At 42.2% G+C, this 72,089-nt stretch overlaps 1 protein-coding gene and 1 long non-coding RNA gene across 3 annotated transcripts in view; one reads left to right on the top strand and one right to left on the bottom strand.

The window, feature by feature from the left end:
- The window catches only part of LOC138767784 (uncharacterized), an 11,359-nt gene extending 8,138 nt beyond the window's left edge, over positions 1-3,221 (bottom strand). Inside the window, exon 1 of the long non-coding RNA XR_011358851.1 lies at positions 3,170-3,221. This is a non-coding gene — a long non-coding RNA (uncharacterized lncRNA). The remainder of the gene's footprint in view (positions 1-3,169) is intronic.
- A 30,915-nt stretch (positions 3,222-34,136) lies between these two features.
- C11H21orf91 (chromosome 11 C21orf91 homolog) lies at positions 34,137-71,886 on the top strand. 2 transcript variants are annotated; one of them, XM_069945554.1, is made up of 5 exons: positions 34,137-34,221; positions 43,792-43,925; positions 64,304-64,807; positions 66,293-66,355; positions 68,548-71,886. In XM_069945554.1, the coding sequence occupies exons 1-5, from the start codon at positions 34,196-34,198 to the stop codon at positions 68,712-68,714; spliced, it is 894 nt and encodes a 297-aa protein (XP_069801655.1). In that variant the 5' UTR covers positions 34,137-34,195; the 3' UTR covers positions 68,715-71,886. The 2 variants fall into 2 exon arrangements, with proteins under 2 accessions (XP_069801655.1, XP_069801656.1); XM_069945555.1 differs by lacking the exon at positions 34,137-34,221 and adding an exon at positions 34,528-34,698.
- The last annotated feature ends 203 nt before the right edge of the window (positions 71,887-72,089 follow it).

Here is a 72,089-nt window from a genome sequence, read left to right as displayed (position 1 = left end):
TCTGGGTCAAAGACATTGCCACTGATGGTGCTACCACTTTAACCCCTAGGCAACCCTGGACATACCTGTACGTCCAGGGCCGCCCACAGGTGTTCCGCGCGGCGACCCCACTCTGAACCACCGTGGTCCCGGGTGCCGCATGTAGCCCGGGTTGCAGCTATTAGCAGGCACGGTCCAATCATCGTGCGCGCTAATTAGATAATCAGATGCAGCTGTCAAGATGACAGCTGCATCCGATTACCTGATGCAGCTGTTCCCTGGTGTCTAGTGGTGGAGATCGCCCCCCCCCCCGGGACGTTGTCCCGGAGGGGCGGTCCCTGTGTCTTTACCCGGCCGGGGTCTGCACCGTAATGGCGTTGATCCTGGCTCGGCATTCGGTTGCTTGCGGCTGCAGCAGCCGGAGGCAATCGAGTGCCTATCTCATTGATCTATGCTGTATTACTATATACAGCATAGATTAATGAGAGATCAGTGTGCTTATACTAGAAGTCCCCCTGGGGGAATAACTCTAACCCCAGGGGGAATAACCCTAGCCCCAGGGGGGCTTCCAGTATGTGTAAAAGATAAAAAAAAGGTGTCCTTAATAATAAAAAAAAGCCCCCTCCCCTAATAAAAGTGTGAATCACCCCCCTTTTCCCATGTTATAAATAAAAATAAAAAAATAAACAAACATGTTTGGTATCGCTGCGTGCGTAATCGCCCGAACTATTGGTTTATCACATTCCTGATCACGCACGGTAAACGCGCAAACGCAAAAAAATCCCATAGAGCAAAATTGAACGTTTGGTTGAATCAAATCCAGAAAAATTGTAATAAAAAGCTATCGAAAAGTTGCATATGCGCAATTAAGGTACCGATAGAAAGAACACATCATGGCGCAAAAAATGACACCTCACACAGCCCCATAGACCAAAGGATAAAAGCGCTATAAGCCTGGGAATAGAGCGATTTTAAGGAACATATATTTGTTAACAATCGTTTGAATTTTTTACCAGTCATCAGATACAATAAAAGTTATACATATTACATATCGTTGTAATCTTAACAACTTGAGGAACATGCATAACAAGTCAGTTTTACCCCAGGGCGAGTGGTTGTAAAAACGGAAAAAAAAAAAAAAAATGTGTTTTTTTTTTCTGGTTTCGCAGTGTCCTTTATGAAAAAAAATTTGCCTGTCATTGCAAAGTACAATTAGTGGCGCAAAAAATAAGGGCTCATGTGGGTTTCTAGGTGAAAAAATGCAAGTGCTATGGCCTTTTAAGCACAAAGAGGAAAAAACGAAAACGCAAAAATTGATATTGGCCCATTCCTCTAAGGGTTAAATGCCCACTTCTGTCCTAGCAGAAAGTATTATTTTATGCCGATGATCCACCAACATACACTTGCTGTTCTTGTAGAAAACTTCATTTTATGCCACTGATGCACCAACGTCCACTTCTGTCCCGGTAGAAAGCGTCATTTCACACCGGTCATCCACCAAAACAGCCAACACGACTTGCTGGACAGCTTCATTGCTGTAACACGTGCCAGTGAAAGTTGAATGATGTTTTCATACTCTTTTTTTTTTTTTTTTTTTTTACTGCTGCTGCTTTAAAAACATTTACCCATTGGAGCACAGAGAATGAAAAAGAGTTGGAACACTAACCACCTAGACAATACCTTGTAATTTGTCCCCTGGTATTTTTCAGAGATTGAGGATTTATAGCAGTATAGCAATGCTTTATCCCACTCTGGGGTGGAGATCGTATGGTTGAGTTCTTTTCCCCACTCTTTCTGATAAGCAGGAAGTGAGTAGAGTATATATACTTTAGCCAATGTTGTAGGTTGTGGGTGTGTGTGCTAGCTACACAGAGTTCCTCAAAATCTGTAAGTTATCTATGCAATGGCAAAGGGGCCTGTGCGATAATAGTGAGAAAGCTGGTGATACTGTACGGCAGTAGCTGGGGCCAGTCAGAGGTCGGGACTAAGGTTTCAATGACTTGTTGATTGTGCGGCCAGGGTTGGTAAATCAGCAGACAAGAGATCATTAGATCGTCCTATTACTCAAAACGATATCGGCCTGATTTTACAGATGATTGGCCATGTAATAGGGCCTTAAAGGGCTATTCCCATATCAACTAAAAAAGTTATACTTGTAGGACTCATCAAGTTAAATATTTTTGCAAATACATTAAATTAGCAGACTATTCTTCTTCTCCTCATATGCTGCTCTTTCCCTCCCATTGTAGACACCTTTTGTCTAGGTTACCGACCACCACTCTGCTGTATAAGCAGTGGCCTATTTGGTCTCCCTCCCTCTATCTATCTATCTATCATCTATCTATCTATCTATCTATCTATCTATCTATCTATCTATTTATCTATCTATCTATTTATCTATCTATCTATCATCTATCTATCTATCTATCTATCTATCTATCTATCTATCATCTATCTATCTATCATCTATCTATCTATCTATCTATCTATCTATCATCTATCTATCTATCTATCTATTTATCTATCTATCTATCATCTATCTATCTATCTATCTATCTATTTATCTATCTATCTATCTATCTATTTATCTATCCATCTATCTATCTATCTATCTATCTATCTATCTATCTATCTATCTATCTCCTATCTATCTATCTATCTATCTATCTATCTATCTATCTATCTATCCTATCTATCTATCATACAGTATTTATACACTATGGGGGAGATTTATCAAACATGGTGTAAAGTGAAACTGGCTCAGTTGCCCCTAGCAACCAATCAGATTCCACCTTTCATTCCTCACAGACTCTTTGGAAAATGAAAGGTGGAATCTGATTGGTTGCTAGGGGCAACTGAGACAGTTTCACTTTACACCATGTTTGATAAATCTCCCCCTATATCTCTATATATCTACATTATAGCTATACATACACCAGCCTAACCATTGCTTTTAGAGCAGAGAGGTGGTCAGTAACCTAGATGTAGTGGCCTGGTACGATCCCCTTAGTTTTATTGCACCTGAGTAAAGTAACTTCCTCGGGTTCACACAGGTGGGGATGAAGTATCCACTGCAGTTAGTGTTTTCCCCCACTAGGTGTCACTAAAGCACTTGTCATCTCCTATGCACAGCTGATGGAACTAAAGGGTTAACTGTTTGTATGTCACATGTAATGCTTCATCCACTCACAGTGGCAGGTGCTTTTCCTCCAGTTTTTGTCCTATCCTCTGTCCTCTCTCTCTTTACATACACACAGCCCCACCAATCACAGAAGGGTTTGGTTAGACCCCTGTAGGAAGGAGTTCACTCTGGGTGGGAGAAGTTAGTTGATTCTAGTCGATGTGTGAGGAAGCAAGCAAGCCATGGGAAGAGATGGAGCGGCATATAAGGATAATGAGGCAAGTGTGCTAACTAGAGATGAGCGAACCTCAAGCATGCTCGAGTCTATCCGAACCCGAACTTTCGGCATTTGATTAGCGGTGGCTGCTGAACTTGGATAAAGCCCTAAGGCTATGTGGAAAACATGGATATAGTCATTGGCTGTATCCATGTTTTCCAGACAACCTTAGAGCTTTATCCAAGTTCAGCAGCCACCGCTAATCAAATACCGAACGTTCGGGTTCGGATAGACTCGAACCCGGTTCGCTCATCTCTAGTGCTAACCTAATGCATTTGCAAATATAATTAAGTATTGTATAACTATGTTAGTTTAGATGGGAATATCCCTTTAAGCATCTCTTAGAGGATTAATGTACATCACAGCCCAAATCCGGGCGTCTCATTTCCTTATCAAGCACCCACACTTCATCGATAAACAACATATGTATGTCATCTATATAATAAGGGTACAAACCCACTTGACGTATTTGCTGCGTGAATCAGTCTTAGGGTACAAACCCACTTGACGTATTTGCTGCGTGAATCAGTCTTAAAAATAAGCAGGCAAAACGCAGGTTGGCTTTATACAATTGTTCTGCGTTAAAATACGCAATTGCGTATTTTTGAAGCGTGAAGCTACATGCGTTTTTCGCACAGGTTGTTAACAACTGATGCTTTGCTAACAACAAGCTTCACGCTTCAAAAATACGCAATTGCATATTTTAACGCAGAACAATCGTATAAAGCCAACCTGCGTTTTGCCTGCTTATTTTTAAGACTGATTCACGCAGCAAATACGTCAAGTGGGTTTGTACCCTAAAAATCAAAGTCTGTATGTCTGTCCCAAATAGACTTCCAAACGCCTGAACCATTTGACCCCAAATTTGGCACACAGATACATTGGGTGCCCAGGAAAGTTATTGCGAAGGTCCCGTCCCCGCCAGATGTACAGGAGGGGAGGGGGAGGGGGAAGAGCGGCGCCCCATAGAGATGAATGGGAAAATCTCCTCACTGCACACACAGGTGATATAATTAGCTGCAGCTGCCCAGCAGTTGGCAGTTGGGAGCCTTAGCAACCAATAGGATTACTACTTTCACAGGGAGCTGGAATGTGAATGGTTGCTAGGGCCAGCTGCCTCACAACAGATCCACAGAAATAACTGGTAGACCCCCTACTCCATCTATACAGTACATGTATACAGGACCTCCTACTCCATCTATACAGTACATGTATACAGGACCCCCTACTCCATCTATACAGTATATGTATACAGGGCCCCCTACTCCATCTATACAGTACATGTATACAGGACCTCCTACTCCATCTATACAGTACATGTATACAGGACCCCCTACTCCATCTATACAGTATATGTATACAGGGTTCCCTACTCCATCTATACAGTACATGTATACAGGACCCCCTACTCCATCTATACAGGTATACAGGGCAGTATTACCAGCTGCTGCTGCCCTAAGCGCTAAACCTGAAGACGCCCCATCCTCACTCACGAATTAGCATCAGGATAGGTAGGTAATAGCTCCAGACATCACATTTACCACCGCCACACCAGACCTGACCAATACCACCACACTGTGACTGGATAACACTGTCATACCAGACCTGACCAAAACCGCCATACTGTAACTGGATAACACCGCTATACCAGACCTGACCAATACCGCTATACTGTGACTGGATAACACCGCCACACCAGACCGGACCAATACCGCCATACTGTGACTGGAAAACACCGCTATACCAGACCTGACCAATACCGCCATACTGTGACTGGATAACACCACTATACCAGACCTGACCAATACTGCCATACCCCTGCTCGAAAAGACACCAGATTTTCTGAACAGGAGGGTACTGCCCCTCTGCAAGGTGCTACCCTAGGCACCAGACCATGGGTGCCTAATGGTAAATACGACCCTGCAGGTATACAGGACACTACAGGTATACAGGACCCCAAAACTATACACTACAGGTGCGCAGGACCTCCACTAACTATATACTACAGGTATACAGGACCCCAAACTTTACACTACAGGTATACAGGACCCCCACCAACTATATACTTCAGGTATACAGGACCTCCACCAACTATATTCTACAAGTATACAGGACCCCAAACTATACACTACAGATATACAGGACCCCAAAACTATACACTACAAGTATACAGGAACTCCACCAACTATATACTACAGGTATATAGGACCCCAAACTATACACTACAGGTATACAGGACCCCAAAACTATACACTACAGGTATACAGGACCTCCACCAACTCTATACTACAGGTATAAAGCACCTTCCCCAACTCTATACTACAGGTGTACAGGACCCCCAAACTTTACAATACAGGTATACCGCACCTCCACCAACTATATACTACAGGTATACAGGACCCCAAACTATACACTACGGGTTTGCAGAAACCCAAAACTATACACTACAGGTATACAGGACCTCCACCAACTATATACTTCAGGTATACAGGACCTCCACCAACTATATACTACAGGTATACAGGACCCCAAACTACACACTACAGGTATACAGGACCCCAAAACTATACACTACAGGTATACAGGAACCCCACCAACTATATACTACAGGTATATAGGACCCCAAACTTTACACTACAGGTATACAGGACCTCCACCAACTCTATACTACAAGTATACAGCACCTTTACCAACTCTATACTACAGGTATACAGGACCCCAAACTACACAGTACAGGTATACAGGACCCCAAAACTATACACTACAGGTATACAGGAACCCCACCAACTATATACTACAGGTATACAGGACCCCCAAACTTTACACTACAGGTATACAGGACCTCCACCACCTACATACTACAGGTATACAGGACCCTCAAACTCTACACTACAGGTATACAAGACCCCCGAACTATATACTACAGGTATACAAGACCTCCACCAACTATACATTACAGGTATACAGCACCAACTTTTTACTACATGTATACAGGACCCACTAACTATACAGTACAGGTATACAGGACCTTCACCAACTATACACTGCAGGTATACAGGACTTCCCAAACTATACAGTACAGGTATACAGCCCCCCCCCCCCCCCAACTATACACTACTGGTATACAGGACCTCCCTCAACTATACACTACAGGTATACAGCCCCCTCTAACTACACACTACAGGTATACAGGACTCCCCCAACTATACACTATGGGTATACAGCCCCCCCACCCCCCAACTATGCACTACAGATATGCGGGACCCCTAAAAACTATACACTGTAGGTATACAGAACCCCTCCAACTATGCACTACAGGTATACACTAATTCCACTGATGAAACAATACCTTTAGATTGGCCTCCTGGGCACCTTAGAACAAATCTAATTAACACACTGACACTTCATACCCGGGTACATTTTCTAGTTATCTATAATTATCAGTAATGTATCAGTCCGGGGGAGGGGGAGTGTAACATCTCAGAACATTTTAATGATTATTATTGCTCTCAGGCGACACTAAACATTCCTCCAGCCATCCACTTCAAAGCCTCTTATCGTTCGCACCTGAGTGAGTTAATTCAAGTTCCTAATCCAGATTTTAAAAAAATTGTGTTTTGTGCTGTGTATTAGATTAATTCACTGGCGGGCTGCACAAGACATTCATTGCAATGAGGCAGTGTAGAGAAAACTTAAATTGCTGCAACTCTTTACTTCCTCTTGCTGAGAGATAGATAGATGACTAGATTAGGAAAGAACCATATTACTTAGACAGTAAATTATAAGCTGTTCTGGTTTACATAGAGGAGAAAGTCTAACAAATATAGTCCTATGCTCACAGCAGCACTGGTTCAAGCATGCAGAACTGTGAGAGAGAGGAGCCAGCGGGCCAATTAGCATATTAGATACCGGCGCAAATGGAAGGAACTGGGTAGCGGTTTAGAAAATGGACTGTGCAATGGGATGTACATATCAGTGCCAACAAGGTACTATAAAAAAAGAATTTATCAAACTGGTACATTCACTCTAAATGGACCAGTACTCACCTTCCTGATTCCCTGCCACTCACCAGGTCCCAGACAACTGTTTATTGCTTGTTAGTCCCCTTCTCAACACGCAGAAAATGTCCACTCAGCCAATCACTGACTGCAGCAATGACCTGCCTTAGCCAGTGATTGGCTATGTGACTATTTATGTCGAGATCAGAATCAGGAAGGAGTAAACAGCAAAGACCTAGGAAATGTCAAGAAAGCAGGCTTGTGAGTATTGCAGATTTTTTTTTTCTTTTGATTGTTTTTTTTTGTGCACCTGTCACTTCAATAACCTTTTCAAATGTCATACAGAGATGTCATATCAAAGCATACATTCCTCTCTCCTAGGCTATGACATACCGCAAAATAAATCTGTGCTGATCTTCAGTAGGATACCTGAACGTAAGTAGCATATAATAAAAGCACTAAGAAAGCACCGCTACCATATGTGTCCTCTCTAATTCACTGGCTTCTATGTTATCTATGCAGCACCCAGTAGAAACAGCAAAAGCTGTTTTCTCAAAGTTAAGTGGTGATGAAGGTAGTTTATTATTTCGCCACTAGAAGTCAGTGTTTTCTATGTGAGCTCTTTTCTGTTGCACAGCTGAAGTAAGCAAAGGGGACTGTTTCTTAAATATTATGTACTTTTATTGTCCAATGGAGATACTCTTCTTTTCTGACCTATCTTTTCTCTTCTTTGCACACATTCTTTTCCACCATGCACAGGGTCTTTTACATACCCTTGTAGGAAGTAGTCACTTGTCTGGGACCAGTCTAGCCTAGTGTGTTATTGAGTCTATACGTGTGGTGTCCCACCACGGGTGTTTCTATTTGTTACACCCTTCGTAAAAGCCTGTACTTTTAAGTGTGAGTGGTGATGTAGTAGTACCCGAGTTTCGCCACAAGATGTCGTTATTGCAAGTATGTATACTCAGTTATTGCACAGCTGTAGTACTCAAAGGGTTATTGTTTATTTGTGTACCCCATGGATCTGTACGCCAATGAGAGTTCTTTCTTCTTCTCACCTATCATCTCTCTCTTTACTTCTCTTATACGCACTCCTCACCCATTTACAGCTCACCTTACATGCGCTGTAGGAAGGAAGTCACATGGGTAGAGGAAGTATAGGGTCTTTTGTCTTTAGACTGTGTAGAGGAAGGACACCAGCCAGAACACACTCTACAGTGGTCCAGTTGGGCCCTGGCCCCTGCCAGGTCCCCAGTCTAAGTTGTGGTCTAGATGCAGGACACATGTACCTAGAGACAGTTTCCTCTTAAGTAACTCCACTCAACACTATGCAGTGTTAAGCTCCCACTAGAGAGGACTAGTCAGGGATCAGCCTAACCCACGTCGTGGACAAGGAGAGACACCGTGTAGGACAGTATCCATAAGCAAGTAAGGAACTGAACCGGATAGAGCAAAGTTGCTAGAAGCCTAGGAACTCTATCTTGCAGTGTGGGTGTAAGCAGGGAACCCTAAGCATTCCGTTAATACCAGGTTACAAGGTCAGGGGCTTGTATCACCCTTTAGGACAGGCCCCCTGACACTGGTGGGCAATAGGTGGTGCAAAGACCAAAGAGTCAAAACACAGCACAAGTATTCTCTCTACTTTCAAGTATTCTTCTATTTCTACCTCTGAAGTTCCGGCAGAGCATACTACTACTTGGGTCGGGACTCTCTTGACACCCTCCTCTCTACTTTTCTGATTCTCTCTTATACTTCTCACCATGCAACACAGTCAGCACGACTGTACCACTCTCTCTACTCTTAGTACTCTTAGAAACTAGTACTAGTATTAGTACTCTTAGAAATCTATATACATACATAGATATATACTAGCAGCAATATACAGCACATATATACCAATATTGAATATATTGCACAAATATATTCTTTTTATGGCATTCACCATGCAGGAAAAGTAATGTAGTTTTTGTTTAGTTCAGATATTTCTATAGATATATATATATAGTTTCTATAGTCTCAGGGTATGTTCACACTATGGAATACGCTAAAAAATTTCAAGTTTAGGCCCTGTGGCGGACTCTGCTTGAAGTTCCATCTGTCCCATTGACTCAATGATATTCTCAAGCTCAATCCGCCCTCCGACAAAAGAATTGAGTTTGAGAATATCATTGAGTCAATGAGACCAGGTGAAACTTCAAATGGTGTCTGCCGCACTGTCTCCGCTTGAAATTTCCGAACGTATTCCATAGTGTGAACATACACTCATAGTTATATATATCCTTGTTTACATTTTTTATTTGAAAAATAGGGAAAAGTAGTGATTTTAATTTTTTATACAGTGGATTAATTTTTTTTACATCTTTTTACAGTACACTGCACTAATAATGTAAGTAGTGTATACTAAGGTATTATTACAGTGTGCGGCTGTAACTATGGCAGATAAAATCTAGGGATTCTCTATTGCTTCCCCAGCAAGGTGAATGTGTGTACAGGCTGTGGGGGCGCTAATAACACAACAGAATGCCAGTCACTGGGGACAGATAGCAGCGAGCAACCCTGGGCATAGACTGGGCCCAGCTACTAACATCCCTCCATACTTATACAGGGCACATGTGCTGTACATACGGGGCAGATTAGATACACACACACACACACATATATACACATACACACACGCACAAACACACACATACATATATATATATACACACACACACACTAACCTCCTGTGTCTGTCTCTCTAGCAGATGTCACATCCCAGGCCAGCAGTGAAAGGGTCAGGAGATCAGGCTGTATGGGAGGGGACAGGGCACACAGCTTCCAGTCATAACTGCTGTGTGGCCTCAGAAGGCAGGGGTGCCTGGGGATGTGCCTGCAGTAAAAGTGAAAGTAAGGGATTGTGTGGCCCCCTAGTGGAGCAAAGAATCTGCCGCCTGAGGCAGAAAGCTCACTCTGCCTCATGGCAGAAACGGCCCTGTATGCAGCAGCCAAAGACACTCAATTTTTCCAGTCTATTCACTAAAGCTACAATGCAGTGCTAAGCACCACAAAAGGGAGAAATGTCAGGGATCATCTTAACCCACGCTAAGAACCATTCTACAAAGTGCAGGGCAGTATCCTGATACACAGAGGAACTAGCCTGGATAGAACAAAGATACCGGAAGGTCTACGTATTCTCTCACAGTGCTGGTGACACCGGGACATCCTCGAAAACTTAGCTTCAACCAGGTAACCACGGCTCGGGCTTGTATCACCCTATTAGCATGGGAAACTCGAAACTGTAGGGCAGAAGGTGGTCAGACATCAGTCTAAACACAGGTAAAAGTTAACTTCTCACTCTCAAGTCTCAAGTGTTTCTCTAAAGTTCCATCAGAGCACAGTACTACTTTGGGTTGGAACTCCCTTGACAAACTCCTCTCCTCTACACTGCTCCACTTTACTCTAAACTCTCCAAACACTGCTACAACTACCTCTACTATATTCAGCACTTTCAAGTATCTCTGCAGCGCAGACCCAGTTGAGCACTATTACCTGTACAAAGATTATCTCTTTGCTGCCAAAGTGTTCTGTATTATTCAAAGACTGCACAGTAAAGCTGTTCTATTTATTCACCGGGACTCAGTCATCCTTTCATCCGCACCAGCACCTATACACATCCGCCACACACCTTGGGTCATTTTTCCCCTTTCTGTGGGTGGCGGTACCAATAGTCCGGGTGGGTCAATTGTTACTCAGGACTACCGTGACAAGAGCACAAGGGACCCACTACAACCCGGCAGGTTACTGACCATTATGGGGAGTACAGCCAGCCACAATATAAAAGCAGGTACTAACATCACACCTGTGTGCTGAACTAGCACTGGCGTCACGACAATAGTATCTCTGGCTGAGCTGTACAACTACACCGACCAACCACCACAGAAGTGGCATCACCAGTAACACCTTAATACTTGACCGGTCAAGTACACCACACATGTACACCCAGCTCAGTTGAGTATGTATTCTTTATGGAAAGAGGCTTATTTCCCCTGGTAACAGAAGCATTAAACATTGAAATTCTTTCCCCTGACATCATCTGTTATGGAAGAGTCAGGAGCCCCCATGCACATAAAATACCTGGACGGCTTTGTGTGTGGTCACCTAATCCGGTGCTCCTATAGTACTTGGTTCTTTATTTTTGTACATTATAATTCCATTAGTCCAGCATAAATAGGACCTAACAGATTATCAGACATTCTGTACTATTGGATTACCATTATAAAGGATTATACAACTCTTCCAGAAAAGGATTGCAGGGAGTGTCATCATCACGTCTCCTGCTTCTTGTTTCCTAAGATTCCAGATCAGATTTTAGTTTGGTGTCAGACACAAATGCTGGATTGTCAGACTTTCTGGATTATTGGATGTTAGATTAGGGGAAGAACAGAATAATTTATTATTATAAGAAATCACCACAAAAGCTGCAGAAACAGATTAATAGATTTCACCAATACTTTATTATTGGGCAGAAGTGTGGAGGAGAGAGCAGCAGGAGTAGTGGTTATATGATCTCTTCCATCCCTGATAGCCCCCAATAATCTCAGGACTGGAGAGGTCAGAAAAGGAAAGAATCAGGTGGGGAGGGAATCAGTTCTTATATACAGTTACATGGAGAATGGGGCTCATTGCTTCTTACATGAATGAGTAATGGCCATAGGTTCTAGGTTATTGTTTTTTTTTTTTTTTCTTAATGCTATTGCTATTTAGACACTACTATGCCACTCCAGCAGGGGGCACTATGCTATATGGCTATGATCCCAGGATGTTACAATATGGGAATAGTTGGCTCTATTGCTACCACAGGGGAGGGGTTATTTTGCTATAGAGCTGTAGGGATTAAGTATCAATATGAAAAGGTAGATATGACTGTGCTCTTTAGGGACATGTAGGTTGCATAGGAGCGGAGAGAGGAGGCGTGCGAGGCATCCCATTGGCACACTGAGGCAGACGGGATTCCGAGCGGAGTCCACCTGTTTTACTGAGTGTCAATGGGCCCTTAAGGGGCTATGTATTAGGGTGGTATAATGATCTCCCCACTGGGAGGCACTCCTTATCGGGATATCTGGCTATTCCCATGTTTTGAGACTCGGAACTGAGGCACCGTGGATCCCTTTCTTGCATATAAAAATTTTATAGGGGGCAATGTATCAGTGGAGACTCTTGAATAAGTACTCCATTGGATTTTTTTTTTTTTTTTAGCTGATCCCCCTGAGCTCAGTGATGGTTCTGTTTTACAGACAAAAAGACAGAAAAAGTTTCCAATGGGAGACTTGCATCTGGTCGATATTATGGACCCACTTCTGCATTTGGCTTACAAAGACTGACCGAAATTGTGTCACGTGAAAGGGTCAGTGGGGTCCGCAGTTCATTCCTATCTTCCTATTAAAATAAATGTTTATGGTGGATTTGGAAGACATAACTGTTGGCAGAATAATCTCATGTGTATGACCGGCTTTAAACCTTGTACTATGCTATTTGATCCAAGGTTTTTCAGGATTTCTACAGCACAGCTTGTATTTTAGACCGCTCCAGGTCTTCCCTACATCAGCACCAGGTTGACCTAGTGTCCAATCTCTGGTCACAGTGTTGAAGTCCCATATTAACTGACCTTACTGCTATTGAAGGGGCAGGATGTTTTCTTAGCACTGATGTAGGCAAGAGCCGGCGGGGGACCGGGAACATGCCCAGTGGGCATTCTAAAACTATTTGTCTGATTTTATTAAAGGTCAGACAACCCCTTTATTTAATTTCACAACAATTCATATTTATTATTCACCTGTCAGTGCGGATGAAGATTTTTCTGTTGACTACCAGGCCAGATCTGCACTGTAACAGCGTTCACTAATAAGGTACCAGTGAAGCACATAAGACTTGGCTTGCTGCACAGCAGGTTTGCTCACTGAAGCTCCAGGGAACTCTTTCCAGATTTATAGCCCACATTCTTTCTGCCAAAATCGCCCAAGCTCGACTAATATAGCTAAAGTCCGGGTAAACACGCCATATTCATAAACACAGTATGACCAGGTCGCCTCTTATAGTAATGACGGCCGGTCCTAGTCGAGCTGCTACTTTTAATTACATCCAGATTAATCATTGCTGTAGGTTACAGGCTAAGGGGCAAATGCCATAAAAATAGCCGCAATCATTTTTACCAAATCTTTTACTGGGTCTGAAACTAAAAAGAAAAGAAGAAAAAAAAAGGGTTTTACAGAAGAGCATAGAACAAAACATTATCGTTACGTTCATGTTTCCATGGTTACCCCCAAAAAGTAGCAGATTGCACAAATCACTTAATTTGGCGTATAGCAGTAACTACGGGAAGTTTATATCAACAGAAATGCTTTTTCAATTTTTTAAAGAGGAGCAAAAAAAATCGCTTCAGTAGTTATGCTTGGCATATTTCAAAAACAAGGATATTTCCTGGGAGTCTGTGTATGTGCGGTATCTAAATAGGTGGTCTCCCAGGAAATGCCAAACTCAGAGTTGTTCTATAAAAATAAAGTTTTCAGAGTGCCAGGGGGGGGAGGGGGGAGAGGGGGGAGGGGGGAGAGTGGAGGAGGAGGGAAGGTGGAGAGGGGGAGGAAAGAGGGTACGGAGAGGGGGGCTTGGATTTTTCATCGACAGACAATTATGTATACTAGTAAGAATAGTGGTGATTAAGGTACATGGTGGCTATGATATAGGGGTATTATGGGAATGAAAATAACAACATGGAATATAAGAGGTCTAGGAGATAGAGTTAAAAGATTAGCCATAATGAATCTCATTAAGAGTTGGGGGCCTGGGATCGTATGTTTGACAGAAACTCATTTGGTAAAGGAGACGATCCGGAGACTAGACAGTAAGATTTGGCCAGTGCAATATCATGCTTACTTCTCTAACTATGCTAGAGGTGTGTCAGTCTTGATACATAAAAAAACAAAATGGGACCTGAGGGAGTTAAAATGTGACAGAGAAGGTAGATTTGTGTTTTTATATGGTTACTTAGAGACAGTGGCATGTATATTGGCTTTTGTTTATGTTCCCCCTCCGTTTAGCCCTGACATTCTGCAAATATTATTTAAGTTTATTGGTAGCAAGACTGAATGTCCGTTATTGGTGTGTGGAGATTTTAATACAGTGTTGGATGAGAAGAAGGATAGACAGAGAGTGAATACCCCAATAAAAATTCCGGTTGACTCCAGGCTGAGAATATGGATGGAAGAGATGGGTCTAAGAGATGTGTGGAGAGAATGGTACCCGGATTCCAGACAATTCTCATGTTGGAATAAATCTAAAAATACATTGTCTAGAATAGACTTGGCACTGATGAATAATATAATGTTAAAAAGGGTTAATAAAATAAAATACTTAGATAGACATATTTCAGATCACGTTCCACTATTGGTGGAGCTAAAGAGCTTAACTGGGGGTGGTGTGAGGGAATTTAAATTAAATGCACATTGGATTAAATTAATAAATAAGAAAGAAGAGATAGATAAAGATTTAGGGGAGATATGGGAGATTAATTGGGGCACTTCAACTCCTATGATTGTGTGGGACACTATTAAAGCAGTAATAAGGGGTAAATATAGGGGTATTATTTCAAAATTAAAAAAGGATTTTAGAATGGAAGAAGCTCACTTGAGGGAAAAAGTAAGAATAGCTGAAGAATCACTAAATAGCATGCCTACACAAGAATCCTGCACCAGACTAGACAAAGAACAAGTAGAGTTAGACACATATTTATTAGCGAAAGCTCGGAGTCAACTGGAATTTATGAGGTCAAAATCCTACAAGGGATCGGGTACACCAAACAAGAGCCTTATGGCCATTATTAAGAATCAGAGAGCAAGCAAGGAGATATTGGCCTTAAGGACAATGTCTGGCCACACTGTTAGTAAAACCTCAGAAATTATAGCACAGTTTAAAGATTATTATGAGAGACTGTACACCTCCGAGACAGAGGGGGGGGGGGGGGGTTGGGGTTAAAAGATTTGTTGGATAGAGCGGAATTACCTAAATTAGATCAGACTCAGAGAGAGACACTGGACGCACCATTAACACTAGCAGAAGTTAATAAAGCCTTAGACCTGATGAAAAATAATACGACTCCAGGTAGGGATGGAATCCCAGCAGAATTATATAGGGAACATAGGGAGATTCTTGTACCAGCTCTATATAAGGTGCTTCAACATGCGGTAGAGGTGGGAGATTTACCAGTTTCGATGAAAGAAGCCGAAATTATTGTGATTCCTAAGCCTGAAAAGGATCCATTGGAGGTGGAATCATACAGGCCCATATCCTTAATTAATGTTGATTCTAAGATCTTTGCTAGAGTACTGGCAAATCGTCTGGCGGGGGTAATAGGGTCAATTATTGAAGAGGACCAATGTGGTTTCGTCCCCGGCCGCTTGGCAAAGGAAAATTTAAGAAGAATATTTGAGAACATTCAAATTCACGGGGAGGATGGGTCCCACTCCATCCTGTCCTTAGACGCTGCCAAGGCGTTTGACAGGGTGGAGTGGGACTACCTGTGGTGTGTAATGAAGGAATTTGGTATAGGTAAAAAATTTATTGGCATGGTTAAGCTGTTGTATAAGGAAGCAAGAGCGGTAGTATCTATTAATGGGGATAGATCGGAGGGGTTTAGGCTGTCGAGAGGAACGAGGCAGGGGTGTCCTCTCTCCCCCTTGCTCTTCGCCCTGGCCATAGAGCCTTTGGCGAATCTATTTAGAGGGCCTGATGGTTTCGAGGGTTTTGGGGCGAGGGGTGACGGGGATAGGGTTTCACTGTATGCCGATGATCTCCTGTTATACCTGAAGGACCCGGTAGTGGCAGTACCGAAAGTAATGGGTCTTATTCAGGAGATCGGGAAATACTCTGGTTTGAAAATTAATTGGGGAAAATCTATCCTGATGCCACTGGGTAAACAACAGATCATGGAGTTTCCTCCTTTAAAAACATTGAAAAGAGATGATTCCTTTACGTATCTAGGGATAAAAATTTCTCAAAAGATTGAGGAATTTAATGCCCTTAACGTTAAACCCTTAATAACAAGATTGGAAAAAAAAATTGATATGTGGCTGAAGCTCCCGCTATCTAGAGCAGACCGTATTGTCTTAATAAAATCAGTGTGTGTACCAAAGTTACTTTATGTCTTTGGAATAGCCCCATGTTGGATAGAAAAAAAATATTTTAAAAAAATTACTATCTTGTGGAACGCTTTAATATGGGGAAGGAAAAGAGTGCGCCTAAAGTTAGATGCGTTGATGGTGTCTAGAGACAGGGGAGGTTTGGGAGTCCCGAATATGGAGCAATACTTTATAGTGTCCCAATTATATTGGTTATCTAAATGGAAACATCGGGAATTTTTTTCCAAGGTGGGGTACGATCAGGAGGTATCAGAATGGGACATATTTGAAAAATTAGAATCAGGCTGTCTGGAAGAGGCACAGTGGTGTAAATGGCCCATGGTGATTGGTTTAGTTAAAGTATGGAAAAAACTGAAATTAATTTTGGGAATTGAAGGGGTTTTGGATTGTACCCCCCTGTGGAAAAATAGAAGGTTGGTGGGTGGTACCGATTTGGGAGTTTTGGAGAAGTTAAATAAGAAAGGGGTAAGGGGTATTACGGATATAATGTTAGATGGTAAACCTAAGGATTGGGAAAGGATGAAGTTAGAATATAATCTGGTCAGTAAGGACTGGTTTGATTATGTTAGGTTAAGAAATATGATCTGTGCCTCCCAGAAAACTTGTGTCCTGTCGGTAGAGTCACATTTTTTAATAGGGAAACTGAGAAATGAAGAAATAAATAAATCCTGTATATCCTTCCTATATAAATATCTACAATCCATAGAAAATATAGAGTTTGGCAGCCAGAAAGGCTGGGAACGAGAGCTAGACAGTACGATTGAATGGATAAAGGTTTACCCCAATATAAAAAAGGTGTCAGTGTCAGGGAATCACCAAATGATTCAATTTAATATCATTCATAGAACATATTATACGCCGAGTTTTTTGTGTAAAATAAAAAAAAGGGATAACGATATCTGTCCCAGATGTGGTATGGAGGAGGGGTTGTTTATCCACATGTTATGGAGCTGTAACAAGTTCCAAGAATTTTGGGACAACGTTATTGGGAGGGTATCCCGGTTAGTCGGTATTGTAATAGAGAGAAATCCAACCTTGATTATTCTGGGTGACTCTACCAAGATCAAAGCCCCCAGAATAATAGTCAATAAGGTGTTAAGACTGTTTTTTTATGCCAAGTTGATTATAGTTAGAAAATGGATGGCAGTAAATCCTCCAAGTTGGAAGGAATGGGAGAACTGTATGCAAAAATATGAAAACATGGCGGTGTTTCAGGGACAGGATAATATTAACACCACTGAATAGTCCAAGATTAATGATTGATGTTTGGTCCTCTCGTTTTGTATTTGTCTTTGTATTCGTTCTGTTTTCTCCTCCTCTCCTCTGGGATGGGTGGGTGGGAAGATAGGGAAGGGGGGATGGGTAGGGATGGAGGGGGGGTTTGGTTTTTTGAGGGAATTTAGTGTATGGTGATAACATATTTAAGATGAAGTGTGATGGTTTTGTATATTGTTATAACTATGATATGATAAATAAAATATAAAATGTAAAAAAAAAAAAAAAAAAAATTGATTCCAAGATGTTATATAGTATATTTCAGTGTGCAATAAATACTTAAAAAGTACCCGTCATTATAAAAAAAAATTGACACATCCTAAAGACATGTCAAAAGTTTTGATCGGTCTGGGTCCTGGGTCTGAGTGTTCACACCCGTACCGATCAGGAGATAGAGCGGGAGAAGACCACAGCTGCAGCCCAAAAGAGTTGGACTTACAGTGGGCTCCCCCCCCCCCCCAAACCACTTGTACCTTCAGATAGCTGCTTTTAATCTAAGATCTGTCCTGGGGTCCGTTCAGCAGGTGATGCAGTTATTGTCATAAAAAATACTTTTAAACTTGCAGCCCTGTGTCAAATTGGCGTGGCCTAAAGTACCCATGTCCTAGGATTGTGGCACCCCTCTGTCCCTCCTCCCCACCCTCCTCATCATTAGGAATGCCCATAGAGCAGTTTCTGCTTTTCATCACCTGTGTGAACACTGCACATGTGCTGATGGTTAAGGCACCTGTGCAGTGTTAAGACAGGTGATGAATAGGAAAAATCCTGCCTGGGGGTGTTCCTAATGATAAGGAGGGACGGAGGGGCATTGCAATCCTAGGGCATACACACTCTAGGCCATGGCAATTTGACACAGGGCTGTAAGTTTAAAAGTTGTTGTTTTTTAGGTACAATCTTTAAAAAAAAAAAAAAGTTGTTTTTTAGGACAATATCTGCATCACCTGCCAAACAGACCCCAGGACAGATCTTGGATTAAAAGCAGCTATCTGAAGGTACAAGTGGTTTGGGGGGGGGGGCAGATTGTGGGTATAGAGTTGCTTTAACTCAAAGCGGGGAGTGGATGTGCTGTAGTCCACTCCATCTCCCGATTGGTATAGGTCTAAGCACTCAGACCCAGACCGGTCAAAACTTTTGACGTCTCCACCCAAAGAATTGACATGACAATATTATTCAGTCTATGCGACAGGCAGAACTTCAAGTAGAGGCCGCGCAGGGTAATCTCTCCACCAGGGGCGGATTAACTTTACCATAGGCCCCGAGCTGTTCACCAAGTCTGGCCCCCCAACCCAGTAGGGGATTATAATAGGTCAATTTCGGGCAGTAGCCCGGGGCCCTAAGCTCCTTGGGGGCCCATGGCCACCCAAACAGACTTATACTCTCAGTCATGTATTCTCAGTCATAATTTGCAAAGAATTGCTGCTTTTTTACCACAATTTTGCACAAATCAGTGCATCAGGATATTATCTATCCTGTACTATGAACACCAGGCTAGTGCTGCCAGAGTTACAGTGGGGCGGGGGGGACCAGGCTTGGTGAACAGCCCGGGGCCTATGGTAAAGTTAATCCACCCCTGCCCCAACCCCACTGTAACTATGGCGGCACTAGCCTGGTGTTTATAGTACAGGATAGATAATGTTATGATGTCCTGATTTGTGCAAAATTTTGGTAAAAAAGCAGTGATATTTGCTAACCATGGCAGAACTGTACCCAGGAGACAGTATACCACTGAAAGTATAAGTCTTTTTGGGCGCCCATGGACCCCCAGGAGCTCAGGGACCTGGGCTCCCGCCCGAAACGGATCTATTATAATCCACTACTGATCTCCACACATATTCCATAGTGTGAACATACCCTAATGGTATGTGGCAATTCTGAACACAGCTGTACTTTTTCTTATTAAAAACTGTTGTGCTGTTTCCAAGATGTTATTTAAAGGGGTAATCTGGAGAAGAAATGATTTGAAAATTAACTGGTGTCAGAAAGTTATATAGATTTGTAACTTAATGCTATTAAAAAAAATGTTTCCAGTACTGTTTCCATACTGCTGTATGTTCTATAGGAAGTGGTGTATTCTTTCCAGTCTGACACAGTGCTCTCTGCTGCCACTTCTGTCCATGTCAGGAACTTTCCAGAGCAGTTGTAAATTCTCATAGAAAACCTCTTCTGCTCTGGACAGTTTATGACACACTGGAAACACTACATGTCTTCATACAGGGCATACAGCAGCTGATACGTAACTGGAAGATGTAATTTACCAATCTGTATAACTTTTTGACACCACTGCTGAATCCCACTCTTCATGTCTCCTCATAAGTATTACTTTGCAGACAACTTAGGACTTGTGACTATTTAGGATAAGCTGGTCTGTGTATGTATACGAGGAACAGCACTATATCTGGCCATTGTTTATCTTATATATGGCTTATATATTTTCCTGCAGATTTCAACTTTGCAAGTTGTCTTTTAGCTGACTTTAGCTCTCTCTTTGCAATGTGTGCATGGTCCCAGGCACTCTCCCTCCTCCATAGACTTGTTGTGTTGCTTGTAATCTGGTCCCTAGCCAAAATTCTTTACCAGTAAAAAAAATGAAGGAAGCATTTTTGTCTGATAAGATATATTACAAAGCTTCTTATATTTGCTAGTACTGCTGATCTATGCAACGTTTGTACCTATTTAACTTGCACTGCATTTCGTGTGCTTTTCTTTTTGAACTTTTAATCTTTATATATTTGCTACTAAATTGACTCCAAGCGTGTCATTTGCATGGGGAATACAAAACATCAGCTTTTTTATTCTAATTTACCAACATTATAGTGTGAATTATGTAAATGAAATAGCTCTCTCTCTCCTCCTCCCAGCGGGAAATCCCAGAAAGCTTTGGCAATGGTATGTAAATTCTAATATGATGAGAAGAAAAGTTGTAATTATGAAAGATATTGCAATCCTAGGCATTTCTCTCATTGCTTCTACCTTTTGACTTTAATAGTGATGGGGGGGGGGGGGGGGTTTGCAAATAAAAGCCACATGTTAAAAGCTTTATCCCTCGCAGCGCAGTAACAGACCAGTTCCCTGCCACACCTTTACCTGAAAGTGTAAAAAAAATACACTTAGGGGGACATTTATCATTTGCACCTTTTTTTGTTAATATTTTTTATCACATTGCACTGGCTTATATGTTTGCAGCCTAGTCAAGTATTTATGAATATTCGCATGTTGGTTCATAAATCACCTGCCATAGTTTCCCTAGTCCCTGGCGCTGCGCATTTTACTGCAGATATTCATGAATTGAACCAAAGAAAAAACACCTAATTCCATCAGCTCACTTAAAAGTAATCACATATTTATTGTAGAAATTCTTTAAAAACAACCGACGTGTTTCGAGCCTTCCCGACTCATGTTCATGGCATCTGGGTCTGGAGTAAGCAGTAGGACACAAGATATGCAGGCGATGCCGCTGTAGATAGCTTCAGCAGCGTCACCTGCATATCCTGACTCCTACTGTCAAGGGCCTGGAGAGTCTGATTACTTTTTGGTGACCCTCAAGATGCATGTTCTTTTGATATATCCAGACCCAGATATCATGAATAAGAGCCGGGTAGGCTCGAAACGCGTTGGTTGTTTTTAAAGAATTGCTACAATAAATATTTGAATACTTTTAAGTGGGCTGAAGGAATTTGGTGTTTTGTTTTTTTTTTGGTACGAATACCCCGGAATCCAGGGGCTTTGCTTTCATGCTCAACAGGCATCTAATAAACAAGGAAGCATGAATCTATAGACTGGGCGCTGACCACACTTGTTTTCTACTATTCATGAATTCACCTTAGTTAGAAAACTTCCGCTACGCTGGGACTGGAGGATAACCACGCCCACATAAGTCAAGAAGGAAAAAAACAGGCGCAAGCTGTCATATTCACATACACATAGAGCTGCACTGTTTAGTAAATCTGACGAAGGTCTGTGCACATCACACATACACCAAAAAATGCTAAGGAGCACAAGGTACACTGCTTGATACATGTCCCCCTTAGCGGCACAGCTTTTTCTTTATAATTATTGAACAGGATGTTTAGCATGCCTTATTGGCTAAAACCTCAGCAGTGAGGCATTACTATCTGGTAAGATATTGTGTTTGCCTGACATTTCAAGGTGCGTTGCCATATCAAATGTAAGGTATTAGGAGTTACACCAATTAGAATTATTCCACGTGAGATAAATGGTTCATCATGTAATTGCCGGTGTGATGTTCCAAGATGTTATATGTACCAGTCCAAGCAGATGTGTGTTGTTATATTGCAACATAGAAGCAATTATTAATTCTTATGGAAACAAAACTGACTAATCTGTTAAGGAGGCGTGAAGTTGATGTAATATTCCATAATATACATTATATTCAACCACATGAGAAAATTCTAGTATGGGCAGGAGTGTATACTGAGGGGCTCCCTACTCAGCTATATGCTCACACGCACTTATCTGCTATATACTCATACGCACTTTAAACCTTCACCATTACTGTGTGGAGGCACAAAGGGACATAGTTACAATGTGGAGACACAGAAGGAGAACTGTTTCTGTGGCAAAGTAACTATGGAAAGCTACTATAGAGCAGGAGTGGCGGGGTGGGGGGATTGCATGCTGCGGCTTCATAACTTTGCAATCAGCCACTAACTGTCTGAGCGGGCCTAACACATCACGTGCCAGGTCAGCGGTCCCCACTCAGACCTAGAAGCGTCCGGGACCAGGGGGCTGCGGGATACCGGCACTAGCGCTGGAGCGGGGGAGGTGAGAGCATGTTACTTCTTTCATCCTCTCCAGCACTCTGCCAAAATCACCCCAGCCCGGAGTTCCCTTTTAAGTTTGTATCGTTATACACACAGACATTTCAAACATATTTTTCAGTACAATGGGTGAAATCTGTGACCATTTCTACAGTGGATGGTGCATACAGTCATTTCTACAGCCCTATAATCTATGCAGTTTTCGTTCACCGCATGCTTAAGGGGTTATCCAGCGCTACACAAAAATGGCCACTTTCTTCCAGAGACAGCCCCTCTCTTGTCTCCAGTTTGTGTGGGGTTATGTAACTCATTTCCATTGAAGTGAATGGAGCCAATTTGCAAACCGCACCTGAACTGGAGACAAGAGTCATGCTGTCTCTGTCAGAATGTGGCCATGTTTTTGTAGCACTGGATAACCCCTTTAAAGTGACTCTGTACCCACAATCTGACTCCCCCCCCCCAAACCATTTGTACCTTCAGATAGCTGCTTTTAATCCAAGATCTGTCCTGGGGTCCGTTCGGCAGGTGATGCAGTTATTGTCTTAAAAAAATACTTTTAAACTTGCAGCCCCATGCCCTACTGGAGTATCTGTGCCCTAACTTTGCACCGCCCCTCCGTCCCTCCTCCCCACCCTCTTCAACATTAGGAATGCCACTGGAACATTTTCTCCATGCTGAACATTGTGCAGGTCCTTAACGATCCAGCCCATGTGCCGGGCTGCCACAGGTGGGGAATAGTAGGCAATCTGCCTGGAGCATTGCTAATGATGAGGAGGGTGGGGAGGAGGGACAGAGAGGTTGTGCAAAGTTAGGGCACAGATACTTCAGTTTGGCACGGGCTTTGAGTTTAAAAGTATATTTTAGGACTATAACTGCATCACCTGCTGAACAGACCGCAGGACAGATCTTGGATTAAAAGCAGCTATCCGAAGGTACAAGTGGTTTGGGGGGGTCAGATTGTGGATACAGAATCGCTTCAAGTGTAAATCCGAACCAAAACTTCACTCCAACTCTGCAGTATGTGAACCCGCCACTAGTAGGCCCAATGCCAGAGACTCTCTGTAACACCTGTGCTGTGCAACAAGTACCTGCTGCAATGTCTACTGGCCTTCCCTGGGGGAAAAAAGACTGAAAACTATGCTTATTGCATGGTGAATAATTCCACAAATCTGATGTTTGCTGCTCAATATATGGCAAAACTACCCATTTTCCATGAGCGAGTAAGGTCTGATTTTATTGATTGTAATTACATAGTGGAATGGTTTTACCGTGGCTTTCCTGCTCACTACTAGGACTATAGAAACACTGGCTGTCACATGTAATTGCTGCTCTTCCACCAAACAAGCTCCAATGTGTTTGAAGTCTAAATTGCAGCTTTTTTTCCCATTCTCCCTACAACAATGTATTGAAGCATAGGAAGTGTCACAACAGAACTCCCTGCAAGCCCAGGCCTTGCTTTACTGTAATGACGAAATCTGAATTACTGAATCAGCAGACAGCATAGATTATATTATAGAAAGACTCTGGTCATTATACCATCACACATTGCTGGTAACACCTGTGACAATCTAACGTGAACATTACATTACTGAAATGGACAAATCTCTTTTTATTTCAGTTCACCTCTTTTTTTGTATTATTTTTATTCACTTGTTCTTTTTAAGTGCACCTTCTATTATGTTCTGCATAAATACATAGTGCATGGTAATACATGAAGGTTGTCATATAGAATACAGTATATTATTTGGAGAATTCTGGCCATTTAAAGCTGAACTGTTCCAAAGTTTTTATTTCATTTTTTTTTTACTTCCACATCTGAACACTAAATGTGAGTATAGGTGACTCTACTAGGCGCTTAAAGGGAATCTGTGTCAATATGTCATGCTATGAAGATTTGGGGGCTGGCCAAGCGTCCGTCACGTTAAGCCGCCCCCAGCTCTGCCACTGTATGTGACGTGGGTGCCAGTGGTCACATGATCTGCAACTTACACTAATAGAAGCCAAGCAAAGTACAGATCATGTGACCACCGACACGTATGTGACAGGAGAAGAGCTGGGGGCTGGCTTAACAGGGAATGGACGCTCAGCGGGATTAAAAAAATATTTAGACTAATGGACCCTCGGCGGGGGCGGGATGGCTTGTACTGCATGGATTCCGGCAAAAAAAGGTAATAGCAAAACATGACAAAGTTACATATATGGTTTTTTTTTTGTTTGTTTGTTCTTTTCTTAAAGTATATGTTAAAGTGTACCTTTCGCTCCCTTCGGTGCGAAACAGCTGTAACCTGCAACACACTATGGCCTTCACTGGCGTCTTACCTGCTGTTATGATGTTTCGTTTTTGTTAATAAAGGAACTTCGGAATTGCTACAAACGAGGTGAGTGCCGCTAATTTTCTCTTGTAAGATATTGTAAAACTTTTGACATGTCTTCATTACATGTGAAAAGTTTTTACCAACGACAGTGACATTTTAAAGTGTCACTGTCGTTATAACTTTCAAAATCTAAATCATCAGTATATGTAATATAAAGCAAGTTTGTAATATACTTTTTTTGTTGTTATCATGGAGAACAAGGCACTTTCTGTTTTCTGACTCTTTTTTTCTCAAAAAACAGGAAACAGTCAGAAAAAAGGAAGTCCTGTGTTTCCCAGGCCATCTGAGCACTCACAGAGAGAAGGCAGTCATGTGACTGATGGACACATTGAGCCGTGACTCTCTGTACTGGCCAGAATTCCTGTGTTTAGTCTGTTTTTTTCAACCAGCACAAGTCAGAAAATCTGCCTTCAGGAGACTGGACCTGGATTTCTGGTAAGTTCAGCTTTGTTTTACTGCATGATAAAAACAACAAAAAAATAATGAATCTATATTGCAAACTTGCTTTATATCACATCTACCGTTGATTTAGATTTTGAAAGTTATAAGGACAGTGACACTTTAAACTTACATTACTTAGCTTTTTTTTTTACAATGGAACCATAAATATGAGGAACTCCACAACATAATATTCATCACATTACAGGAACCTATTGAACGGATATTCTGCATTTATGTTTAATTATATATTCCTGGGTCTGCATAAAATTAGAAAAACCTATACTTACCTACTTTGATCCCCTGCAGCTCCCATCCGGCTCAATACTCTTGTCAGTTCCTACTTCAAGCAAGAGCTCAAAGAAGGTCCTGCCTGTCCAGCCAATCACTAGTGAGACAGATACCACAGTGGGTAGTGATTGGGTGAGCTTTCAGTTCCAGCTCTGAGTTCTCATCTCAGAAACAAAAACAGAAGCTGTGGCAAAAAGGGCGTCGGTAAGTATTTTTGTTTTCTATTTTTATTTGACGCCAGAAACATCAAGTTTTTTTTGTTTGTTTTATGCCAGACTATCATTGTAAACTTTGGGCAGCTCAAGCAACATAAGTGTCAATATATTTGAACCTGAAGGAAATACTACAAATGACAATGGTTCCTGATCTTTACCAGAATTGGCAGATATGCTATACATATTTCTGGGGCAGTAAGCAGATATGTTATACATATTTCTGGGGCAGTAAGCAGATATGCTATACATATTTCTGGGGCAGTAAGCAGATAAGCTATACATATTTCTGGGGCAGTAAGCAGATATGCTATACATATTTCTGGGGCAATAGGCAGATATGCTATACATATTTCTGGGGCAATAGGCAGATATGCTATACATATTTCTGGGGCATTAGGCAGATATGTTATACATATTTCTGGGGCAATAGGCAGATATGCTATACATATTTCTGGGTCAATAGGCAGATATGCTATACATATTTCTGGGGCAATAGGCAGATATGCTATACATATTTCTGGGGCAATAGGCAGATATGCTATATTTCTGGGACAGTAAGCAGATAGCTATACATATTTCTGGGGCAGTAAGCAGATATGCTATACATATTTCTGGGGCAATTGGCAGATATGCTTTATTTCTGGGACAGTAAGCAGATATGCTGTACATATTTCTGGGGCAATAAGCAGATATGTTATACATATTTTTGGGGCAATAGGCAGATATGCTATACATATTTCTGGGGCAGTAAGCAGATATGCTATACATATTTCTTGGGCAGTAAGCAGATATGCTATACATATTCCTGGGGCAATAGGCAGATATGCTATACAGAAAGCTAAGACAATGTATAGTACTTTAGTAATGGCTGCTTTGTGCTTCATTCTAACCTGTTTCTAGTAAGCCATATAAAAGTATATACAAAATTTTGCACAACCTATAGAAAATAAACAAAAACCTTGTATGTTTTACCACCTGCCAATAATAACATGTTCCATAAATTAAATACATACCATTACATAACAGGATGTTGAATTTAATGAGACCCTTAAGAAGCTGTGCTGGGATTCAGGTTATTGAGTAAAAAGATTCTTATGAATAAGAAAAGATTCCCCAACACCGGCGTATAGATCACGTCAATTATTTCTAGGCTTCAATCCAAAGGAGAACCACTCTGGGGAGTTTTGCTATGATTATATCCATACATTTTACTGAACTACTTAGTAAAAACAGGTCAGATTTATCCAAAAATGGGGACAGATGATTAGCAGAAATATCACATTTATTATAACGCATTAAAGCTGCCTCATTATAAGCAAATCCTGCACACAGCAATAATATGGATATGGTAGTAAACGTTGCCGTATCCCCCAGCATTTACAATATAATCATCTATATGGAATTCTATAGCCCTTCCCCCTTCTGCCGACATATTTTTTTAAAAGCTGGGGAAATTCACCGGTGGCCACCCACAGATTTCCTTGAGAAACGCAGCAATGATTACTAGTGATTCTATTCTGGTATATGTATTCACCATCACATTGTAATTTGCCTTTTTATATGTCCTCCTGCACAGCAGAACTCCAATACATTGATGGGATCTCTCATATAGTTTATTCCACTCTTTCTATCTATACAATGCAAAAATACTGTCAGGCTAGCTATTGCCATAGAGCAAGGTTGGCCTAACATTTATTTAGCCTACTTCACTAAAAATCATTTGAAGGTACAGGCCGGCTGGGTGTGGATCAGTGCTCTGGGGGTGCTAGCCCCTGTCCCCAGTGCTCCAAACGCCCTTACTAGATACAGGATTAAAATACAAACTGCACAGAAACGGCACTGAGGATGAAGGTAAGAGACATACCTTTATCCTCAGTGCCCCATGCACAATAGGGAGCTATCAGCAGGTTAGATTTGTCAAATCTGCTGATAGTTTCCCTTTAAGGGTGAAAACACACACACCGTATACGCAGCAGATCTGCAGGTGCAGATTTGATGCTGTGTTCAGTTACTAAGATCTAATCTGCTGCGTATTTGTTGCGTATTTGCAGCGTATCACAGCAGTAAATACGCTGCGTATACGGTGTGTGTGTTTATACCCTGAAGGAGATGTCTGGTAAAAAATTTTATTAAAGTATTGTTTTGCCCCCTAAAACCCATAGGTGCACTATTTAACATTTGTCATACCCTCGCCTTGATATTAAAGGGGTTGTCCGGCATATAGCATTTTTTAAAGTAGAAGTCCGGCAAAAATTTTAATGTATTGTATTATTGTATTGCCCCCCAAAAGTTATACAAATCCCCAATATACACTTATTACGGTAAATGCTTATAAAGTGCCTTTTTCCCTGCACTTACTACTGCATCAAGGCTTCACTTTCTGGATGAAATGATGATGTCACTTCCTGGATAACATGGTGATGTCACTTCCTGGATAACATGGTGATGTCACTTCTTGTATAACATGGTGATATCACAACCAGACTCCCAGAGCTGTGCGGACTGTGGCTGCTGGAGAGGATGATGGCAGAGGGACACTGAGGGACACAGGGCACTGGAGGGACACTGAGCATACCGCTGCCATCATCTTCTCCAGCAGCCACAGCCCACACAGCTCTGGGAGTCTGGTTGTGATATCACCATGTTATACAAGAAGTGACATCACCATGTTATCCAGGAAGTGACATCACCATGTTATCCAGGAAGTGACATCACCATGTTATCCAGGAAGTGAAGCCTTGATGCTGTAGTAAGTGCAGGGAAAAAAGCACTTTATGTGCATTTCCAGTAATAAGTGTATATTGGTGATTTGTATAACTTTTGGGGGGGCAATACGATACAGTGGTACCTTGGTTTAAGAGTAACTTGGATTGAAAACGTTTTGGTTTAAGAGCTCCCAGTTTTTCAAAATTGTGACTTGGTTTAAGAGCATTGCTTTGGTTTAAGAGCTCCCTGTACTGGGTGGGAGGGGGAGTGGGGGAGGGGCATGGTCTGCATAGCAGGGTCTACAGCACTGTAATGTGACCCAGGAAGTCCCCCTCACCTTCCAAATCATAGCAGATCCACTTCAGGCTGGGGCTTGCATCAGGGGACAGGACTGTGGAGGCAATATCTCCATAGCTGTAACCCCTCTCTCCCCGGACAGAGAGTGCTGCATGTATGTGCCCACATCTGTCCTGCTCATTCCTTCATACTCCCTGCAGTCTCTGTCAGCCCTTATGTTTCCCATCCTCTCCATTACTGTACAGTAACTTATTATATCACATATTCTGCTGTTTCTGAATGTTTGTTTCATCTGTTTCACATGTTATTCAGAATAATAAATCATTATTTTGGGGCTTAGAACCAATTGTCTGCATATCACTGATTACTTATGGGAAAATTAGCTTTGGTATAAGAGTGGATTTGGATTACAAGCACAGTCCCGGAACGAATTATGCTCGTAATCCAAGGCACCACTGTACTTGAATAAAAAAAAAAATTGCCGGACTTCCCCTAGTATCAAAGGCAATTTCAGATGCTGTAAGGCCCCGTTCCCACTGAGCAAAGGTAGCGGAATTCCGCGATGGAATTGTCCGCCGCGGAATGCTGTTAGCCTCCCGCTCCCATAGACTCCCATAGACTCCCATTATGAGCGGGAGGCTAACGGCATTCCGTAGCGAAATTCCGCTACCTTTGCTCAGTGGGAACGGGGCCTAATGGTTGCCATTAGTGCTTGTTACTTTTTGTGATCATGGATGTCTTTAACAGGAAGCTGTTGGCAGTGTGATGTAGGTTTTATTCTATACCTATAGGTAATGTGTGCTATATGTAAATGAGACATTGGGCATTACAAATCAGCTCCAGGTTAAAGAGTTGCCTCTCTGCATTTATCTCTTTCCCTGCTGCAGGCATGCCTCCTGCCTGATGACTGACAGTCCTCCCTGCTGTGACATCAGCTGTCAATCATCACACAGGAGGCATGACTGCAGCAGGGGATGTAGAGAAAAACTCAGAGCTGCTTTGTATCGCCCCAATGACTCCATGTACTTTATTTACATACAGAAATAGCTGCAAATAAAGTTTAAATGGGCACTATCATAAAAAAAAATACTTTTCATATGTCAGAGAGACATATTAGTGTGCAGACCACGATCAATCAGGAGGAAGAATCAGGACCTAGATTACCTTTCAATGTAAGTATATAGGATCCACCTAGGTCGCAGACACAGAGCGGGGTAAAGGGGGTGCAGCAGAGATGTCTCTCCGCTTGTCTTACTGATTGATCAGGTTCTGAGCACTCACGAAATTCTAAAAACTTTTAATATGTCTCGATCCTCCATCAATCAATTTCATTTGCTTGATCTTCCTCAACTACCCTCCAAATACTGTCTGGTCCCTGCTGATTAGTGCTTTCTATTTACTTCCCAGCACACAGAAAACATACAATCAGCCATCACTGGCTATGGTGGATAATCGTTATTGTTACAACCAGTGAATTTCCTAGGTGTCACGATAACAGCAGGAGACACTGACCAGCAGGGATCGGGCATTATGGGTGGACAGCAGTGGGGATCAAGCATCATGGGCGGATAGCAGTGGGGATCGAGCATCATGGGCGGACAGCAATGGGGATCGGGCATCATGGGCGGACAGCAATGGGGATGGGGTATCATGGACGGAGAGCAATGGGAATCGGGCAGCATGGGCGGACAGCATTGGGGATCGGGCATCATGGGCGGACAGCAATGGGGATGGGGTATCATGGACGGAGAGCAATGGGAATCGGGCAGCATGGGCGGACATCAGTGGGGATCGAGCATCATGGGCGGACAGCAGTGGGAATCGAGCATCATGGGCAGACAGCATTGGGGATCGGGCATCATGGGCAGACAGCATTGGGGATCGGGCATCATGGGCGGACAGCAATGGGGATCGGGTATCATGGGCAGAGAGCAATGGGAATCGGGCAGCATGGGTGGACAGCAGTGGGGATCAGGCAGAAGGGCATCATATATTTTCTGTAAGGGGGAGGGTTATTTTCTCAAACTTAACATAGGAACAACTAAGAAGAAAGAATAAAGCAACTTTTATACAATGAACAAACTGTGATCTGCTTTCAAGACTAAAGCATTAAACACTATTTTCCTCCCCATTAAATGCCGAGCCTTCAGGCCATACGATTCTGGTTCCACCTCATTTCCTGACATCTTTTAATTCTATACAATTTAATGTTTGACATTTCAAAGCCATAAATCACCTCTAATGTTCTCAGATTCTTTAGGTTTGTGATTCCCAATGATATATTATAGGATTATGTCACATATTACTCCACAAGCCAAAAATTCTCTGAATATTGCCTCTTCTTTTTCTACGTCTTTTGTGTGGGCTAACAAGAGTGAAAAAAATATTACATTTGTTGACTTTTAAGGAGTGAAAAATGGATCTTTGGTCTTTCCTGCTTTATAGATGATTAATAAATTAGGGTGAAAAATACAGAGACCTAAGTAAGACAAGATAACCCCAGGGTTCTTAAAGAAGTAGGATTAGAGATGAGCGAACCTGGAGCATGCTCCAGTCCATCCGAACCTGAACTTTCGGCATTTGATTAGTGGTGGCTGCTGAAGTTGGATAAAGCCCTAAGGCTATGTGGAAAACATGGATATAGTCATTGGCTGTATCCATGTTTTCCATACAACCTTAGAGCTTTATCCAAGTTCAGCAGCCCCTGCTAATCAAATACTGAACGTTCGGGTTCGGATGGACTCGAACCAGAACCCGGTTCGCTCATCTCTAATTAGGATCTGTGATTGATGCCCCCCTTATGGATTTGTATGTCCAATCGGGAGATGTTCAGGAGATGTTCCTGATGATTGGTGAACGGCCAAGAGTTGTGAACTAGACATCTGGGCTGTGACTAGCCATGCCTCTCTGCCCTGTCACCACACTCTGCAAGACTAGGCCAGTTATCGGTCACTATTAGAGATGAGCGAACTGGGTTCGGGTTCGAGTCCATCCGAACCCGAACTTTCGGCATTTGATTTGCTGGGGCTGCTGAACTTGGATAAAGCTCTAAGGTTGTCTGGAAAACATGGATACAGCCAATGACTATATCCATGTTTTCCACATAGCCTTAGGGCTTTATCCAACGTCAGCAGCCACCGCTAATCAAATGCCGAAAGTTCGGGTTCGGATGGACTCGAGCATGCTCCAGGTTCGCTCATCTCTAGTCACTATATATATATATATATATATATATATATATATATATATAATGATAAAATAGAATGGGTCTAAAGACGGGCTACAAAAATGTATCAGGAAAGACTTAAGTATGTTAAAGGACCAAATAAGGTTCAGAAGGAAAGTGGTTTTAGTAAAAAACTGAACTCAAGAACGAGAAGGCACAGTGAGAGGTTAGTTAGTGGAAAGACCAGAAGCAACATGAGAAAATATTACTTTACTGAAAGAGAAGTAGATGTGTGATGCCCTACTATGGGTGTTACTGTTATATACACCCTTCGTAAAAAGCCTGTACTTATTGCACTTGTGTGGTGATGAAAGTAGTACTAAAGTTTTGCCACTAGATGTCGCTGTATTAGATATGTGTATTCAGATGCTGCACAGCTGAAGTGTATAAAGGGTTATTGTTTCTTTGTATGTCACATGGTTCTGCGAACCTATAGGAATCTGTTCTTCTTCTCTCCTATCACCTCTCTCTTTACTTCTTCTGTTTGCACTCTTTACCCACTCACAGCGCACTTTAGATGCCCTGGAGGGAGGAAGTCACTTGGGTGGAGAAAGTGCAAGGGTCTTTTTGTGTTGGATGTTGTGGAGGAAGGAGACTCTCACGACATCCTCCTCTCTGCTACTCTGCTTCTTTGTATCAACACAACATTCCTGTCGCAGAATCGGTTGCTGTATTGTCAAGTTGTCTACAAGTGTTATCCAGTGTACTATCAAGTGTTTTATCAAGAGAAATGGCATAATCTTGTAACCTACTGCAAGCATATACTCCTCAGTAAAAACAGCCTTATTTATGATAACGAGACTTTGTGATCCTTTGCCTTACACTGACACAGTCAACACCACAACCTTGGGACACTTTCCCTTTCTATGGGTGGCAGTTCCGATAGTCCGGGAGGGTCACCACACCACTCTGGCCAACCGTGATATTATCCCAAGGGACCCCGTAGCAGCCCAGCAGGACATTGACCACAGGGGAAAAAGGTACAACCGGCCTTGTAAAATAAAAGCAGGCGTGCCATCACACCTGTGTGCCCAACCAGCACTGGCATCACGCTATAACACCTCAAGGTCCGGCTGTATCTCCACCAACCACTGGAGTGGAGTCACACTTCACCATCTAGCAAGTGACCAGCCGCTCCTCCTCCGACATAACATAACCACCGGAGGCTCACACCACAGATGCTTGAAACAAACGTCCAGCAGATGTGGTTGGTAAATCTACAATAACTGAATGTAAACCTGCCTGTGATAAACATCTATCTATCCTAAGATCATAAGAAGGGAAATACTAAAAGGGCAAAACAGGTGGACCTGGGGGGCTTCTGCCAACAAACTTCTACCTTTCTCTAAAAAAAAGTCAAGGAATATTCAAAAGGTCACATTAAAATATTATAAAAAAAAAAAAGTTAAAGATGAAGCGCGCATGCGCGTGAAATAGCCATCATGATGTTTACGCTGTGAAGCGGTAAGGCGTCTGCCTAAGAGAGAGATGTCTCATGGAAGTCATAACCATCAGCAGCCAACTAGATAAAATCATTAGATGGGAATGTCCCTTTAAAAAACAAGTGCACATAAGCATGGGGTACACAAACAGGGAAGAATACACATAGGGGCAACGCATATAGGTACTGTAATAGGGTGGGTGAGGGTAACTCCTATACAAACTAATATATATGTGTGCATGGTGCTTAAAGGTTACCCTGGAATGGTACCATAAACAGATACAGTTCATATTATTTACTAGTTGCTCCGTGTAACTCAATGGACGCGCAGATGCGGACGGGCTCTTACTAAACAAAACAAACAAAAAAAAACAGACGGGCGGGCGCAGAAGATTAGCTCAGCGTAGGATCATTGGAAAGGGGCGGAGCAAGTGACGCAATTCTACTACGGCCGCGATGACCAATCAGCCGCTGGAGGCGGGGCCACGTGGGTTCCCTGTTTTCATTGTCTCTTTCCGTTCTGCTTCACAACGTCTCATTCTATGACGTAAGGAACAGCGTGTACTTTCCTCGGCAATATACAGAAGCGGACCGTACCATCTATCATGGGAGATACGGAATGCCAACTGAGGTAAAACACTATCCCTGTTAAAGAAACACCAATATATAGAGACGTCTCGTATTTACTTCATGCTGAACGACCAAGTATTTCTTGTAATATTTAGGCTTATCGCTTCATCCTCCCCCTCTTCTTTAGAATGGTTTCGTCTTCTACTGGGCATTAGCGTTCGCTGATGGTGTTGCCTTGGGCTGAACCATAAACACCTTAAAAGTAGGGGAGGAAAGTGCGTGTCCTTACTTTTTATAAGTTCCCCGCAGTTTGTGGCTCTGATCTAACTCTTTGTATAGGAAGGGAAAACTGCTTGAGGCTTTCTTGTTACTTTGTCTCTATTAGTTTAGCTCAGCGTCTCCCCTGAGGTGCTGGCAGATGTTGGTATGATCCAGTAGAGTGAGTGGGTGACTTGGTTGGGGATATCCATGCTGCTTTAGTTAAGGGTAAGAAGGGGAGCTGGCATCTTCCTGATTTCCTGGCAGGCTGCAGCTTACTGTAAGTATTCTTCTTATACCGTCATGTGTAGCTGTGTCCTCTATACACTCCATGGTGTCTCTCTTTAGTATTATAGTGATTTTTACTATTCTTATTATTAGCAATGCTTTTGTTATTGTATCTTCTGGGTTAGTAGTATAACAAGCAACAATTGTATCCCATCAGCTCTATTATTCATGTAGTTTAGTTGTTTACTATATAGTTCTATGCTGTTTATTATAATGCAGCCGTGTTTTATAAACAAGTAAGAACAAGTTTCCTGTTTAGCTGCCTTGTTTCTTTTCTTCTCTTTGTGATGTTCATGTGACTGTCCTGACACCATGGGGGGGGGGGGGGGGGAAGAAGCATTGCCTGAGGGGCTCTAAATCACTCCATTGTACTTACCACCTGTCATCAGGGTTCTTTATTATGCAATTGTATTATTTTTATGAGAAATTATGGAAATTCTTGAAATAGCCCCTTTTTTATGTGCCCTTTGATTTAACCTAAAAAAAAAAAAAAAAAAAAACTTGTCCCATATGAACAAAGGAGTTGATGAAAGGCCCCGCGAGGTTATAAGACTTCCTGATTTTGTTTCGGCACACAATAGTTTGTGCTTAATGTTATTGTAATTTACATGGGAGTTTTTCTGGAGGAAATACCATACAGTAAACCGTCCTCTGTGACCCTGTAGGTATGAAGGATAAGTAAATGCTGGCACCCAACCTAAATAAACATCGACTGATCTTACCAGGAACGACTCCATCGTTTCAGTTTGTCCTGTAACGTTTTGAATGCAGATTCTGAATTATCAGATATTCCAGATTATTGGACGGGGGGGGGGGGGGGGGGGGGTATATAGAATGTAGTTGTATCACAACATCCTTATTGTATATTGTTTCATGAGCGCTGTCTGTGTGTAGACGTCTGCTCTGATATAAGACTGCTTAGTGGTAGATCCTGTGATAGACCTGTCCTCAGTGCCAGATGGAATGATATCGTAATCATATAGGGACACGTCTGTTATACATTTAGCCTAGCAATATAGTGCTGTTTGGCAGTTAGAGAATAGAGTAGACACATTGGTTAGGCTGAGTTCACACCTGCCCTGTGCTTCCTGTTGTCATTGCCAGCATATCCATTACACTCTGAAAACAAGCGGCACCCGGTGGACCCCATTGACATCAGTGACGTCTGTAGGGTTCCCAGCATGGAGCAGCTTGTTACCAGCATGAAGCTGAGATGGAGGCTCCTGGTGCTGCGTTTACACGGAACGATAATTTGCCTGATCGCACAATTAACAATTTCCAAGTAACAATTTTTTCTCACACATAGGAAAAATCGGTGAACGACTGTTTACACTGAACGATCTGCGAATCTTTGACGAACGACGATTTTAGAAAATGTTGTAAGATGAAAATGAACGATTTCTCGCTCGTCGCTTGATCGTTCGCTGCATTTACATGTACGATTATCGTTCGATTTGGATCGTTATTGTGCAAATTCGCACGATAATCGTTCCGTGTAAATGCAGCATGACAGGAATAGATGAGCAAATACTTTGGGGAAAATTTATCAAACTGGTATAAAGTAGAACTGGCTCAGTTGCCCCTAGCAACCAATCAGATTCCACCTTTCATTCCTCACAGACTCGTTGGAAAATGAAAGGTGGAATCTGATTGGTTGCTAGGGGCAACTGAGCCAGTATCACTTTACACCATGTTTGTTAAACAGATATACAGTACATACACCGCAGTCCATCAATCACAGGGCGGTTCTTTTCCCCATAATGCACCACTTGCTACATTTGTTAAAGTTGGCAATATGCTTGCTCCGATAGCTCAGTACTTTCCCTTATCACTGCCTGCTCACCTGAGCGGAGTGTGCATGTGTTCTGTATGGGCAGTAATCCTCTGATAGACATCCCAGAAGGTGGCTTATCCCCCTGATAACAAGAGGGTCAGGAGTCCCCATACTTACTAGAGCACAGGTGTCCAACTCAGGCCCTCCAGCTGTTCAAAACTACAATTCCCATCATGCCTGGACAGCCAAAGCTTTAGCTTTGGCTGTCCAGGCATGATGGGAATTGTAGTTTTGTAACAGCTGGAGGGCCTGAGTTGGACAGCCCTGCACTAGATGGTTGATGAGCCTATCGTGTATTGCTTGCCCTGCTCATAGACTGTGTCGCGTCATCGGACCCCTCTTCTGATGAGGTCCCAGAGATGGCCATCCCCTGTATTCCTATAGTAAGTGTATGGAGCAGGGGTTGTACATGCCGTTCCAGGAACTAGAAACCATTTTTATGAACGGTGGGGGTCACTTATCATCTCTCCTGACAACCCCTTTAAGTCACACTTTGATGTATTCTGGGTGTTTCAGAGACCTGCCATAGCTTGGATTAAGTTTCCCAAGTGCAGTGCCCGTCGCTGAGCTAATCCACTGGCACATGTGACAGAAGATGCTTCAGTGTGACTTATGCCACTGATTGCTTTCATAATGTCGCATTCTAATTGGACTTGTCAGAAGTGTCAGCAGGCTCGGGCTGCCCTGTTACATCATGTCATCTGAGCCAAAGGCATGTGCACCGAGCGTTCAGAACAGTGTGCAATGACACACATGTATAAGTAATGTGATCTGTGTACATCCAAGCTGTTCTGCAACTACAACTCCCAGCATGCCCTAGCATTCTCAGAGTGTCAGCACATCTGAGAGAGTCACAGGATCCCACCGTCATGCCCCACACTGACCTCTGTTACATAACCCTGTAAAACACTGGACTATTCTGTGTTCACCCACCATAAAAGTCAGTGATCCCCCTCAGCCTGTGGGTCACGGCTCATCGCTGCGGGTGTGTTGTAGGCTGGTTCAGCACTGCTAGCATTTTCCACTTGATTATTTCTCCAATGAGCTGTTTGAACTTGTAGATTATACCCCAGCGCTCGGATCACAGGCCTCGCATCTTGACATGAACATTGGTAAATTTCAGCCTGATGCCAATGGTTCTTCCCCTTCTAATAGCGGCTTGTCTCACATCTACACTTACAGATCATAGTCCCCTGAATGGGGGGGGGGGAATAACCAGTAGATGAATTTTTTATTTTTTATTTTTGCATTGATCTCATATCAACCAACATTTAGGGTATGTGCACACTACGGAACCCCAGCGGTGCACCCGCTGCAGTTTCCGCAGCTCGTCCCCACTCGTGGACGTTGGTGGACGCGCGCATCTCTGCTGGTCCCATAGGCTTCTCTCTATGGTTTTCCAGATTCCGCCTGATAAATGAACCTTCTCATTTTTTGGGCGGACAGCAGAATCTGCTAAACCATAGAATGAAGCGTATGGGACCAGCAGAAATACGAGCAGGGGCGAGCTGCGGAATCCACAGCGGGTAATCCACCATGATTCTGTAGTGTGCACGTACCCTCAAACATTTAAAGTGTCATCACTGTCATCTTCACATTCTAAGTGCTGATGCTGTCAGGTCAAGGAGGCACATGGTAAACTTCATTAATCCATCTGTCTTTCCACAACATGCCAAGTGTCAGAGGCGTTCTTAAGCTCCTGAACTGCTAAAGGCTGGAACACTTCCTCGCTCCCCTTCACATCCCTGTCCCTGCTTGATTGACAGTCAGCTGGGAGCTGATCCTTGCTTCCAAGTTTCCACAATTTATATATGGACAGTGCAGGGGCCTGGCTGTCAATCAAGCAGGATAGAGATGGGTGGGCTTTACAGCCTTACAGTGTTTCCTGGGGCTTAGGAACACCTCTTTGATGCTTGGCACCAGAGAATAAAAGTTCTGGAAGCACAGACAAATATATATATATATATATATATATTAACCATGTGTACCATGATAGTGTGGAACCAGTGATAGACTGGAACAGGACGTGTGGATGACAGACTCCCTTTAAGCCCTGCCCCATGAACACTTCCAAAGGTCCCTCTTTTGGTGGCGTTTGCATTAACCTAGTCCTTTTATGATGCAGTTCCTAAGAATCGGGGCTCTCCTTTATCACTCAACTATGCAGATGTGAGGATTAGGGCCGACAGACATGGCTGCTCTGTGTGCACAGACAGGGACACATTCATTCTGAGGATATGCGGTGGGACCACTGGAGTTGCCACATGTGCTCTGTGTAAAGAAGTTCTCTCACCACGGTGTTATAAAACACTGATGTGTGAACGTCCAGCTGATGAAATCCTCACAGGTCTGGAGAACCGTCAGCTTTATTCTCCCATGGAGGAGATTCTCTAGTTTAGGCATTAGGCTGCGTTCACATTACATTTGTGCTCTGTGGCACAGATACTTTGGCAAAATGTTAGAATAGGATGGCAATGTGCCATTGTTTTTTGTGGTGAGATGCCAACATATCTGAGCATGGATATGTATGCCCCCATGGTCCAAATGTTGTCAGCTAGTGACTACATTCAGGTCATTTTCTGAATATTTATAGGGCTTGGACCCTAAGGGTATGTTCACACTACGGAATAATATGCGCGGAGATTTCAAGCGGATTTCACCGCGCAGCCTCTGCTTAAAGTTCCACCCATCCCATAGACTCAACAATATTTGCTGGCGAATTCCGCCATGCATTAAAGTCTCTGTGCATATTCCATAGTGTGAACATACCCCAAAGTGTGGTGTACTGCACTTCATATTCTGAGTGTCAACATGAATGTGTGAGAAAGTGGACTGGATCTGTTCTGTAGCTGACAATATTTAGGCCATTAAAGGGGTTGTCCAGCGAAAATATTTTTCTTTCAAATCAACTGATATCATAAAGTTATATACATTTATAGTTTACTTCTATTAAAAAAACTCAAGTCTTCCCATACTTCTTAGCTGCTGTATGTCCTGCAGGAAGTGTTTCATTTTCCGTCTGACACAGTGCTCTCTGCTGACATCTCTGGCTGAGACAGGAACTCTGTCTCGGTTTTAAATGAATCCCCATAAAAAAAACCTCTCCTGCTCTGGACAGTTCCTGTCTCGGCCAGAGATGTCAGCAGAGAGCACTGTGTTAGAAAATCAAACATTTCCTGCAGGACATACAGTAGCTAATAAGTACAGGAAGACTTGAGATTTTTAAATAAAAGTAAATTACAAATCTATATAACTTTCTGACACCAGTTGATATAAAAGAAAAAGATTTTCGCTGGAGTACCCCTTTAAAAGGTTTATGCCGGCTTATTAAAACATGGCCGCTTTCTTCCAGAAGCAGCACCACTCTTGTCCTCAGTTTGGTTGTGGGTTTAGCAGTTCAGTTCCATTGATGTGATGGAGCTAAATTGTAATACCACACACAACCCGAGGACGGGGATAATGCTGTTTTTGCAAGAAAATGTTGTGATCCTGAATAACTCCATTAATGTCTATGGGGCCCATGCATATCCATGATCAGATATATTGGCATCCAATTTAGACAAGTGCCAATGTGGATGCTGCATTCATGATGGGCACTCAATGAGCCTGGTAGGGTAACACATGGAGGCCAGGTGGGCACATACTATGGAGTTTAGGGGCCTTATTCAGATGCTGATAGCGAGTGTTGAGCAAAGGTGCAAACTAGGAATAAACTGCATTCTCATCATGGTGAACGAGAGATGCTGACAGCTATCTGATACCTCTGGGAAAGGAAAATCCAGCGAGTTACTAAGACGTAAGAAAAAAATTAGTAGGGGAAGGAGAGCAAGAGTTCCTGTATCCTTTAAGGGGTTATCCAGCGCTACAAAAACATGGCCACTTTTCCCCCTACTGTTGTCTCCAGTTCAGGTGCGGTTTGCAATTAAGCTCCATTTACTTCAATGGAACTGAGTTTCAAAACCCCACCCAAACTGGAGACAACAGTAGGGGGAAAAGTGGCCATGTTTTTGTAGCACTGGATAACCCCTTTAAAGGGAACCCGTCACCATGAAAATGCTACCAAAGCTATTGGCATCATGTTATAGAGCAGGAAGAGCTGGGTGGATTGATATATATCTTTATGGGAAAATATTCAGTATAACTTGTAATTTATTGATTAAAATCTATGATGTTTCCTTGTTAAAGAGTCCAGTCTATTGAGTGACACCGCCCACTGGACTCACCACAGAATGAGCAGGGATTTCTATCAACATGTAACAATTTATACCGAATCTTTTCCTACATACATATACAGTGTGTGTGTGTGTGTGTGTATATATATATATATATATATATATATAATATATATATATATACACACACACACACTTGCCTCCTCCTGCTCAATAACGCGATGGCAATAGATAAGATAGCATTGTTTTGATGACAGGTTCCCTTTAAGCACATTTTGCAGCTTCTTTCCATTTACTCATGTCTAGGGGCCTACATGGTCCTATTCACTTGAATAGATTTGTGTTGGCCCAGAGCTCTGCTATACAGAAGATCAGGTAAATAGGAATCTGCCCCCTTCATTTTTGGGAACAGTGAAGGTCTTAAATGTCAGATGCTATAAGATGTGAATACCCCTTTAAGAGCAATAGAGTGATCTGAACTGTGAGTTCACATGTATTCTGGCTTTATACGAGCAGCACTAGATGATGGCCGCCCCACCGCTTTACTGATGTATGGTTTGTGGTTTACAGTCCCATAACTGAAGTGAGTGCCTTGTTCCTGTAGCTGTCTGCAGTCAGATGACAATGACGTGTACACTGCAGGCACAATGCATCTTGTCTGTGTGAACCGTCTACTTACGGCTTCTTTCTTCAGAATTAGTGACCTTAACAGAAAGCCACAAACTCCTATGTTCCCACAGGCTTCATGTATATGACCTGTGGGTTTCATTGAGGTATCTCGCATTAAAGTGTCACTGTTGTGTGTTTTTTTGCAGAAATCAATAATACAGGCGATTTTAAGAAACTTATAATTGGTTTTATTAGGCAAATATGCCATTATCTGCATTCAAAAAGACTTTCCCCAGGTCCTCCCCTTCTCCTCTCTCATCCACTGCTCATTATCAGGAAATCTGGACTCTTTTACAGCAGTTGTGCCCTGTCTAACCTATGGAAGGGAGGAGGGAGCAGAGAGCAGAGAACAAAGGTTTACACAGCGGGACCTGTGTGAAAGCCATTATTCAAAGGTCAGTGCTGACTTCAGAGGAGATAGCCCTAGCCCAGTGATGTAGCTGTAAATTAACTCTTTGTCCTGTTTTGGTGCCTCATCTCCCTCCACCCCTTGCTTTTCTATAGAGAACAATGAAGACAGGGGGGAGAGCTTCAAACCGCTTTTTCATGATAAAAAATGCATTTTTCGCCTAATAAACCCAATTACAAAGTTTCTTAAAAATCGCCTGTACTATTGATTTCTTAAAAAAAAAAAAATAAATAAAATTAAATGACAGTGACACTTTAAAAGTTCTCTATGGGATGTTTCCCAGGTCCGCCATGATCTGAATATACTTCTATCCCTACTGTATAATACTACAGGAATGATACTGCCTGAAGACTGGAATTAAGAATCTCTGACATAGACTGTGGCGAGGCCTCGCTATAGTCATAGATACTTGTACTCGCAGAATCCTTCAGATTCGGTCCCTGGGTCAGACATGCTGCCAGGGCACAGATTGTTTATTTGCTCACAGCTCAGGATTCATCCGCAGAGGGTAATGTGTTTGCTCCGAGCATAGACAACGCTGTGCTGTGCATATAAACAGCAGCCCCAAGTACTGAGACACGCTGAGCATTACTGACCTCAAGCACATTTACTGCTAAGAGAAAATACAGCTCTTTATACAGCTGTGATACATAGAAGATGATGATACTTCTTACTTTTGGGGTATGGTTATGGAGACCCCCACAATCTCTTGAATGAACAGACAGAGGGCTTCTCTCCATCTCACTTGTTGCTGCAAGAAAGGGACCCCTAGATTATGTATAGAATCTGTCTCCTGCAGCAAGTAGAGAGAAGCGCTCAACTGAGCGCTTCTTCTTGTGATCGTGGGGTCTCAGCACCCCGTCCCTGACCCACATGTATCTATGATTGCAGTCCTGCATGAGTTCCCATTCAATGGAAGCAAACAGAGTTCCCTACCATAGTATCCAGTGTGGGGAATCAAAGCTGGAAAAAAAAAATTCCATTGTGTCATGTGAAATTCTTGAGGAATTTCCTAAACTAGATAAAACTGTAGCAAACTCTTTTACAGTACAAGGAAGTGATAGACTAAGAGCTATATAACAGACTGTGGCAAGGCCTCCTAGTATATGACGATTAAAGGGATTGTCCAGGATTAGATAGACCTGACAGGTGTCAAACCTTCAGCTCTCCAGATTTCCGTCATGCCCGGACCGCCATAGCTTTGGCTTTTCAGACGTGATGAGAATTGTAGTTTTCCCAAATCTGGAGGGTGGGAGGTTTGACACCTGTGATCTTATCCTTGACCTGTATCCATCTGCTGTGCGTATCCCTTAAAGGGGTACTCCAGCAAAAATCTTTTTCTTTCAAATCAACTGCTGTCAGAAAGTTATACAGATTTGTAATTTACTTCTATTAAAAAATCTCAAGTCTTCCAGTATTATCAGCTGCTGTATGTCCTGCAGGAAGTGGTGTATTCTTTCCAGTCTGACACGCTGCTCTCTGCTGCCACCTCTGTCCATGTCAGGAACTTTCCAGAGCAGGAGAGATTTTCTATGGGTATTTGCTACCGTTCTGGACAATTCCTGACATGGACAGAGATGTCAGCAGGGAGCACTGTGTCAGACTGAAAATAAAACAACATTTCCTGCAGGACATACAGCAGCTAATAAGTACGGGAAGACTTGAGATTTTTTAATAGAAGTAACTTACACATCTATATAACTTTCTGAGACCAGTTGATTTGAAAGAAAGATTTTTGTTGTATAACCCCTTTAAATACATTCCCAGACAGCAGTATCCCTTTAAGGGACCCACCATTTTTAATATGCGCAGGGTGACACACTCTATAATAAGTCATTTGCATTACACTGTGTGACTCCTATTTGTTTTGAATTTAATGTCATGTTTATTATTTCAGTGGAAGATTTCCCCTTTAAGTCCTTCTTTTCGGTGACACATAACCTTGTGAAGGTATTGTTTCATAGCTATTCTGTATTCTCATCGGAAACGTTTCTGTCTCAGGGGCACCATGACTGAAGAGGAGCAGTTTGTGAACATTGACTTGAATGACGACAATGTATGCAGTATCTGCAAGCTGGGCACTGACATCGAGACCCTGTCGTTCTGCCACATCTGCTTTGAGATGAGCATCGAGGGTAAGAATGACTTGTCAGGTTTTGTTTGCATAATGCGAGATGATATGGATGAACTGCTAAAAGAGGCGTTCGCCTTATTGACTACATTTTAAAGGACAGATGGAGGAAACCTTTATTATGGTTGATTAGGTGTTTATTTCATAGTTATAAATTGTTTTACATTTGCTTTAAAGGGGGACTCCGGAGAAATAAGTATCAAATAGAGTCAGAAAGTGATATTACTTATAGTACTTATCAGCTGCTGTATGTCCTGCAGGAAGTAGTGTATTCTTTCCAGTCTGACAGTGCTCTCTGCTGCCACCTCTGTCTATGTCAGGAACTGCCAAGAGCTGTAGAGGTTTTTATGGGTATTTAATACTACTGTCATCATGTAACTGCAGCCAATAGCAGAAAAGAGAAAGCAGAAATGCCCACTCAGCCACTCGCTGGCCCAGACCGGTCACCATCAGCCAGTGCATGGTTGAGAGGCTGCGTTTTTAGAGGTTATCAGGAAGCAGTAATGGGAGGGGACCTGGACATAACAGGGAAGGCAGTGGCAGGGATCAGCCTTGTGAGGATCCTCTTATTGTTTTTATTCTATTTCTTTTAAGTAACCTTTTTATTTAACTTGACAACCCCTTTAACCCCTTAACAATCAAGGGCGTAAATTTACGCCCTTTTGTCGTTAAGGGCATTGAGAGGGGGGCCGCACGGCGCCCCACTCTTAACCGCCACAATCCCGGGTGCTATCTGCAGCCCGGGACCGCGGCAATTAGCGGGCATGGTCCAATCGCCATGCGATCATGGATCTATGCAGTATATACTGCATAAATCTCAATGAGAGATCAATGTGGCTATACTAGAAGTCCCACAGGGGGAATAACCCGAACCCCAGGGGGACTTCTAGTAAGTGTGTAAAAAAAAAAAAAATGCTCTTTTAATAATAATCCCCTCCCCTAATAAAAAAAAATTATGAAAAGTGATCAAAAAGTTACATATACGCAAACAAGGTACCAACATCTGACACCTCACACAGGCCCATAGACCTAGGGCTGATTCTGGGGTCTCTGCCGCCTGAGGCAAACCTCAGGCAGCCGCCCCCTCACTAATGCCCGAACCCCCCCCCCCCCTCTGCGTGCCCACCTGCAGCAAGCCCCGAACCCCACGCCCACCCGCAGCAAGCACGGACACCCCCCACCCCCCCGAGAAGCGATCGCCGCAGCGTGGACCCCGCCGACCCCGGCCACTCACCACGGCCAAGTCACCCAGGAGTGCTGCGGGGTGACGTCGCAGGAGCCCAGCGGGACGTGGGGACAGCAGTGACCGTGGGCGGCGGGCTGGCTGCAGCGGGACAGGTGAACGGCTGCTGTCATTTTTGTTAAGTGAAACTTAACACAAATGACAGCAGGGGGAACATTATGCCGCCCCTGCAGGACCCCAAAATCTGCCGCCTGAGGCGGAATGCTCATTCCGCCTCATGGTAGAAGCGTGCCTGCATAGACCAAAAAATAAAAGCGCTATAAGCATGGTAATGGAGCGATGTTAAAGAACATTTTCTTTTTTTAAAAAAAAGGTTTAAATTTTTTAAAAGCCATCAAATAAAATAAGTTACACAAGTTATATATCGTTGAAATCGTACTAACTTGATAAACATGTATAGCAAGTTAGTTTTACCCTAGGGCGAACGGCGTAAACACGAAACCTCCCCAAATAAAATATATACTGTATTTTTATTTTTTTTTTTCAATTTCACTAAACATTTAACTTTTTTTTTCTGGTTTGGCAGCATACTTTATGCAAACATTCAGCCTGTCATTGCAAAGTACAATTAGTGGCGCAAGAAATAAGGGCTTATGTGGGTCTCAAGGAGGAAAAAACCAAAGTGCAAAAATGGAAATTGGCCCAGTCCTTAAGGGGTGAAAGGGCATTATAGTGAATCTAAAAGAGACAATACTCACCTGGCCCATCCACCACTACTGCCGCTGTTCTGACAGTACCCGGGTCCCTGTTGCTCACTATTCCTGGTGACTTGCAGGAAATACTAGTATATAGTGATCCCTCTGAGCGACTGATGGGCTGTATGTTAGGACGTCACCAGGAAGTGGAGAGTATTAGAGAACTGAGGATCTACAGTAGGGACCCAAGCATGGAATGGCAGCAGATGGGGCAGATAGGGAAGTTGAGTATCTCTTATTTTTTTTAGGCACCCTAACATTGTTACAAAAACATTTCCTAATAACAGGTTTGTCATGATTTAGCAGTAAAGTTTGGCGCTGTGTCTGCGGATCCTGTGTCATACCGGAGGCAAATTCTTCCATCTTTTCCTTATCAAACACTCCTGTTCCCTTATTCTGATAATTTATGTGTGCTAAGGGATTGTTTATTTCTTTTCCTGAAATATCAGAGCGGCTTCACCAAAAGCCAAATAAGAACACCTCAAAAATGAATAATACATTGCAGCCAAGTGCGGGTATTGTATCGTCGCTGGAATCGTCCGTTGATGTCTGGGACCGGAAAGTTTAGTCGTTTACATTTTAGGACTAGAACTTGCGTCTGTTTTCTCGATCTCTGGGGATTCATGTGTTTTCATACCAACATCCTGTCCTCCCAAAAGTTCTATAAACCGGATGCGTCTGCTAGCTCCAGTCCTACGTTATCTCCGCAGGTTGTTGCAGGGCAGGATAATATTGACTGCAATGTTTGTAATGTGATTGTATAATCTGGTTTACTGCCACATTGAGTCACAGCAATGATTGCAAGAAAATAAACCCACTAAAAACCTTCTGCCTCACTTCACTCTTGGCAGCCTGAAGCTAAGTCAGCAGACTATGACTACTTTACCCTAATCCGACAGTCTTCTGTCTATGGAGAGTGCAGAGGAACCTAGAATCTGACAAACGTTCTTGGATACCCTGTTTTGGATAGAAATTGCCATTGCCGGATATGACTGGTGGACGATGCATGCTCCTTGCATTATCAGTCAGTGCAGAGAGCCATGGATAAGCTGTGGAGTGATTGTAGCTACTATATGTTACATTGCACTATTAGTGATGCACTTGTACAGCTACATTAAAGTTATATTGTACCACTTAAATGGGTTGTTTACTAAAAAAAATATTTCAAATCAACTGGTGCCAGAGATTTGTAATTTGCTTCTTTAAAAAAAAAAAAATCTCCTGCCTTTCAGTACTTATCGGCTGCTGTATGTCCTGCAAGAAGTGGTGTATTCTATCCAGTCTGGATGGTGCTATGGACAGTTCCTGACATGGACAGAGGGGGCAGCAGAGAGCATTGTGTGAGACTACAGAGAATACACCACTTCCTGCGGGACACACAGCAGCTCATAAGTACTGGAAGACTGAAGATTTTTTTATTGGAAGTAAATTACAAATCTCTGGCATTTTTTGGTACAAGTTGATTTAAAAGAAAACTATTTTTGGTGAAAAACGCCCTTAATATTGTGTCTGACATTCAGGAATGACCTTTTTTAGGTCTATTTACTCTCTGAGCTGTAAATTCCTTGGTAGTAAAAAAAGAGACTTTTGTCCGGTTACTAAAAGGCATTGATAACCAGATCAAACAGGGCAGTCTAGACAAAGATTTTCTGTCAATATTATTGCCCAGAAGGTGTTCAGCCTTTGATTCTAATGGTTTCCATAGACTAGGCTATAACTTATCAGAGCTTTTTTTTTTTTTTTTTTTGGTCTTTAAAAGCTCTGGACATCTCTGACATGTTAAAAATGATTTAAAGTCCTGCATAATGCAAGATGTGATGTCTTTGCGTCCATTATGCAGCTGCCGTCACTAGCTCTCGTGTATCAGCTCGGCTTTATTCCTAGAAAGCTTTCTCCTTCCACAGCCCCACTAGGAATTTCTTAGCTTTGCTGACAGACACTGATGCTGAGGAGTATGTGAGGCTGAGGAGTATGTGAGGCTGAGGAGTATGTGAGGCTGAGGAGTATGTGAGGCTGAGGAGTATGTGAGGCTGAGGAGTATGTGAGGCTGAGGAGTATGTGAGGCTGAGGAGTATGTGAGGCTGAGGAGTATGTGAGGCTGAGGAGTATGTGAGGCTGAGGAGCATGTGCTCCCACCTGTCTCTTCCTAGGCTGAGTTTGCCTTTGCTTTTTTCTTTTCTCTTTACAGTCATATACAGCTGATAAGACTAAAGGCCCTTTTCCACGGAACGATTTATTGGCCGTATTCGGACGATATCGGCCATTGCGGACGATAATCGTCCCGTGGAATAGACGGCAGACATCAGCCGAGGTCGTTTATGTTGGCTGATTGTTGTGCCGCTTGTTTTTCAAACATGTTGAAAAACAAGCGGCTGTCATAGCAGCAATATGCTGCCGTCGCTCCGCGGAATAGGAGTGGCAGCAGCAGACCGCCGCTATCCTCCATGGGCTGCCCGCGGCCCCTCCCGTACTCACCCGCTCGCTGCTTTCTCGTGAAATAGCGGCGGCAGCAAGTGGGGAATGAGGGGCGAACGAGGGCTGCTAGCGCTTGTTTGCTCCTCTCCGGCCTGTGGAATAGGGGCTTGTATATTCCTTTGTGTACTGTGTGATCTGCTCTCCCTGAAGATGTGGATGCTACCTGCCCCTCTCCACATCTATAATTTACATTCACAAGTTGCTTACGCATTAAGTTATTTATTTATTGAGGGGAGGGGGGGTCTGGGGCAATTGACTTTTATTGAGCCTAACATAGTTTAAAGGAGAAGTCCAGGGATTTTGAAAATCAGACAGCCGGTAGAGGGGGAATTTGATAACATGTATGAACTTACCTCTCACCCTACACGCAGTGAGTGGCGGGGCCGGCCTAGGACTCCCAGCAGGCTCCAGGATCTCTGGGATGTACACACCACGACCCGGCTAATGGACTGGCCGCTCAGCCAGTCAGTGACTGGGACGGGGCGCCACTCCAGTCGCTGATTGACTGAGTGACCGGTCTATCAGCCAGGACAGGCATTTTCCCCTGAGTTGTGATGACGTCCAGCATGGGTCCTGAGGCAAGTGCTGCCGCTCTTCACGAGCACGGGAAGAGGTAAGTTAGTACTTGTAATAAAATTCCCAGTCGCTGACGGATTTTCTAAATCCCCGGACATCTCCTTTAATAGTGACTGATCATCAGCATCCCTTATGAATATGTTCTAATGAGAGGAGAAAGAACAGAGAGGCTGCACACAACCAGCAGGACAACCAGCTATATGATAGGGTTACACAGACCCTACAGCAGATAGATAGAGTTTAATAAAGGTGATGGTCTCAGCACTCCATAATATATAAAAGACAAAAGCTTTACTTCATATCACAATCAGGCTAAAAGTCCATGTTGGTGCGAGACCAATGCGTTTCGCACAGAAGCACTTACTCGTGGTCTACATTACACATATGCACATACAAGTTGAAAACAAAAGAAATCAGATCATAGTTTAACACGTCGAGAATCATCATATCACATGACACGACAAGAGGAGCTGCAACTTTCGTACTGTTTACTTGAGCAGAGCAGTTTGTCTTTTTGGAGTCTTTGCCCAGTGATCTTCTATATATCAAGGCATGTTGTACTTTATCAGAAATACACATCAATCCATCCCACCTGAAAGTCTACTAGTGTGAACCTACCCCAAGCTATTTTTTTCCCCTCTTCATCTGATCAAATGTAAATATTTAATCTGGATGTGTAAATATTTTATAGGTGCAGCCTGTTACCTAGTCTTTTTATACTGTAGGCAAAGTCAGGTCTCTAACAATGCAGATTCAGGTGTTTTTTTTGTTTTTTTTTGTTTTTTCTTTATTCCTATATCTTTTCATGCTTCTTTGAGTATGTTTTAGTCAGGGTTTTGTAGACCAGCGCTGTCCAACCTGTGGCTCTTCAGCTATTGGAAAACTACAACTCCCAGCTTGCCCAGACATCCTTTGAGCTACAGTGTGCAAACCACAGCGTGGTTGACATCATTTATTGCATTTCTGTGGCTTTTTGTTTTCTTTTTATGCCTTTTTTGGCAGCAAATTATTGCATAACACATTTTAAATGCTTGCAAAAAAATTTCAAGTATTTTTTCAAAGTGCTGGAAGAATAACGTCTGTGTGGAAAAGCTGTTCTGGTGATTCAACAAGAGTAAATCCTTTGAGGTTATAGGGTGAACTGGTTGTGAATATTGTGCTGACCATATAGACACAACACAAGAACCTCATGTTTAGCCCCACATCTAATTCATATACTCTCCACCCATCTGTAGCTTGTTGCTAGACGTTGTCATTTGACCTATATGTGCAGAAGATTTCAGGTCAGTATAACTACAGTCCCACAAAGTGAACTTGGAGGACAGGATGGGACAGTAAGGCACCGACAGTAACAGACCCTCTAGCGTCCTGGTGCTAATGCATGTGTTCTGTCTCTGTTCCATCATGCAGGAGCTGGCATTGTTTGATTCCATCTTTGTTAAAGTGCTGGCTTGTGGCTATGGATGTTTTGCATTGCCCTCCCTAAAGGATTAAAGGAATTGTCATTCTTTCTAATGCATGGAAACTGAATAGAGTATACAATAAACGGCAAAGACAGGCTGCTATATTCTAGACAGAATAGAGCAAATACATTTCTTTAGAGCAGCCCTATATTCTTATTCACATATAAAACTTAAAGCAGTTGTACACCTTTTTGTAACAGGCTACAAGTGTTCGGTTTTCCTGCAGCGCCTCCGCAGGAAGAATTAAGCACTACACCATACCCACTGTGGTTGGGCTGTGCACAGACATGCCTAGTCCTCCAGAGAGAGACACTCTGTGTAGCCAAGCATTGTTTCAAAACTATCTGTTGCAAAACTACTATTCCCATCATGCCTGGACAGCTAAAGCTTTGGTTCTCTGGCCATGATGGAAATTGTAGTTTTGGAATGGGGGGAAGGGGGTATATCACAACTTTCTGATATACTTTGTGTATTCAACCATTGTTGAGATATTTGTAGGCAGCCAGTGAATCTGATCACGCTTGTATACATTAAGAGACTGCAAGCCTGTGCATGCCTAGTCCTACGGGGAACTGAACATAATTGTATCCAGTCTGGGCAGATCTACACACCCTGGACTACAGACTGATACATTGTAGCAAACCACCAGAAACATTTATGTGGCTGCTAAGATATTTTACTCATGATTGAATACAATTGTATCTAATGGTGCGTTTACACGGCACGCTTATCGATAATCTTTCAAGTTTTCGCAATGATCGCACTTGTGCGATAATCGGCTCGTGTAAACACAGCAAACGATCAAGCGACGAGCGAGAAATCGTTCATTGTGATCTTTAAACATGTTCTCAAATCGTTAGCTAAAAATTTGCAGATTGCTTTGTGTAAACAGGGTGAATCTTTGAAAGACTATGTGTGAGATGGGCTTAAGCGATCTTAAAAACGATCGCAATAACAATTTTTCTAACTATTTATTCGTCTAAACGTTGATCGTTATAAAAACCAAATTGTTGCTTCAAAATCGTTAAACGATTAAATGGACTAATTATATCTCCATGTAAACGTAGCATAACACGAGAGCAGGATTGGTTACATATGAATTTTCTCATTCACTAATAATTTGGATAGAAATGGAGACTCTAAATATTTTAGAAAGTTTTAGAACTTTTACATGATACATCTTTTATTCATCCAACCTAACAGAAATAGATGGTCTAGCCTCAAGATAGACTATGAATATTAGATTGGTGGGAGTCTGGCTCCTGACACCCATACAGATCAGCTTTGTGCATATTTGCAATGGCCATATTATAGGTAGTAGGTAGTTATAGGTAGTAGGGTTACAAGGTTCTGCAGTGTCCGGGACAGACCTGGTTGTAGGGTAAAGTAATCAACTCCCATTAGCAGTGGTAACACTATCCCTTCTCCCTGTGTGGAACTTCACATTTCTTGACGTCTCCCGTTTTTGCCACAACATAATGGGCAGAAGGGTAACTGGTAATGTGGAACTTCCCAATTGTGTCTGCCACATTATCCCGGAATCTGCATAATCAAGTTTTATAATGGAAAATTAACAGAGAGAGACAGGACAAATCACTGAGCAAACCTAATGAGCCTGGAGAAGCTCACCCTGTGGAAACGAGAGCGCTTTGGTGGATATACGGCTGCCTTGCTTTTCTGTTTTGGAGATAACATTTAACATAGCACATTAAGCGCTGTAATGTTTCCACAGTCAGGTCTTTTTGTTTTACTTGGCGGCTGTTTATTTTATTTATTTTATTTTCTATTGTTTCTCGTTGGGTGGAGGGGCGTTTGTGAGATATTCAGATACAAATATACAGAATTCTGTATTGATCTTTTAGAATGATAAACTATGTAGCTATTGTAAATGGATCTGTCAATTTGGCTGACAGTTATGCACATGCATACTCTGCTTACCTTACTGTGCATTTGCATTCAATTTGGAAATGAGAGAAAGCCGCTGCCGGATACCTGGTGTTGGCTAGTCTAGGACAGGTTAGCCCAGTGGTAGTATTCTAAAAGTTCAACCTCGGCACTCACCATAATGCTTCATAATATTTATTGTGGAAAAAAGTTCATCACAAAAATGCAACAGGTAGTTTCGGCGTCAAGCCTTCCTCAACAGCTTGACGCCGAAACGTCCTGTTGCCGTTGTATTTTTGTGATTATCTTTTTCCACAGTAAATATTCTGAAGCATTATGGTGAGTGCCGAGGTTGAACTTTTATAATACTGCTGGGATTTTTTTTCTTACTACGAGCACCACCTATAAACACAGAAGTGCCGTCCAAAAGACTTTTCAGCCCAGTGGTAGGGAATCTTGGCTCTCCTGCTGTTGCAAAACTACAACTCCCATCAGGCCTGGACAGCCAAAGCTTTAGCTTTAGTTCCCTATTCCTGGGTTAGCCATTCAGGACTCATAGGCTTTCATGTCATAATTTTATTAAGAACGATATTCATAGTCAACCAACTTTCCTATACACCGGTAAATGAAGAGGTTGGGCGCCATATTACTAGGCAGATATGCTATTCAGGATTCTGCCAGCTCTGGCTGCACATTACAGACCCATTATTCAACACTCCAGTGGGTTGAGGGCCCCATGGGGAATATTTATTACCTGCTTTCCAGTATGTGATGCACATGTCAGATTATCGCCTGAGCCCTTTATTATACTCATCGCTTATGTGTCAGCAGCAGCAGCACTGATACCTGTCCCCTCTAGTATACAGGTATTCATTTCATGTTCCGCGTCTGATGGAGCAGATTAAGACTTAAAAGTGAGCACAGTGGGGGGTGGAGGAGGCTTGAGGTGCTGAGCCTTGGCTTCCAGTCCTGTATCGCGGAGATGAAAGTTTGTTTTATTGCAAAGAGTTTTATCATTTACTCCTAGGCGGCTGAGATGGTGCACAGATGTCGGCTTCACACCTGAGTGGCCGTGCGTCCCCCATGGTGACAGTGCTCAGGCTGCTCATTTACAGCAAGTGACAAGAGACTCGTAAAGCCACACATTGTCATTCTGAAGCCACGCACTGGATTTTACCAAAGGAGATCGAGTCTTCAGCACATCATGTTTTTTTGTTTTTTTTCATTGTTTCCTATTATTTAGATTACAGGAATGGAGGCAAAATTGACTAAAATCTGGCCACTTACCAGGATTTGTCATTGTGCCGCTACATGTGGTGAATATACTAGTGATTCCCTTAAAAGATTTGCTGTTTATATGTTAATAATCCTTAAAGGGATTATCCAATTTTTCTAAGCCTTGATAAACCCTAAAGGGGTTATCCAGTAAAAATCTTTTTCTTTCAAATCAACCAGTTTTTGAAAGTTTTTATAAATATTTGTAATTTACTTTTATGTAAAAATCTCAAATCTTCCTATACTTATCAGCTGCTGTATGTCCTGCATGAAATGTTTTTTTTTTTTTTGTTTTTTTTTTGTTTTTTTTTATACAATGCTCTCTGCTGCCATCCCTGGCCGAGACAGGAACTGTCCAGAGCAGTAGCAAATCCCCATAGAAAACCTCTCCTGCTCTGGACAGTTCCTGTCTCGGAAAGGGGGTGGCATCAAAAAGCACAGCATCAGACGTAAAAGAAAACAACATTTCATGCAGGACATACAGCAGCTGATAAGTATGGGAAGACTTGATATTTTTAAATAGAAGTTAATTACAAATCTATTTTTAAATTTCTGAAACCAATTGCTTTTCACTGGGTAACCCCTTTGATAGAGAAGAGCCCCCTGCTTAGATCCTCATTTTTTGATGGAGAGCAGTTACAATGAGCATGTCTCCCTTTGGAGGACCTTGCCTTTCCTCTCCTGCCTTACATAGACGACCCATTGGTTTGAATGAACTCTGTAATGCCTGATTTTCCCCCTTTGGTGGCGCTGCACTGCAAAGAAATCAAACTATTGCCAAGTTTGTCCACAGATTACAGCTGATCACTGGGGTTTCCAGCACGGGGACATTCTGTGATCAAGGGGACCCTTCTAATAGGTGGGATTATCTAAAGTACAGAACTATACAAATGAACAGTGACAAATGATTGTTCAGAATGATAAACCCCTTCTGGAATGTTCTATCACTGTGCAAACACTAAAGTAAAAACAAAAAAATCCCCTACAATGCTGATTGTGTGCGTACATTTATATAGATAGTTATAGGCAGTGGTGTAGCTACCATAGAGGCAGGGAAGGCAGTTGCTATGGGGCCAGTGGAGGGAGGGGGCCCAGGGAAGATAAGAGCCTCCTGTGTCCTTTTGCTTAACCCCTTATTTACTGCAGTGTGTAAGTGACCCAGTGCTCTCTTACATGCTGCAACACAAAAAAAGAGTTAATAAGTTAAAGACAGTTAGCTCTCTGATTTACCTCTGACTTCTGTTCTCTGAGCTCCTGCAGGGGTCACGGGTTATCAGTGCAGGACTAGTGAAGGTGAGAGCAAATTATCTTCTGTATAAACCCTTTGTTTGTGTTGCAGCACGTAAGAGAACACTGGTTCACTTACACACTGCAGTACATGAGGGTTTAAGTAAAAGGGAGTCTGCTCCTGCCTGTATGTATATAACCATGAGGCTACTGATAGGCTGTTATAGTTAAATACAGTGGATGGACAGAACAAGCAGACATTGGCTTTCTCCTCTTTCAGTCACTGTTGTGGTTGCACGCAGGATTCTGCCTCGTGGCAAAAATAAATATACTCTTGTGGCCAATCACCGAATATATATATATATATATATATATATATATATATATATATATATATATATATATATATATATATATATATATATATATAATTTTAGTGTGTAGGGGAGGGGGGCCCCATACAGCTTTTTTGCTATGAGGCTCCTGGAATCCTAGCTACGCCCCTGGTTATAGGCCAGTGGCCTGTTTAAATTAGGCTGCATATAACACCATGGTCCTAGCCATCGAGAAGCCCTGGAGACCCCATCCTATTTTACTATATTTTCCTTTTGCTAACATTGCAGCACTGATAAAGAGAACATCTCAGGTTCTCACAACATTTATATAGTGATGGATAAAACAACCTGCAATGGCCCCCTCTATAGGAGGACCTATACTTCTCAGGTATACCTGTAAATGAAGCTTTACCTTTACAGCTCACTGACCCTGTACAGAGTCTTTATTAGACGGTTACTTTTACATGGGTGCTGGTCAAGTTTGAGATATATTAAAGGGGTTGTTCAGTTTTAGAAATCGTTTTAAGATAGGTCAGGCAGTTGTGGCTGGGATTCTGGGTCTTTTCAGTCCTTAGCATGACATAAGGAACGGCCCAGTGAACCAGTCAATAGCTGCACAGGCCTGGGCCTCTGCCAGTGATTGCTTCAGCCTTTCCTTGTATCAAGACAAGGACCTGGACACTATTGGAATGGTAGTCACTGTATGACTAATTAATAATTATTATTGTTGTTATTATATATTTTATTCTTGTTATTATTATACATTACATTATTATTATTATCTCCATATTGGAAGTTGTGTTTGTTTTTTTTGTTTTTTTTTTACAATACAATAGTCTGGAACTGACCTTTTTCTACTCCTGTGGGAGAGTTTTCACCTCTGTGCAGAGCAGGAGGCTGAGCTTAGGTGTTAATGGTTTCTGGTTTCAGTTGTATACTGAAGTCTCCTTTCACTTCAATCCTGCCTGTGATGATAAGGAGGAGACTGCCGGAAAGTTATCTCTACAGAACAGGAGGTCTCTGCTTAATAGGCTTAAAGGCCAGAATAAAAGCTGCAGTATGTCAGGATTACTCTATAATTTTATATATATGCACACATTTTTTTTAAAGGAATATTAGGAAAAAAATCGCATAAAATTCTTTTAAAATGTTTCATAAAAATGTTATTTAAATAGTTTGATGTTTTCTGACGACCTGTTTCCTTTAAGAATTTGGTGACATATAGGCATTTATTTGTATTACAGATCCCTTGTTTCAGCCAATCAGCATGGTGAGATGTCTGGTACTATATAGCGCTGCATAGCCCACATATTTCAGGTGTTTGTTTAGTTTATATGTCTTTTTAAGGAATGTCTAGCTGGATGGGGAGGGTTTGGCTGCCATTTTTAGCTCATGTAAACAGCTGTGGTTGGCGCAGCTGTCGGCACTAAGTGACCGAAAGTTCATTCCTGCGGGGAAATAGAGCAAAGGAGGAAGAGTCTCCTGTTTCTCAACAGCGGAGAACCGGGGGGGGGGGGGGGATGTTTTTGCATTTTTTTATTTTATTTTAACCAGTGACTTGTAATACTCTTGTTTCTAACTAAACTATATAAAAAATTTTTGTGTAGCCATGAAAGCCGGATGGCTGTGGGAACCTGCGTGCGATTTGGAGGCCCTGGCAGCTGCACAGCCTCTGCTGAATAAATGTCACTTGATGGAGCGGAAAGACTAAACTCGCTCTTAACAGCTTACAACGTGAAATGCACAAACATAATAGAGGTTAAGCAAGCAGTCGACCGCTCGCTGATTCCTACTTGTTAAAGTGACATTTGTTGGTGTAAATGACGAAGGAGTCTTCACGCTCAAAAGCCTCCCCTCTGAGACCTCCGTTGTTTGTGTGTGTGTGCACGGATTATGTGATGTAGCTTCATGCTCCCATAGAGCCGTCTGACTTGGGTTTAATTTTGTATTGCTTTCTGCACAAAAGGGACATTTCATGAAACAAAAAAGTGGAATCTGTGTGTGTTTTACTCTAATTTCTCCCATAATATGTGTGGATTTATATACGTGTATGAGGGCAAAACTGTGAAAGAGATTGTCCCATTGGGGCTCCATTTAGAAGCCAATGGGATTGTCTAGCACAAGAAAATTTGTGTGTTTTTTTTTTTTTTTTTTTAATTACTACTCAAGTACTAAAATTTTCTTTGGTAGCAATAGACTGGGCCTGTCCTGTTCAGATGAAAGAGAGGCTTCTGGGCATGCTCAGTTCCTTTATAGAGGTTATTCTACAGGGAGGGGGAGGCTGAGTTGTGAGCAGCAGCTATTGTGTGCACCTGTATTATCTATATTTTCTAGTGTCACCTGTCACTCCACCTGTGTGTCCACCTGTGTGATGATAAGGAGGACACTGCAAGGAAATCATCTCTACAGAATAGGAAGTCTCTGCTTACATTTAGGGTCCTATTACACTGAGCGATTTTTAATGATTAACGACTAACAATAAACTATCGCAAACGAGATTGTTTATCGTTAACCTGAAATCGTTCACCATATTACACAGAACGAAAATCGTTAGTTACGATCGATACTATGATCGTTTATTCCTTCTCATCCCAGAAAAACAATGATCAATGTGCTATTATACTGAATGATTAGTGAAAAAATGCGGAACTTGAACGAACGTGGAATTACAGTGAAAGATTAACGATAATCTATATCAACGACACACGAACGATTTTTCGATCGTTGCCTGCAATTACACAGAACAGTTATCGTTTAAATTCAAACGATTTAACGATTTTTCACACGATAATCGTCCCATGTAATAGGGCCCTTAGGCGTAGTGGCCAGAATGGAAACTGCAATATTTCAGGACTATTTTTATAGATCGTAAAATGGAAAATTAGAACAATTTTTTTTTTTTTTTTTTTTTTTTTTTTTACATGAAAACTCAAAACTGTGAAAACAGACATACTTACCTGCCCGATCCCTGCCACTGTTGTTCCAGCATTGGTGACACCCTGCTGTTTAAAGAGATTATCTAGGATTAAAAACAAAATCAAAAACAGCAGCACAGCTGTCCTCCTCTATTCATTTTAACTGATCCTGCAAAACCATACACAACCCATGGACAGGTTCTAAAAAACAAACAAAAAAAATAAAAGGGCATCCCTTTAAGGAAGCATTACATGAATGTATTGGAATTGGTGGAAAAATTAGAATTAGTTGGGTCACTGTTATCTGGGACTACCCCCTGCATTAGGATATACGTTATGCCGTATTCCATTCGCTCCTGAGGATCATAGTGCTGGTTCACTTCAATGGTCTATGCCATATGTATGGGGGCCTCCTGATTCTCTGCCAGCAGCAGATATCAGGGGAGAATTGGGAGGCCCCCATACAGATTAGATGGTTAGCTTGTCCAGCCAACTAATCTGATGTGTATGTGATTTGTGTGGAATAATGGAGTTTTAGAGATGACAACTCTAATATGTGAAGGAGGGGAGAGGCTGGAGCCCAGCTGGACGCTATCCAGCAGCATTTGTCCGCTATCCTCCACATAAGGATAAAGCAAGCCTCCGGATTTATACTTTAGCAATATGCTATGAGCCGGAGATTCACATTCCGTGCCTGGGGCTTAAATCTACACACAAGCGAGAAATTCCTTTTTCTTTTCTTTTTTTCTCTCTTCCAATTTGCAGCATAAGTTTTATCACAGCTGACCGGTTTAGTGACAAATCTGCCGGCTGCCTGTCTATTTCAATGTGCGATTACAACATTGAAGGAATATTTCTCCTTAAAATAGAGAAATGCCTAGACTATATCCTGCAGTTGTTTGCCTATTTGTCTGGAAGACACTGAATTTCTCAACGTGGAGACTACAAATGAGCCCATGGAGGTTGTAAGCCTCACTGTCCTTGTAATGCACATGGAAGATCAGGATGAACAATACCGTGTTGCATCCTCCCTTCTCAAGTCTTCCACTCCTTATCAGCTGCTGTATGTCCTGCAGGAAGTGGTGTATTCTTACCAGTCTGGATAGCAGGAGAGATTTTCTATAAGGATTTGCTATTGCTCTGAATAGTTCCTAACATGGACAGAGGTGGCAGCAGAGATTACACAGAATACACCACTTCCTGGAGGACATACAGCAGCTGATAAGTACTGGAAGACTTGAGATTTTTTAATAGAAGTAAATTACAAATCTCTGGCACTTCCTGGCACCAGTTGATTTAAAACAAATTGTCTTTGTTGAACTACCCCTTTAACACTGCTCCTTATAAAGTTCAGTTTGCAATTATGTAGAAGCATGACTAACATTACTAAGCAATGGCACTTCTGTATCTGCAATCTATATCAGTATCCTGAGATACAGATCAGGTTACAAAATAGGTCAGAAAAGCGTAACGTTTCTTAACATGCAATAGGTTAAAAAAATAATGCATAAGGGTAGAGCCACTTATCTCTCCAGGAACCTGTTTTAGTCATATAGTGGCCAGGCAGTAATGTTGGCCATATACATATAATTTGTGTTTGTTGAATGCCAGTTTGTCCGTCAGCCAACTCCTCCAATCCCTCTATATACACACAGACTTGGCTCAGGTGAATGCTTATTTGTTCTGAATAGAGTGAGGGGAGGTAAGACTCCTTCGGTGGCGGCTTATCTCCCCCAGAACAAAAGGATTGTACAGTTAAAATCCATAATTCCTGCCCTTTCTCTCTCCAATGTCATTAGAGTGTGTGTGTCGTGGTGGTGGTGGTAGTGGATTTGGCTCATACATTCATGTGTATAAGGTAAAAGGGAGAGTAAGCGGTCAGCCAAACAGGTATTAAAGTAGTATAAACACCATTAACAAGGGTTGCAAAGAATTTACAAGAATTAGAGTATTCCAGACTATGGACAGATCAAACTTTTCAGATTTAATTGGAGTCTCTCTCGAAAGACTCCCTAAGACCCTAGAGAGGTTCTGTACAAAATATAGCTAACATTACACCCTCTTTGTTCTTGTTTATGTCATTTGTAACCGGATTTATTTGAGAGACTAACTGGTTGCTAGGGATCTGTAGCCCAACAACAAGACTGGTTGCTAGGGATCTGTAGCCCAACAACAAGACTGGTTGCTAGGGATCTGTAGCCCAACAACAAGACTGGTTGCTAGGGATCTGTAGCCCAACAACAAGACTGGTTGCTAGGGATCTGTAGCCCAACAACAAGACTGGTTGCTAGGGATCTGTAGCCCAACAACAAGACTGGTTGCTAGGGATCTGTAGCCCAACAACAAGACTGGTTGCTAGGGATCTGTAGCCCAACAACATGACTGGTTGCTAGGGATCTGTAGCCCAATAACATGACTGGTTGCTAGGGATCTGTAGCCCAACAACAAGACTGGTTGCTAGGCAGTGTATTCATAGCAACAAGTATCAAATTACGTCATCAAAAGGAGAGGCCCGGCATCTTCAATGGTAGTGCCGACTGCTGTATCTTTCATTTTGCTAAGTATCAAATTACTGTGCCAAGGGGCAGTTACTTTAATGCCGTTCCTTATCTGATTTGTGTTAACCTGATTTTTGTAGATCGATAGGTAGAGGACTTCCTTTAAGGGGTGGTCTGGTCGCAGGTACTCATTTACAATTTTGAAGCCTCCCTACCCACTGACTTCCTGACTCAGTGGAGGGAAACCACGACCAGACAGGCATTCCTTTTGCCTGACAACTATAGTTTTATGTGGTGGCCATTCAATGGATGGGTTTACGTTTCGTCTCATGGAGGCGGGCAGGGGGGGGGGTTCACCTCTTTTACATCCATAATAAATCACACACCCCTTTTAATTGTTTTCCATCTCTTTTGTCTAAGACAACAGAAGCCATAGAAGTATTCACTTGCCTCCACTTTAAGAAAGGACGGTGCTGAGGAGTCTATTAGGCCGACGAGTCGGGTACACAACAGCGTTCATTCTGTGACCTAATTTTTTACTCTATTCCTGCGCGTCACACGTTTCATGTCCATAGTCCCTGTCAAGAATTTCAGCTCCTTTGCAAAATCGGCTAATAAGCATGAAATTAAAACATCCTCAATCCTATCTCGGCTCTGCAGTCCTACCTGCTTTCAGAACAAGCCAGTTGTTCAGGGAAAAAGTCTTTCAAGATTTTCAAATATTCTCACTTTAAGTCCCAAAACTCGAGCTTTTCATTTGGCGGCGGGTGATCTGCGGCCAGAACTCTCTGTGTTGTTTGTATAAGAACATTTACTTCTAATCTTCGGGAAGAATGAGGCTTGAAGTTAAGCTTCAAAACTTTAGCCATTTTAGAAGAATGTATAATGTCAAACATGTTGGTGTCCTCAGTAAGAACTTCAATGGTGTGTCTGTGCACATCACAGGTATATAAAGGAGAAACATTACATTTCCCGTACCAGACTTCAGTATAATAAATAGGATGAGAACATTTGCCTCGGGCTGAGTGCTGCCTGATGAAATAAGACCTAAGTAATTCATATATAACATTTATTCATCATCTAGGAAGGACCAGAGTATGAAATTAAAGTAAATTCTAATAATAAATGATGGCCGCTTATGGACTGTCTCCTAAATGATCTCTGCAGCTAAAGATGGGCCGCAGATACCGTATGTGTTTTAAGATTCACAGAGTCCCTTTTAATATGAGAGGCATTGCTGTAATCAGTTGATCATGATCAAGGGGAGTTGCCTGTTGACTGCTCACTTCCATAACAGCGACCACTACTGGGGGAGATGTAGTATTACATGTAGCTCTTTAAATACAGTGGTGCCTTGGATTACGAGCATAATTCGTTCCGGGACCGCGCTTGTAATCCAAATCTGCTCTTAAACCAAAGCAAATTTTCCCATAAGAAATTATAGAACTGCAGACAATTGGTTCCACACCCCAAAAATAATAATTTATTTTTCTGAATTACATGTAAAACAGATGAAACAAAGATTAAGAAACAGCAGAATATGTGATATATAAGTTACTGTACAGTAATGGAGAGGATGGGAAACACAAGAGCTGAGAGAGACTGCAGGGAACATGAAGGAATGAGCAGGGCAGATGTGGGCACATACATGCAGCGCTCTCTGTCCGGGGAGGGAGGGGTTACAGCTATGGAGATATTACCTCCACAGTCCTGTCCCCTGATGTAAGCCCCAGCCTGAAGTGGATCTGCTATGATTTGGAAGGTGAGGGAGACTTCCTGGGTCAGAGTACAGGGCTGTAGACCCCGCTATGCAGACCATGCCCCTCCCCCACTCGCGCTCCCACCCAGAACATGGAGCTCTTAAACCAAAGCAATGCTCTTAAACCAAGTCACAATTTTGAAAAACTGTGAGCTCTTAAACCAAAACGCTCTTAAACCAAGTTACTCTTAAACCAAGGTACCACTGTACTTATAAAATACATCAAGTCCAGCTGAGCTCCTCAGCTTATACAGATTAGATGAAAAATTTTTGGCCTAAGTGTTTCAAACAGCTTTCTCCTCTGCATTTCATTGGTTTGTTGTTGGTATGGTAGGGACATTGTTTGAATTCACTTGTCAGTTTAAATTTCCACATCTCAAGTGGAGATGTATATGAGTGTCCATGGAGTGTGTTTATGTTGATGGTATTGAAGCTTTGTTATGAGAAGAACCATCTTAAGGGTTCCACAGATTATCAACTCTTTATTATCTGGATTATAGTTCTGGATAAATTTCCTTTTTAAAAAAAAAAAAAAAAAAAAAACTTTATTTCTTCCTCTTGGTAATGTAGATTACTGTATTTCCCTGCATATAACCCAAGAAATTCTTCTCAAAAGTCAGGGATCTTCTTATAGAGCGGGTGCTGAAAAACTTTTGAACCCGACTGGAGAATCTGAGGTTGCTGCATATGGTGGGGGAGTTAAAAATCCCTGCCGTGTGCAGCAACAGTATGAAGGGCAGAGAAAGCTGGAGGTGTCCGGGGTATGGAAAAGAGATACGGTAGAGTCGTGCTCTGGCCAGAAAAACACATCTCTTTCACCTGTCTGGCCCTTGTTTCCTACCGGTATTACTGTACCTCCTTCTCTGCCTCTCAAATCTCACTGCTGTTGATGTTTTTTTATTCATTTTTAATTAGTGTGTGTTGGAAGAGGGTTAGTCTTATACAGCAAGTATATCCCAAACTATATTTTAACTGGAAAAGTAGGGAATCCATCGTATACACCGGAAAATATGGTAGTTTAATAGTAGCTCCTATTTTGGGCCTAAATCTTTAGTCATGTGACACACCAAAACGGGGGTCATAATTTCACAATGATGACTATTGAGTGTAGATTACTATTGGGAAAGAAAATATTGAGGATTCCTGTAGTGTTGCTTTAATATGGTCCATAGCTGAGTTATTAGATTTGGTGCTTGTTACACCAGGTTTTCTTATCGGAAATAAAATCCCATGTTGCAAGTGCCTGTGGACATGATTGACAGATGGTGTTGTCAGTCCCCATTAGCCTTGCGTTTTAGAATTAATCTTTTCAGAAGTCGGCAGTATTATCTTATTACAGGTACCTGAATACCACTGATCTATACAGCATCTCCGCTTTATGTCTGTACATCCTACGACTATGTTACATTGCACCTGGCCTGGTCTGTTCAGATCATGCAACACTTATACAATGGATTTTTCATTATGTAAGTCTTACTGTTTAAACTGGGGTGAGTCCCATCAGATCCTGCTGATCCAAGATCGAGGTCTCCATTTTCTATGGGATCAAAATCTTTTCTTCCTTTTGCTACCACTAGGGGGACCAGGCTGTATGCAGCCTAATAGGATTCAGAATTAATTAAAGGGGAACTATTAGCAGGTTAGAGGAATCCAACCCGCTGATAGCTCCCTATTGCGTGGGAGGCGGAGAGGATGAAGGTATGTCCTCCATCCTCTGCGCCACTCCAGGGCAGTTAGGAGGTTACTTCTCAGTCTGTTAAGACCAGCAGAAGCACTGCCCCGCCCCCAGGGCCGCCCACTCCATTGTCTGTAGGAGTGGGCTGGCTGGGGTTCAGTTGGCACTATGGGGGCAGGCAGTGCTCCTAACTACTATAGACACATACTTTCCTCCTCAGCATCCCTGGCGCTACAGAGGGCTGTCAGGTGAGATTCATCTAACCTGCTGATAGTTCCCCTTTAAAACAGATTCTTGTATATGCAAGAAATGTTATGATACATGGCACAATTAACAATTTATTTATTTCCTATTCCCTTTAGGAGTAGCCAAGTCGGATCTTTTGCACACCAGATCTCTACGAGGTCACAAGGACTGTTTTGAGAAATATCACCAGATTGCAAACCAAGACTGTTCCCGCTCCAAGCTTACTAAGAGTCCTTACGAGGAAGTAAAAAATATTCTCAGCAAAAAAATAAACTGGATCGTCCAATATGCACAAAATAAGGATTTATATTCTGATTCAGAGTGTTCCAAATCTGCCCAGCACAAGCTTTACAAGTTCAGGCATCTGACCGACAGGAGTCTGATTCCCCAGCACGACTCGCAGGTTCCCAGATATTCTGAGAAATGGCTGGACACTGGAGCCAGAGGTATAGCCACATGTGGAAAGGAAGTTTTGGAGAGAAGTGGCAGAGATTTCAGCATAGGCATGCTACAGAATTCTAACTCCGCATACTGCCATAGTCAGCGGTGGCCCAAGGAACAGAAGCCTGATACAGCTAACCAGCCATCTGGACGACACCAGCATTACAACAAAGAAGAACGTATGTGTTTAATACTTTGCATCCTATTTTTTTTTTTTTGTAATAGATATGTAAGGGGCAAGGGCTGTATACTATTGGGGTAGAATATTCTAGGAGGTGGGACCAGGGGGGAGGTGCATGTCATCATTTAAAGGGATTAGAAGTACATACTGTAGTTGTATTTTCTAAAAACTGTGCCAAACCTGCCCACAGGTCCATTCAGTTTCTAGTAGTCCTGTTTATCATATTCACTCCTTCTAGGCTGGAAGAGTGCCGTACAAGCACCACATCACTAATAATGAAAATGAAAAATAAAAAAAAATCCCTAAATGTTTTAGTTTTTACATCATTTCCTGCTTATGGCCATGTTAAAAAGTGAAGTGACAAACACTTTGTGCCCAAAACGAGTGGTGCCAAGTTGTTGTCACTGTTTAACCTCTTGAAGGACCAATCCATTGTGAACAAAATATTTTGCTGCACAACATAAAGGCTACAATGCCTTCTACTGGGGTACAGAATTAGGTTATGGTCTAGTTAGGGGGCTCCATGTCTTATTGGGTTATTTACCACTTCCCACTACAAAGGACAATCCAAGATCACATCCCCCTCCATCACCCGTATTAGCTGCCTTAGGATGTTTGTTGTAGAAAATATCTCTTGTGACTGACAGGAAGACAAATAGACAGTGATTGGTGTACTGGAGAAGCTTCCAGATCTAATACATCTGTGGAATAATGCCCGCAGAATGGTTTGTTCAGATGCAGATTATTATACAAATTATGAATGCTGGTAGATATAGAAGTGGCACTCACCGATCAGGGTAAAAACATCTTCTTTATTGGAATCGAGGGACACTCACGATTCCAATAAACTCATAACTCATTAACTCAATAACTCATGGAAGGGGGAAGATAGACGAGAGCGGGTGCGCCTTTTAGAACGTTTTCGCGCTCAGCTGCGCTTCGTCTACCTGAGACGAAGTGTGGAGTGTGGCTATACATTTGTATGGTGCAGTAGATGGCCCACTGCATACATTATATGCACAGCCAATTGATTTCAGTGGGAAACGTGTAATACTTTATTTCCCCTGTTGTGGCACTATAGGGACATTATACCCTTGCAGTCAGGTGGAGGTCAAGCACGTGGACAACAATATCTTGTTATGATATCCCAGCAGGTAGACCCCTACTGATCTGATACTTATTTCCTGTGCTATGGATAGGGAATAACTTTTAATCTTGAAATGAAGTCAACATTAAAACACTTGTTCTACGGCTATCGATTCGGCGGCACAATATTAAATCTCGTTGCCGATGGATACTTTGAAGAATCCACGCAGTCCTACTAAAACTATCCAGTCTTTTATTCCCCTCCTCAGACGCGCCTTATTGTGCGCGGATCCCGACCAGAGACTTTATTATTAACTTTTTTTGCTGGATGTTTTCAATTACTTGGATTACTGTGGTGATGGTAATTGATTTCTGTATGTGTCTCCCTCGCTTCTAGTGAGCTCGATGAGCAGAGAAGAACTGGGACGTCTAAATGAACATCTCCTCCGGCAACTGCAGGGTAAGTCTCAATATCCAATGACTGCCGCGTCCTCTGGAGATCAGTAGGCTTTTGCTTTGTGTGGTGTAACATTGCCTGAACTCGTGTGCCTCCACGTTTCAGAGAACATGAATTTAGTTGAAATACGTGAGGGTTTTTTTTTTCCTCCTTTTTTTAATAGCACTTTCTCCCCTGACTATCGCGTGAAAAAAAAAATAAAAAAAATATTTGGCATTAAATCAATATGTCAGCAAGTGCAGCTCAACACTTCCGCGGCAGCTGCAGATGTGCTGTAATCTAAGCTGCCAGCTAAGTATAGGTTACAGTAAGGCTTATCAGTGCTTGATGGTATTAAAGACTTATTTTTAGACTCCACTTTACAAGCTGGAGTAGAGGCAATAGCATTAAGTGGCTTCTTTTAGTTGGCCGACGCATTTCATAATGCAGCAATTCACAAAAACGCATCATATAATAGCCTTGCCATTGGGTCCAGATCCTATGTGTTAAAGAGCAAAAGGCCTAATCTAAGTTGTCCAAACAAGAATCACATTGCATTCTTACTTAGTGTGCCATCTATTGTGGCTTACTGCATAGTCTATGCACACTTAGGCCATGTTCAGACCTCGTAAGAGACCGGCCATTCCGTGACAGAAAAGACCTTTCGCGACGCTGAGTTCTGATGCAGCGCATCCGTGCCTGCCCGCATCAGAACTCTCCACTGCACACTATGGAGTGTGCGGCCAGAGCCGCACACTCCATAGTGTGCACTGACAGTGTTTTTTTGCGGCTGCTGTTCATTAAATAGCGGCCGCAGAAAACTGACATGTCAGTTTCTCGCAGTGTCGCTAGAGATCCCGGCCGGAGTGTTTACTATGTGTATACTCTCCAGCCGGGATTCCATAGACAGCAATGCAGCGTTTATTTTCGTATTAATCACTGCCGTTGTTGCAATCTGCAACAATGGCCGTAGTGTAAACATAGCCTTGAACAGTAAATATGGTTTTCTATAATAGATTCTGTATAGATCCTATGTAGCTGAAGCTACGGTAGCTGAAGAAGTTGGATGCAGACCTAGAGAGCTTGAAAATCATGGATATGGCCTATAGCTGTATCCATGTTTTCCAGGCAGCCCTAGGGCTAGATCCAACTTCAGCCACCAGTATTCAAATGCAAAGTGTTCGGGATTGGCAAGTTCTCTCTACACTAGTCATGAGTTTGGCCATGTCCTTATTCATTTCTATTATATATGGTGGAAGTTGTCCTTCGGGTCATCAGAATCTAGTTCCCAACTAGCGAAGATGGCATTGAACATTGGTAACCTTAACCAATGTGGCTATACATCGGTATGGTACCCTGTTGGTATTGTTTGGCGCTATAAGGCCCTAGTGCCATTCTTTGCCCATGTAGAGACCTCATTCTTTGCCCATGTAGAGACCTCATGGGGAGGGGAAATATACTCACAACTCACAAAATGTGGCAAAAACATCACTACTATTAAACCATGCCCCTTTATACAGAGGGAACGCCTATTTGGTGGAAGAGGGGCTAAAGCCTTGATAAGTTACCTCCATAGTGCCCATGTGGAACTTTTGCCCACATAGCGCTCTGCCAGACTGCCTGCAAAAGTGTGGTTATTTAGTGTTATTCCCCATTCTGTATCGTCTTGGCATTTATAAGAATTGTGGCATGCCTTGTTCCATGGCTTAGGTTTGGCAGTGTAATGGTTCTCCTTGTGGAGACCACCAGCCAGCATAGAGTATTTTGTAAGCCAAGTAATGCTCCCTAGGAAAATTTTAAGCTATTTGGCTACCTACCTAGTGAATCGTAGTGGAGGAAGCTAATTTTTAAGCTATTGTCTGACCTATCAGAGTCAATGACTCTCATGTAGTTTGTGGGTCTGCATATTTCCAACCAAAAAACAATCATCCCCTGAGGAAAGTGTTTGCCTATTAGGGGTCCACTGGGATCCTTCCAGTCTCGAGAAGGGTGGTCAGACATGCACATTGCTGCTGTACTTCAACTCTATGAGACTGAGGAAGGTAGCCAAGCACTATACTTAGCTGACTTTTCCAGGCAAATAGAATTCTATGGAGAGAGAGTCTTTGGTGAGAATCCCTCTTTAACGATTGGGATAGCTTGTGAATTACATTTACATAGAACTATAATGCACCATAGTTTATGAAGTCTAAAAACCTTACCATTTTTTTTTCTAGATGTATTTGAAGACCTCAGTTGTGTTCTTCAGGAAAAAGATGCCCTGTCCTCTGAACTCCATGTTCGTCACGTCGCCATCGAACAGCTGCTAAAAAACTGCTCAAAACTGCCATGTTTGCAGATGGGACGGGCAGGGATGAAAGTTAACATGACAATCAATAACTAGCTGATGCGACTCCAACCACCTGCACAAAGAACAGCCAGCCGGCCTCGAGTAGATCTCGCACAGCTGTCGTCTTATGTTCTCCAGGAAGTAAATGGTATATCTGGTAGAGAACTTGGACTCTTGGTTTGTGTTTTCCTTCTTGCTTTTGTATTTTTAAAAAGCCATTCCGTAGGGATTAAACGATTGGATGGGATCGTCATTTGACAGCATTGATCGATTCATCCTAAAATTACAGCAGGATCCACAGTATGATGAAGACCAAAAAATAACAAGACTGAGATATCTTGTCTAGATTGAGGGCTGTGCCCAACTCCTCACCAGCGAGTGTCATTAACAGAAGTTCTCTTTTTGGTCCACCATCTAAACGAACCACTTGTCATACCAAATCCCATATATCAAGGCAATAATTCCACCTTTTGCTTTCTCTTTTTGGTTGGGGGTGGGGGGGGGGTTCTAAAACTGGTCAGTATTGTGACAAATCATAAAGCTATTGTGCCTACTCGTAAAAAAAAAGATCTTGGACTAAGGACCACAGCAGGTGGGATGATGCATTATTTCTACAGGCATTTATAGTTCTATATTGTTCTTCCACGAAGCAGCAGCTCGCTGCATTTTACCTTAGTAAGACAAAAGAATCTTACGACTTGCAGAGGGCGGACTGTTTTTTTTTTGTTTTTTTTTTTTTGTTTTTTTTTCCTTAGAAGAAGAAAAAAAGCAAAAAGTGGAGGAAAAAAAAAGAAACCAAAAGTCACCATTGCTTGAAATGCATAAATTGTATTGCTAGAAACTTTTTTTTCAAATGAGAAGATGTTTACAATGAGCCTTTTTATGACCTACTGTTTTTTACAAAGAAATATTTTGGGTACTTTTTAAATAGTTCTATATAAGAAGTTTGCTTCGTGTACATTGCTTTGCACATAGTGTTACCATGTCTGATGGGGTTGGGGATATTGTTACATTGTTCACTGTTTTTGCATTTTTAAATGGGACGTTTAATACTTTTTTGAGGGTGATGAATTCAATAGTGACTCAACGCAAATTTTTTTTTCAGCTGGGAAAATGTAGCATTAAAGGGGTTTTCCCACAAAAAAACATGTATCACCTACCAACTAGATAGGTGATAAATGTATGCTGGCCGGGGGGGCCCACTTCTAGAACTAGCACGGGGTCCCAACCCTTGTTTTGTAGGAGTTTGAACAGAGCATTGAGATGCATGAACCACTACCCATCCCTTCAGAGTCTACAGGAATAATGGAGACTGACAGTGTTTGTTTTTTGTGGGATAACAACTTTAAATAGGTTTTCCGGGGGTATAACCTTGATAGTCTATACTACTGCTTACTGCACATTACAGTCTGTAATGCAAGATGGCCCACAGGTCTGCAATCACAGACCATGAGGCCAATAGAAGTCCAGGAGCAGTGACCACGAATCTGGACCACATATTCACATGCCTAGACTTTTTGGGGGGGTTCGGGTCCAAAGCAAATGCACAAACTGTGCATTAGGCCATAGAACACAATGAAGCCAATACTGCCTGCAAATGTGGAACGTAAATTACAGACCTGTGCAAGGAGCCTTAGGATAGGCTATTAATTTTATGGTCCCAGACATCCCCCCCTAAAGGGTTTATGCCCTAAGAAAACTAGGTGCATTATATAAAATTAAACATATTTCATATTTCAAATGTATAAGCATTTACGAAACTGTACTGTATGAGAGCAATAACCTTACTAATCTCCCATGTGCCTGCATTGTTTTGATAACCTGCTGCCCTTGGTTAAGACCCACCAAGATAAGCCCGACATACTGAGTTCAACTGCATTCTCCAGAAGGTATTGGCAGTCGGTCTTTCCTTACTTAGCCTGTGAGAAATTGTGTGCACTGTTGTATGGCAACAGCAGGATCACAGCTCAGAGAGAAAACCAGGAAGTGATTAGAACCATGGGGGAGAAGAACAGTACAGTGATTATCACATTCCTTCTTCACATATGTGGTACACATTCAATACCTTTGCTTTGTGCTACTAGGCTTTAATCTGCCCATATATGGTCATTTAAAGGGGGTTTAAGTGTCCATATATGGAGAGATTATAGCCTGTTCTAATTAACATAGAAAATAATTAGGTCAAATATGCAATTGATCACAGATTGTTTTGGTAGTGTGATCATGGTGCTAGAAATCCATTCTAGACTAACGTCCCGTCCTTACATTCAACATTTTCTAACGTTGAGTCCTTAGAGAGTCAATATGTCTGAATCTTTTTAGCCTACAATTAAAGAGATGCACAGAGATGTTATGCTCTATTGGTGCTTTAGCGATGGATTGTGATGACATCATCGGGTTATATTCTATTTTTGATAGGTATCTGTTGCTATGCAATATGCGCGAGATCACGGTGCAGACTGTTGGACGCAGTGTTACCAGAATTTTTTTTTCTTAACCTTTTTGCCGTAGACTAGAATTTTGATGCCGGTTTGTTCTAGTAGAAACAGAATAAAATTGTTTGCGGCTCTACACGTCACAGCCACAGATCTCTAGTAAACGTAATAAAATTGAAATACAATCATTTCATTTATTTCTAGTTGTTTTCATCACTGCCAAAGGAAATAATTCATGTCATTGTGGTTATGCCTTTGTATTTTATTTTTTATTGTTTTCTGGTGTGAATTTATAGTAGTGTTACTGCGTGTTTTTATAGCTTTTTTGTTTTGTTATGGAGTTAAACTATATTTATTTTTCAGAACGGAAGTGTCTGTGGTGCTAAGAGGCCACGGTTTGTAATGTGGTGTTTCGGTCAGGCTTTAATATGGGCCGGTTCACTCTCTAGAAGGTGATAGGACATTAAAGCCCTCATTTATGAAAAGTGGAAGTGTTGCCCTTAGCAACCAGACAGTCACCATGGTTCATGATGCTGTGATTTGATTGGTTGCTTCAGGCCACTCCTCTTTTTTTTTCTCTGCACTAGTAAATGAGGCCATGCTTGTTTTCTTATGTATATATCGTCTTTGTAAGATCTTTACACTGGTAAAAGCTGTGCTTTTTTAGAAAGCAAACATTCTTATGAGACTGACTTCACTTTAGGAAAGTGAAACTTTATTAACTTGCTTTTGTTTCCTGCTTTGGAATGTATTTAAGTTTCTTCTGCTTTGTGTTGCTATGTATGCTTTTTTTTTTTCGGTTTTGGAATAAAAAAATATTTTAATATTGATAAGATGAGTGTCTGTGTTCTTTTTTTGTTCTTTTCTGATTTCAAGGAAGGTGTAATAATTTACAACGCCAGCTGTCATAGTGGGGTTAATCGGATGGTTTGGCCTGCCTAAAACCTAGACCAGAGATAGGGAACTTTAGGCCCTCCAGCTGTTGCAAAACTAC

Source organism: Dendropsophus ebraccatus, chromosome 11, assembly GCF_027789765.1.
Source record: "Dendropsophus ebraccatus isolate aDenEbr1 chromosome 11, aDenEbr1.pat, whole genome shotgun sequence".
NCBI classification, from domain to species: domain Eukaryota; kingdom Metazoa; phylum Chordata; class Amphibia; order Anura; family Hylidae; genus Dendropsophus; species Dendropsophus ebraccatus.
This window is presented reverse-complemented; position numbering and strand designations above follow the sequence as displayed.

Excerpts from the sequence above, each read along its gene's own strand:
- C11H21orf91 (XM_069945554.1), top strand. The coding sequence starts at position 34,196 with ATGGGAGATACGGAATGCCAACTGAG. Across the intron at positions 34,222-43,791 it reads GATACGGAATGCCAACTGAG|GGGCACCATGACTGAAGAGG; the intron begins GTAAAACACTAT and ends TTTCTGTCTCAG. Across the intron at positions 43,926-64,303 it reads CTTTGAGATGAGCATCGAGG|GAGTAGCCAAGTCGGATCTT; the intron begins GTAAGAATGACT and ends TATTCCCTTTAG.